Source organism: Lycium barbarum, chromosome 11, assembly GCF_019175385.1.
Source record: "Lycium barbarum isolate Lr01 chromosome 11, ASM1917538v2, whole genome shotgun sequence".
In the NCBI taxonomy this organism is placed as follows: Eukaryota; Viridiplantae; Streptophyta; class Magnoliopsida; order Solanales; family Solanaceae; genus Lycium; species Lycium barbarum.
This window is the reverse complement of record NC_083347.1, coordinates 91574102-91646190: the sequence shown is the minus strand read 5'-3', so window position 1 is coordinate 91646190 and position 72089 is coordinate 91574102. Positions and strand designations below refer to the sequence as shown.

General features: G+C 39.0%; 1 protein-coding gene across 14 annotated transcripts; it reads left to right on the top strand.

Moving 5' to 3' along the window:
- Window positions 1-20053: 20053 nt before the first annotated feature.
- On the top strand, window positions 20054-51521 carry LOC132616854 (uncharacterized). Of its 14 annotated transcripts, none has more exons than XM_060331587.1 (17): window positions 20054-20400; window positions 21722-21840; window positions 25264-25309; window positions 27565-27637; window positions 27732-27789; window positions 30483-30578; window positions 30914-31031; window positions 31099-31365; window positions 31670-31771; window positions 31920-32274; window positions 32370-32483; window positions 43834-44459; window positions 44545-44741; window positions 45242-45464; window positions 46098-46217; window positions 47012-47785; window positions 48230-51521. In XM_060331587.1, exons 1-17 carry the CDS (start codon window positions 20308-20310, stop codon window positions 51290-51292), a joined length of 6444 nt encoding a protein of 2147 aa, XP_060187570.1. In that variant the 5' UTR covers window positions 20054-20307; the 3' UTR covers window positions 51293-51521. The 14 variants fall into 14 exon arrangements, with proteins under 14 accessions (XP_060187570.1, XP_060187574.1, XP_060187572.1 ...); XM_060331589.1 differs by lacking the exon at window positions 20054-20400 and adding an exon at window positions 20549-20731; XM_060331588.1 differs by lacking the exon at window positions 20054-20400 and adding an exon at window positions 20797-21095.
- The last annotated feature ends 20568 nt before the right edge of the window (window positions 51522-72089 follow it).

The window sequence follows — 72089 nt, the reverse complement described above, 5'->3', positions numbered from 1 at the left end:
TATACAAATTGTTTGTAAATTTTATCTAGTATAGAAATATTATTGGAGATTAGGGACTAATTAATTGTGATTAGATTATTAGGTAAGAATTAATGATTAATTAATTAATTTGATTTTTATTTGTGGGCCCCACCCGAAATAAAATAAAATAAAATTCAAAAAGTCAATCGAATTGGTGAGTCATTATAGGGGTAGCACGTGTCAAGTTGAGGGACAAGATATATATATGGAAGATTGGATGAACAATTTAGAAGCAAATTTCCATTTCACAAAAAATCAAACTTGAAAAAAAAAAAAAAAAGAACATTTTATTCCCATGGCTGCTCTCGGCCAGCCATGGCTGAATGGGAGAAATTATTTTGTTGCCATTTTGATTAAGTTTCAAGTGATTTTCAAGTTCAAGGAGGTGATAGCAACATTAGATATTGAATTGACGAAGAAGAAATTGTGAAATTGGAGCAATTAAGTGTAGAAATTCCTCCGAGAAAATAAAGGTAAGATTTTCTTGTTTTGTAGTATGATTGCATTAATGGTGTTGTAATGGAAGGATTAAAATTGGATTGGATGAAATTGGAAGTAAGAAATTGCATGAAATCGTTGTTATACGAAATTGTGGGTTGAAAAGGATTAAAAAGGGTTATTCGATTGTTAGAGTTGCTTATGGGCTGAATTGTAAGGGTTCTATATGAATATTGCTATTACTGTCATTGTTGGTATTTCTGTGATAACAGGAGGATAATTGGAAGTTCGGGTTAGGCGAATATATAGGGGAAATGCTGCCCGATTTCCGTTAAGTCCTTAACTAATGAAAAGCCCTAATCGAGAAAGCATAAGTTAAAGAATGAGTTCTATAAGAGATGGGCTACACATTTACGAACAAGAAAGTATAGTTACTAAATAGTGTTACTTTTATATTAAATAGGCTAAAGGGGCGACGAAGCGAACGAGATTACGATTAATCGTTAACAGGTATGTAAAGTTGTCCCTTCTTTATTTTGGCATGTCTTAGATATAAGTGACGAGTGATATGAGCTTTGGGGTAATTCTATTCATAAGTTTCGAGTGTGATTCATGATTCCTATTCACTTCTTGATGTTAGAACTCTTGAAATGATTGAGCTTCCCTCTCAAAGTTTTCTATACATTGGATAGTAGTCGATATATATAAGCTTCTGTTCTTAGAGACTCTACGATAACTAATGTCCTTGACTTCTATAAGCTATTTCGTATTATCTTGATACGTGTCTATGATTCCTAAGACTCTTTTGATATAATCTATAATGACATTCGAGGGATACTTGATATGATTGTCGCTATTGATACTCAGGTGTTAATCTCTTCTCCTTATTCTGTTGAGTCTTGATAATGATTTAAATTGCATATGGTTGCTCACTACTCTGCTCGTGCATGCCTCAATATGTCTTTCACCGAGTCCCGGGCCGGGTATGTTATCGTGCACAGTCTCACTGCATTGTTCACCGAGTCCCTCAATAGAGAGCCAGAATGTGATATATATATATATATATATATATATATATATATGATGGAGTTATGCTGTGTTATGGCGTTATGATGTGTTTATGGAGTTATGTTGTGTTATGGCGCCAAGGATGGTGTGGCGACCATGTTCACCGAGTCCCATAATGGGCCGGGTATGATATATGATATTGACATGCATGATTTATGTTTCAAAAGGGCAAGTGTTTTGGTATTCTGAATATTGTACTTGTCTTCTGTACTCCCTATTTCAGTTATGACCCTTTTTACTGTTTTTCATGCTTTATCTACTCAGTACATATTCCGTACTGACCCCCTTTCTTCGGGGGGGCTGCGTTTCATGCCCGCAGGTACAGATAGTCGGTTTGGTGACCCTTTAGCATAGGACTTCTACTCAGCTGTCTTGGAGAGCTCCGTTCTTTCGGAGTCTAGACTTTTAGTACAGATTTCATGATATATATATATATATATATATATATATATATATATATATATATATATATATATATATATATATATATATGTATGCGTTTATCCAGGGTTGGCCCTGTCCCGTCATATTTCGCTATTAGTACTCTTTGAGGTCTGTGGACATATGTGTGGGTTGTGTACAAGTTTTGTCCAGCTGTGTCTACACGATGTGCTATGGATATGTTTGTCTGTAATGGCAGCCTTGTCGGCTTGCATATGATATGATGTTCGTATGTAGTGGCAGCCTTGTCGGCTTGCGTATCTTTTTATGATCTGATTAGTTGTGACTCCTCAGGAGACGGTTTACCTGGATATACATATGTGATGACGTTATGAACCTTCGGAGTTCTTTTGTAAGTTTCCATATCGTTCGTAGTTTCAATTTGACTATATCTAACAGGTACGTATACGGGTGTCCTGGTCGGACACTAGTCATGGCCCACGGGGTAGGGTTGTGACATAACTCTTAGGGCAAATCAAGTTCATAAGCTACTTGACTGACTTTTCGCCGAATTCTGTAAGGTCCAATATATCTGGGACTGAGTTTTCCTCTCTTTCCAAATCTCATAACACCCTTCATAGGCGAAACCTTAAGGAACACCCAATCATTAACCTAAAATTCTAAGTCCCTTCATCTCAATTGGCATGAAATGGTCAAGAAAAGCATCTGCAAACTCATCCTAAGTAGTAGGAGGTGCATTTTCCCCTCGGGATTGTTCCTATGACTCATACCATATATGGGCCACATCCTGTAACTGAAAAGCACCAAACTTCATTGCTTATATCTTAGTAGCATGCACAATGCGGAACACCTTCTGCATCCCATCGATATAGTTCTGCGGATCCTCCTCTGCCTTAGTCCCTGTGAACACTGGAGGTTTCATCCGCATGAATTCTTGAGTCCTAGAACTAGTAGATCCTCCACTAGTACTGATGCTAGGAGTTGTTTCCTGTCGTTGAGCCTGATTAGCCACAATCTGGGTGAGAAACTGAATAGCTCCCCTAACATCCATGTCCGAAGCATTAGGAGGTGTAGCTGTAGCATTAGCTGTTGGGGCTGTTGGGGCTGTTGGGCTTATAGCAGCTATCTGAGTCTGGACAGTTTCTTCCTGAGCTGCATCAGCGGCAGCCCTTTGGCTAGTAGCTGAGTTCCTCTTCATGTACTTTCTTTTCGGAGCCATTTTCTGAAATACATAATTTGCACGAGTTAGAAGAATTCCTGAAAGTACTGCTCTAACTGCACGATCTAGAGTATGAAAGAAGTGAGACAATCCTGAATGTCTTGGTGGTCAATTGTTTATATGTGTGGGGCCCTCACACATATAAAAGTGACCCTACTGGACACGGTTTCATGGACTCCCTAAGACACTTGAACCTAGTGCTCTGATACCAAGCTTTGTCATGCCCCGAACCATGGCCTGGGTGTAACACGGCACTCGATGCCTGGCTGCATGTGACCGAGCGAACCACATGGCTTGCTGACTCAACATGGGCATGAACTGATGCAGAATAACCGATGAACATGCATAATTTAAGTAAAGTGTGGGATCATAAATCATAAGTCTTAATAAACATAATAATAACGAGCCAAAATGGATAAATAAATCTGAATATCTAACATAACATAACTGACTAGTCTATGAAACCTCTAACATGAACATGAATCTGCTAAAGATAACTGCTGGGACAAGGACCTAAGCATACCTTTAATGCATAACTAATAGAACATAGATAAATTACTAAACCCCGAAGAAGATGCGGCTCACAAAAACCTGATACGTGGATGATTCTACTGGGCAGATGTGTCGTCCTGTAAATCCGTACCTACATCGTAAAATGCAGGCCCCGGGCAATAGAAAGGGGACGTCAGCACATTGAATGTACTGGTATGTAAAGCAACTGAATGAAATAAACATGGCACATGAAATAACATGATGAAAACTGAAACCTGGTCATGAACATGAATATATATATATATATATATATATATATATATATATATATATATATATATATATAATCATGAGTAAAAACATTTTAAGTGGATAGAGCATAAATAACTGACAATATGAATCACCACGTGCGTACGTGGAATCTGGTACCTGACCTGACCTGCTAAGCTCTCATACCTTGCCAGGGGTATAAGATATAAACACGGCATGAAAGGATCCAATCAATATTAAGGAATCGTCCTGAACATGGGTGGAACGATCCTTATCCTACTGTGGCTAACGTAGTTTTAGGCTATTTGGGCCTTCTCGATAATCTGTGTAACTCCCAAAAATATGAACATGAAAATAGGAGGCATCTGAACCCATGGTTTTCCATAAAACATGACTTGCATTATACATGGATATACTTGCGTGAAAACGTGTAAACATGTAAAGTGTTTCATGAAAAATAAACACAATAATTAATAACTTGCATGTAAGAACTCATGGAATGCAAAGTATGGGTTTTCATAGATTATAGATAGATTCTCAATAACCAAAATGGAATATCAAGAATATAATAACATACTATTCATAGAAACATGGTACATCATAGTATATAGACTTAGGGTTATCATGAACATATCTAGAACCCTAGTTTTCGTATAATCTCATACTTTCACGGACGAACGTGGTGTGGGAAGAACAATGATGTTCCCACACGTAGATAAAAACTCTACATACCTTAATCGCTCAAAAACTTGAGAAAAGTCTGAATCTTCGAAGAAGAATTCCAAAATCTTGAATCTTGAATCTTGAACCTTGAGAGGGGTTTTCTTGAAAACCCTAGGTTGTTAACATAGGATTTCGCTTAGAATTCATGTATAATCATTAAAATTCAATGGGAATACATGGGAGGGACTTAACTTGATGTATGAGCATGAGGAGAAGAGAGAATGGTCGTTCTAGGGCTTGGGAATGTGAAGAATGAAGTAAAAAAGCCATAAAACGAAGTTTTAAAGTTGCTGTCGGACCTGTTTTACCCTCACGTTAGGCCAATTCTATGGCCCGTAAATCAGATTTACGGACCATAAATCCTACCGGAAATCCATAACAGTTTGCTGGATTTTTTGGACAATTTTACGGCCCAAAATTACGGCCCGTAAATTCTGCCGACGGCAGAACACTATTTTAGTCAAACGAGCATAACCTTTTGTACATATGTTCGTTTGACCTCCATAATATACCTTTGGAAAGGTATTTAAAAGATATACAACTTTCAAGAAGTAAATTTTCCCAAATTCCGTATAGACTTTTCCGTATACTCATTTTAAGTGAGACCTGGTGCAAACTCACTTGAAAACACGCTCCGTAGGGTAGCTTCCGACATTACTTTACCCAAGGACTCTTCTTATGTCTTGAGTGGGTTTCAAACACCATTTCTACACTACTCATATTAGCTTCATTATACCCCCGTCTTACGAGCCAATCTTAGCCCGAATGCACGAGCTGTTACATTAATACAGAAGTCAATATTGCGATTGGTTGGCATACTCGACAAGTCCGCAGGAAACACCTCCGCGAACTCGCTCACAATAGGCACAAACTCAAGTGACAAAGTGTCAGCACTGGTATCACGAATATGGGCCAAGTAGGCCAAACATTCTCTATCAACTAGCTTCCTGGCACGAAGGAACGAGATAATCTTCTTTGGGGAGGGACTAGGAGTGCCCTTCCACTCGAGTCTAGGAATACCTGGCATGGCAAGTGTGATTGTCTAGGCGTGAAGTCCAAAATCGCATGATAAGCAGACAGCCAACTCCAACACAAGATGGCATCGAAATCTACGATACTAAGAATCACCAAGTCTACCCACGTACCATAACTCATCACTGTAACCGTACAAGACTGATAGCCTCGATCTACCACAACAGAATCTCCGACCGGAGAAGATACATGAATAGGCACATCAAGTAGATCACACACCATATCCAAACCCATAGAGAAATATGTAGACACATAAGAGAAAGTGGAACCCAGGTCGAATATTAGGGAAGCTGCCCGGTGACAAATTGAGATGGTACCTGTGATGACAACATCTGAAGCCTCAGCCTCTGGCTTGCCAGGGAACGCATAACAATGAACTCGTCCGCTATACACCTGCGAACCACCCTAACCACTCTGACTTGACTAAGCCCCTCCCCTACTGGGTTGATGTCCACTCTGCGGACTAAGATCCGGCTCTGCTAGGCGAGGCACCACCTCTACCAGAAGAGTGACTACCCCTACTAAACTATGCGCTGCCTCGACCAGAAGATACACCCCTTCTAAAAGATGATGCTGAAGGCTTGGGGGTCTGATATGGAGTACTTTGACCACTCTGTCCGAGTCGAGGATAATACATCCTGATGTGTCCCAGCTCCCCAGACCATAACAGACTCTGTCAAGTACGGGCTGCTGGACTGAAGTTGAAGAACCAGTATGCCTTCCACGATTTGAGAACCTAGAATACGAACCCTGAACTAACTGCCCTGAAGTGTAATGGACGGGCCCTGAATAACCCCCAATAGAAGTCTGAATAGCTGACTGAATCGGGTAACCGGAGTAGAACGAGAAACTCTGCCCATAATGACCATGCCCTTTGTGGGCCCTCTCAACCCTACCACAGCTCTTCTGTCTCACTGACTCAACCAAAGTAACATAATCCACCACATCCTGAAACGAAGACCTTGTAGTCACTAACTGAAGAGCCATCAACTTCAATTGAGTGTCCAACCCTTTGATAAATCTCTTCACTCTCTCCTCCTCAGTGGGAAGCAACTGAAGTGCATATCTGGACAAGGAGCGAAAGGAGCCTCATAATCAGTAACGGATGACCCTCTCTGCTCCAAGTGATAGAACGCATCACATCTCTTATCCCTCAAAGTACGCGGGATGTACTTCTCTAAGAAAATATGATAGAACCTGGTCCATATTGACGGAGGCGACCCAGCTGGCTTACACTCCACATACACTCTCCGCAAAAACATAGCATCACCCAATAACTGGAAGGTCACAAAATCAACTCCATGGGTCTCTACTGCTCCCAAGTTGTGGAGCCTCTCATGACAGTCAATAATAAACCCATATGCATCCTCATGCGGAATGCCATTAAAAACTGGAGGCTTAATCTTGGTGAATTTCCCAAACAAGTCATGCTCCTCACCGGTCATCATTGGGCATGCTACGGGCCCAGAAAGGAAATCTGGCCTGGAATCACATCCATACAGGGAGCCACAGCCGCAGCTAGTTGTGCCCCTGGAGCACGAAACATATCTGGAATCTAGTCAGCCAATCTAACTCCCTGACTATCCGGTGTAGCTGGTAGAACACCCGCCTGAGTCAGACCCTCAATCAAGTTCAACATTCGAACCAAAGCATCAAACAGACCTGGAGTAGCAATAATATCAGGATGAGTGAGTGTTGTCCCCAACTCCCCAACTCCTCATCCTCGAAGACCTTATCATGATGATCCGCTTGTGGCTCAGGAGATATGGATCTAGCACGAGCCTGACGAGCTACGAAAGCCCTGCCCCTTACTGGTGCTGCCCCTCTGCCCCAGCCATATCTACGGCACTAGTACCTCGTAAACCGCAGCTCTAGCACGAGTCCTCACCATCTGCGAGAGAATAGAAGAAGAAATCAGATACCAATTTGAATCAACTAGATACCAATTAGAATAGAGTAGCACGAAAGGAATGAAAGAAGGGAGTTTCCTAATGTCCTATAACCTCTCGAAGATGAGTTCAGACGTCTCTGTATCAATCCGCAAGACTCTACTACACATGTTCTCGCACTGATGAGATCGATGAACCTAAGGCTCTAATAGCAACTTGTCATGACCCAAATTATCACAGTCGTGATGGCACCCAAACTAACCCCCCCCCCCCCCCCGGGTGAGCGTACCATCCCCTTATTCAAATTACTTAATCAAATACGAGTCAACAAAAAGAACAAGAATAGTCATTAATAAGTCTAAGTCTTAGCATAAATACTGAAAATGCGAAAGATACTAAGTCATAATACATCCCCAATAACTTAAGTCACCGTACAAGAACAACTAACTAAAAGATGTCTAAGTGTAATACATAAGTCTGAAATACAAAACAACAATGTCTAATGGAAGGAATAATAGACAGATAAAATGGACTCCAGGACTGCAAACAGGTAGGTAGCTCACCCTCTTAATCTCAATAGTAAAGTAGCCTCAAGGCTAGAATCGGGGTCTCGAAAGGATCCTGACTCAAACTCTGTACTCAGAAAAAGTGCAACAAGGTAGTATCAGTACAAAATGTACCGATAAGCATCATACATAAAAAGACACAAAATTAACAAGTAAACAAATAGAGACATAATAGCCCTCCAAGTTACAGAATTCCACATAATCGAATCATAGCCTAAGGTGATTAGTTCATGCATAAAAAGACACAAAATTAACAAGTAAACAAATAGAGACATAATAGCCCTCGAATTTACAGAATGCCACACAATCGAATCATAGCCTAAGGTGAAGCTCCTAAACCACAAGTCTGTCAAGTCTCAATAGTTTCTCAAGTAACCACAACACAAACACAACCAATAATCAGTAGATCAATTTATTATGGATAATGATATATGCAATACAATGAGATAAATGTCGCGCAAAGCAATGGCCAATACTAAACCTGTACACACATGCTACGGATGGAATCTCAAGGTCTCGATAGTCATGACCTATGGGGGACCCACGAAGTCCATGTACCAGTCACTCTGCATGACCAGATGTGACTTTTCACAGTACTAGTCACTCCACACAAAGCCTAAAAGTGACTTTTATCTTTCACTTTCTTTCTTTCAACGTTTCCATCAATGTTTCCACAATTCTTTTCATCAAACTATTTTCTACAACATTTCCATCTTGTATGAAGATATGAATGCAAGAACAAGAAATCAATGCAACTAATGCTAATGAATATGATATGGAGGTCACGATGTACCATAAGTCATTTCAATACTTGCAAGGATTATCAAACCATCATGGAAGCAAATATGAAGTCTCAACTACTACACATGAGTCTATCACATCCAACAACTACAAGTCACATAATCAAATACACCACACGTCAATCAATACATAAATAACGGCGACAAGCCCACATAATCATAAATCATACCAACCTAATTGTATATCCATCCCAACATCATGTCCGAAGACCTATCATGCTTTCCTCGTCAATACTATGCAACCATATACGAATCGCTAATCAAAGTCTAACTAGAGTAAGCCATAACCTACCTCGATGCCGAGCATGAGCCTTGAATCGTCAAACTCGGGCCTTCCCCTTTTTGAGTGCTTTCGAACGCTTGAAGTCTAACAATTTAACATTCTACATTAGACTACAAATCCAACAATATAAATATTGCTATATCTTTAGAAAACCCCAAAATAACCCTAAAAGATGACCCTGGCCGGGTCCACAAGGGTAAAATGGGAGATTAAAGGTAAATTATGCTACCCAAAATCTAGATAACCACCATCCTTAATTTCATGAAATTCTAACCACAAATCAGCCTTCAATTTCATTAATCCTAAAAACCTCAAATTCCAACCTAGGGTTTATACATTTCTAATTCCTCAACCCAACATGATTGCAACCACTAAATAATGACAAGAATCAAATGAAAAGCACAAAACTAGGATTAGAAACTTACCCCAAAGCTTAGGTTAGTAGAAGCCTCTTGAAAACTCTCCAAAACACACTCAAGAACTTAGAATTTGGGAATGGGAATAAACTCTTGAATAAATCCCCTATTGCTATAGTGATTCCTTCGCGATCGCAGTCTAAGACCACGCGATCACGAAGAGGAAAATTTGACCCGCCCCGACGAACCATCGCGATCGCGAGGCCATGGGCCACTATCGCGAAGCACCGCAACTGCCCCACTCATGCACGTGCCTCCATGTTATTGCGGGACCTTACCATGCGATCGCGAGGGCTTGTTTCCCTCAGGCTCGCGATCGCAAAGAATGACACCAGCAACAGCTGAAACCAGACTTTCTGGTTTTTGACTCCAACACCCCGGATGTCACGAACCAACCCCGTGGGCCGCGACTGGTATCCTAACTGGATACCCATACGTACCTACCTGACAGAATCGGCGTACCAGACAGAATATTTCAAATAGGTGTTTACAGATTCAAGCCGATTCAGATACGGCGCGCGCGAAACTATATATACATATGCATACTGAAACTTTTGCATAAGCCGATGAGGCTAACATAACAGACAGAGTCACAAAATCATTCGTACTTACCTAAACAGATGAAACCCGTAACCCACATATCTATCTACAGGCCTCTACAGACATACAGAATCAGATGACGGGACAGGGCCCCGCCGTACCCCAAAATACCATACATACAGAGTCTACAGATGACAGAAGATATATACCAAAAGTATTTGCTCCGGATTAAAGGAGCTCTTCACAATAGCAGAATCTGAGCCCTAGACTGGCGGTGTATCTCCAAGTGTGTCTGTACCTGCGGGCATGTAACGCAGCCCCCGAAGAACCGGGGGTCAGTACGAAAAATGTACCGAGTATGCAAAGCAGAAACATAACAAACATAATCATAGTCTGAACCAGAAGCATATATATATAGCAGACAGAACCATAAATCGAACGGACGGACGGAATCATAATCCCGACAGACGGACAGAATCATGGTTCAGACAGACAGATAGAAGTGTGAACCATACGGACATACAGAATCAGAATCCATACAGACATACAGACAAAATCGTAATCCAGACGGACGGACAGAAGTATGCCAGACAGAATTATGCATGCAGAGTCATACAGAGTCATACAGAATCATACAGAATCATACAGAGGCATGTGCTTATATAAATGCTGGTGGCACATGCATACATACATACAGATCCCGGCCCTGTCTGGGGGCGCGGTAACAGAACTCGGCCCTCTTAGTACGGGACGCGGTGGACAGACAGAATCAGATCAGATCATATGTCATCCTGGCCGCCATCCCCATACACAGATCATAATATCATACAGATATAAACAGATCCCGGCCCGCACACCGAGGGACGCGATGAACAATGCAGAGGAATATGCACGATAACAGAACCTGGCCCGGGACGCAGTGAAGGAATGCATTGAGACAGCCACGAACAGATTAATGAGAAACCACATACATACAGACTCAACCAAACTGAAGGGTGCCAAACGGCGAGTCAAGTCAGAGTATCCGGATAGTGTGCATAATACGCGCCTATGTCCTACTTGGGAAGGCACGACAGATTATTATCAGGATCAGATTCTCAGATGTCCAGAAATCATTTTGTAAGATTTGCATAAAAATAGTCATTTCATAATCAAAATAATAGTCCAGATGTTTTCTGAGAAAATCGGACAGAACCAAAGTAATTAAGGTTATACAGAAGGCATCGGGCCTTGTGGGCCCGCCTCGGACCAATTTGGGGCGACATAGGTAAATTACTGATAATAGACCTTATGAGGTCATCCATAATCATTTGGGAGTGTTCCGACTCCGTTTGGGAAGGTTTCGTGCAAAAGTTCACTTTGAAGGCATTTTATAAGGAAATGGTTTCAATTGTACTGAAGGAATTGGAGCGGATTTCCATCTCGAATCCCGAGGAACGGAGTCGTACTTAAGGCTCGCGGCCGAGCCTATTACATCCAGAACATGCCTAAGAATAAAGGGGAAGGCTTTACATACCTCGATTGCGCCTTACGCTCGCTTGGCTTCAATTCCAATTTCGTCCAAAATCTAGAAATGGTCAAGTTTACCAATTGTTAATTTCAAACTTTAAGACTCCAAACTTAATACATACTTGCCTATCGAAATTTCGGCAGCATTTCCCCTATATATATAACATCCCCGAGACTTAGCTCGGCTTGGTTCATCAACACAGCAACCCAGAAACAACATCAATAACAACAACAAGCATAACATAATACACGATATGGCTTTACTAGCCGTCTTTCCGGCATAACGAAACATCTTTCATTTCAACCTTACACTTCCAAACCAATCCTACCATTTTCATATTCAACACTTATCAAGATCATTACAACATATCTCAGGGGCATATCATACCATTTTCACAAGATAAACACAAGATATACGCAATATACAAGTTTCCTACTAAGGGCAGATTTCGCCCACAACTTCCAATCTTTTAGCATAAACATCCATAACATATTCTTACCTTCCAACTCTATCAATGATAACCATAATTTGCATCTTCCTACTTTCACTCCCGCATTTACATAATTATAATAAACTTGCATGTTTTTCCTACAACAACTTAATAATCATTTTTCTGCAACAACAAAAACCATTACTCTTTCATTCACTTCACAATTAACACAATTAACATACTAACAAAATTTAGTTCACCTTCCAACATCAACACACACCATACGGCCACATACTATATTCTCCAACTTCCATTAATTCACTCAACTTTCATTTCTAATACAATTCCCACATTAACTACAACTAGATTTCAACATAATTTCAAGTCACCATAGACATTCAACATATACATACATACGACCATACACACACATTCACAACTCACAAGACTTTCATGCTTTTCATTCATTCCCACACACTACAACATATATACATATATCCCATGGTATAAAAATGGTAAAATTCTTACCTTTTCTCAACTCCATCACTTGTCACCCAAGCTACTTTCTTGCCAAAATAATTATGCCACTTTGAAGAGAATCTTGAGCTTAGTATGAATACACAACAATTTCAATTTTTGGACCAAGATTGAAGGGCTAGAAAAAAAATTTCTTTTCTTTCTTTCTTTCTCTCCTTTAGCCGAATTGCCTCTCTCTTTTTCCTCTTGGTTTTTTCTTGTTTTCTCTTGAATGTTCTTAGGATATGGATGAATATATCATCACATGGAAATTAATCCCATGGGCTTGGGCTAAGTGTACATGGCCGGTTGGGCCTTCCCTTTGTTGGGCCTTATTCCTTTTATTTTTTTTTTCTTTTGAGCCCACTTGGCTAACCTTTGTAATTCATGGAACAAGTTTCCAAAATTTCAATTTTTGCCCTTGGCCTCCTTTCGTAATTCCACACCAATGTATTCATAACCAACACATTCATATCAAGTAAGGTCCAATTATGGCCTTATTCATTACAAGTTAAGTTATCTCGAAATTTTTCGAATATACAAAAATGCCGGATGTAACACCGGAATCCCAAGACTCATCAAAACCTCCCAGATACAAACTAAATATGCATACAAACATAAAAATGCACTACAAATTCACCCGCGCCTCAAAATTCCCTACGGAGGTCTATTTGACCCAGTCAACCCCCAAAACCCCACAGATAAGTTTCCAACCAAAGACTCAAAACGCTCCCGAGTGCCTTGAGAACAGGACCAATCACCCCAACAATTCGTAAACGACCCTCCGGACCTCACGGAATCGACGGAATTTCAAAAAAGTCCGTTTACCCAAAAGTCAACTATTAGTCAAACAACTTTTCACTTTAAGCCACTAATTCCCTCAAAACTAATCCGAATCGCCTAGGGAATCGTGCTACCCACCTCTACGAGTCAAACATGCTCTAAAGGAGCTACAGAAAGGGTCAACAAGGGAAAAAGGATCAAAAAGCCTAAACGACCAACCGGGTCATTACACTTTCTTGCTGAATAAGGAGCAATGCCCGGAAAGGAGAAATCTTTGTTGTAGAACTTGTCGGTTTGTCAAGAAAGCCTCATACTTATATCTGCTCCATAGTTGATCCAACGACAATGATATGTTCCATTTTCAATAGAACGATAAAGGGTGCTTTAAGAAATCGATTATAGTTACAGTAACCTTAAATTCCAGATTTTGAGAAATTACATCAATATATTTTTGAGTAAAAAGGGTGAATTTGCTTATCTCCACAACTAGGGTTGGGCATAAAACACCGAAAACCGAATTACCGAACCGAACCAAGGGTTTCGGTATTTCGGTATTCGGTATTTCGGTTTTCGGTTCGGTTTTCGGTAATAAAATTTAAAAAGTTCAGTATTCGGTTTCGGTATTCGGTATTCGGTAATTATAAGTTCGGTAATTCGGTATTTCCCGAATACCGAAATATTTATTAAATAGAGGGCCATTAAATTCTATACATGTCTTGTTTGTGAAAATAAGTAAACTGAGAACTCATGAAAACACAGTTCTGCATGTTTCCATGGTGAACGAGCGCTGTTTTTAGTGTCTGCTGGTCCTTCGAATTTTGTTAGAGCTCTTACAGTGTTATTGCTTGTATCTGTATGCATGGAAACACATGTAAAACTCCTACATTAGCTAGGAGTTCTGGAAATAGGATTTTATTCTTGTGGCCAATATAATCTTTTTAGGTTAATTTGCAACAAGAATATGAGGAAGTAATTACGAACCAAAGCTAAATGACATGCATAGAATTCTTCTATGAAAAAAAAAATATAGTGAACTCGAATTAATATGGTATTACCGAATACCGTACCGAACCGAAGTTTGATTTACCGATTACTGAATTACCGAACCGAAGTTCGAAAGTTCGGTATTTGGTATCTACTTTCAATTACCGATTACCGAATTACCGAACCCGAACTTTAAAAATACCGAACCGAATACCGAACGCCCACCCCTATCCACAACCAGCTCTGCAAGAATGTTAGAAAGAAACATAGTAAGTGTTTGAGAAGATAAATGGTTGTTTTTTGGTATGTCAAAAGAGGGAAGTCAAATTTGCAGCTTCGAAAATCCGCCACTTTTGTTTATTTGTTTCTTTTATATCTTTTCTTTTTGCTTTTCGGACGTTGGATAGTTGATAGGTGGTACTTGGTACAAACGAATAGATGATCTTTCCTCCTTCAAGCTAAATATCCTAGCCTCCATGCCCTTTTCAAACTTTGGGCTCGGTGAGAAATAAATCAATTGGGCTCATTACCATATCATTCCATTTCAATGAAAGGGTATAAATAAGTTTTTTTTGTGCGGATTGTCCTTCTTTTGGGGTGGTCGTTAATTTTTTCCCCTCAAATTGGTGGTCTTTAATATTTTCCCTTCGCTTAACACCCAGAGGTCCTGGGTTAGAACCCGAACTCAGTAAAAAAAAAAATCGCAAGGCATAAGCTGAGATTCGCAGGGCAGAAGTTAGGATTCGCAAGGCATAAGTTGGACCCCAACTTATGCCTTAAGGCAGCTTTTACCCAAAATTAGGCCTTAAGGCAAACCTCTGCCTTAAGGCCTAACTTTTGCCCTAAGTTACTTAAGGCAGAGGTTTGCAAAATTCCAGCATTTTTTTTTTTGTCTTAAGGCAGAGTTTGAAACCCAACTTATGCCTTAGGGTCCAACTTATGCCCTGCGAATCCCAACTTGTGCCTTGCGATTTTTTTTTTTTAATTTTTGACTGAGCGGGGGTTCGAACCCGAAACCAAGTGGCTTTTAGCGAAGGGCAAAAATTAAAGACCACTGATTTGAGGGACAAAAATTAAAGACCACCCCCAGCAAAGGGCAATCCTGCAAATTGCCCGTATAAATAAGGGTGATTGACCTATATATATATATATATATATAACGATACTTTTCAGTTTACAAAATATAACAATAGATTTATTACAAAACATATATGAAATTTTCTCTCTATTTTTTTAAAAAACAATTTATTTAAATTTTATTAAAAGTATTTTTTTTCAATTTTTTTAATATATGAAATGTGTATTATCTCGTTCAAGGCATAAAAAGTTCGCTCAAAATTTAGTGTATGAAAAATGTATGATATGTGTATATTTCGTTCAAGGCTTAAAAAATTCGCTTAAAATCTTTTTGTATAAAAACGGTATGAAATATGTATATCTCGCTCAAGGCTTATTATTTCAATCACATTTTGCATGTATAAATTTCATGTTAGGTTTCCGGAAAATTAATACAACTACATAAACATTGTATACAACTTTCACAAAATATTCAAGGCTTAAAAATCGCTCAAAATTTTGAATATGAAAAATATATGAGATGTGTCTATCTCACTAGGGCTTAAAAAATTCTCTCGAATTCTGTCATTAACTCTGAGAAAATGAGCCATAAGAGGGAAAATACAACTCTCGTTAGAGTGAACATAAAGCTTTTTCGACAGGAATCATGATTACTTGGAGCAAAGATACTTAACACAAAGTTGTTAGTGAAGTTTACAATAGCACCCGTTGCATTAGCTAACGATTCACTTTCTTCAAGTAACGATTCACTTTTTTCAAGTGTAATATTTATATCATGTCGGACTGTCCTAAAGGCGTAAAACTTATGCGAGATGGTCCGATTTTCAGGTCTACTATGAGTTTTTAACCGTCGTAAAGTAATAGGAAAATAGTCACACTTGAATGAGACAATACCTAGCTCAAATAGAAACAACTCATAAGATTTAAAAGACGAGTAAATTTTGGACCCCATAAATTATTTCTTGTATTCCACTGTCAATTCTTCGAATACCAGCAGAGTTTTCTGGAGTTATTTCGAGTTTTAGTTGAGGCTACATTTGTCAAAAAAAATTCCATGTCAAAAAATGATTAAACATCAATAACTTTTAAAATAGTGGCTAATATTTTAATAGATATTTACCCATTTCTCTTTATTTCTACTATAAACTCATGCTTCGTCGTCAATCACTCTTAAAAAAAAGTGGGTGGGCCTCAATCTTCTTTAATAGTAGAAAAGTAAAAAAAAATAATAAAAAAAATAACGTGGGGCCCAATCTTCTATAATAGTGGGAATGAAAAAACAAAATTTAAAGGTGGGGCTCACTCTTCTATAATAGTAGAGATTAAAAAAATTAAGGCGGGGTCCACGTAGAGAATTAGGAGACAATTCTAAAAAAAATGGTTAAGATGGGGTCCACGTGAAGAAGTAGGAAACAATTGCTAGGAAAAAAATGAAGGTGGAATCCACGTGAAGAAATAGGAGACAATTGCAACAGAAAAAAAAAAAAGATATTTAAATAATGATAATAAGTTCAGAAAATGGTAAAGATACGCTTAGAGAAAATGTAAAGAAGAGAAGTTCGGGAAAAAAGAAATAACGATTTAAATTAAACACAAAAATTGCTAAAGAAGTCATAAAACCAAAATATTTAAAACTTATACCATACGTCTAACACCAATAATGAAGAATAACATCAAGAAGGCGAAATATAAACGGTCTTCTATAATAGTAAATTAAAAAAATATATATTAAGGTGGGACCCACTCTTCTATAATAGTAGAATTTTAAAAAAAAAAAAATTGGGGCCCACTTTCCTATAATAGTATAAATTTAAAAAAACAAATTTAAGGTGGAGCCCACTCTTCCATAATAATAGAGAATAAAAAAAATTAAGATGGGTCCACGTGAAGAATTAAGAGATAATTGCAAAAAAAAAAAAAAGGTGGGATCCATACGAAGAAGAAAAAATAAAATAGGACATTTAAATAATGATAATAAGTTCAGAAAATGGTAAAGGTACGCTTAGAGAAAATTTAAAGAAGAGAAATTTAGGAAAAAAGAAATAACGTTTTAAATTGAACACAAAAACCGCTAAAGAAGTCATAAAACCAAAAGATTTAAAACTTATACCTTTGTGTATAAGTTTAGACACATACATCTAACACAAATAATGACGAATAACATCGAGAAGACGAAATATAAATGGTCAAGAAACGTATACACATATTTTCTTAAAATGATGAAGTTGGTCTATACTTAAAAATTCAAGACTACAGCAGATGTTGACACATGAAAGCGCTTTTTAGTATTGTTGATTAGAAATAGATGATGGCGTGAAACTCGGTAGAAGAAAGTGTATTTCAAATCTTTCAATTGGAGAACCAAACAAGGAAAGTCATATATGGGAGAAGCGGACTAAGTAAAATAATTTGTTGATATTTTCAATTAATTGAATTATAATACTTTCTGTAATAAAAATTCCATAATTATATTACTAAAAGGTACTCTCTCTGTCCTAATTTATGTGACATAATTTTACTAGGCACGAAGTTTAAAAAAGAAAGGAAGGATCTTTGAAACTTATGATCTAAAATGAGTCATAGATATTTGTGTAAATTTAAATCAAGTTAAATGATTTATAAACATAAAAATATATCATTCTTTTTTAGACAGTCTAAAAAAAAGGCGGTACTAATTTTTACCTCCAACTCATGTAAAAAAAAAAAAAGTGGACCCCATATTAAAAAATAAGCAATATAAAAAAAAAATGTGGACCCCATATTAAAAAATCAAGCAATATCTATGTAATTCTCAAAGTATTCCCCATTAAGTCAATAATGGTGTATTCATTCAGTTGGATTTCTATACCACGCGCAGATCAAAGTATTCACTTTCTCTTATTGCGTTGTTTTTCTAACGGTTTTATTGGATATTCCATCTTTTATTTTTAGAAATTTATGGATGACATGTGTTACATCTTCTGATGTCGGCTTAATACAAAACTCCTTCCTTCCCCAAACAAAAATTGATGGAGGTGGTTTTGTTGTCCACCTCCAACTTATGTAAAAAAAAAAAAAAAAAAAAGGTGGGGATCCACAATGTGTGTTGTAGGTCTTACTAAAACTTTCTCCACAATTTTTAGGCTCATTGTCACTTATGCCCTTATTTTGTGTTGCTGTTTAATTTTTGTCCCTAAAATAAATAAATTCTGGAGTATAAATTTATATTTTTGCATTATAATATCTCACAAGTTATGTTCCACACCATTAAAAACTTATGGCCACTAGGCATAAAATTTAGGAAAAATAACAGCTTATGTCTATTTGGAAAAAATATTTACCTGAAATGACTCATATTTTTAATATTACCCAAAATAACCCTTTTATACATTATTATACACTTTTATATAAGATCGACACATTATTTACAGTAAGTGTATAATGTTGTATATCGTGTGTATAAACACTATTACAAAAACAATTGGCTATACAAATGTAAATCAAAAGTATAACTACGTGGATATAATATTTTATGCTGGAATGTATATTATTGAAATTATTCCTAAAATTAATTGCTAAAGGCAAATTTTAAATACCAGCCCATTTGAAGGACAATTCGTGCAATTTCTTCCATTTTTTTAGTTTTTAATTTGTAATAGATAAATTCCTTTTTTAAAAACTAAACTATATAAAAGCATAAGTTGAAGAAGTGGATCGTCGACCACGGGCAATTTGGTCAAAGCACTTGCCATTGAATAATTCCATTAGTTAAAAGTAGAATCTTACTGTAGCTTAGTATTAAATATATTCGTACTTTCCCTATTTTGCCCCTGCTCATAAAATTGCATCAGAACAGATGATGTCATTTCAAGTGGCAAGTATTAATTATGTTTTTGGCCACGTGTCACCTTTACACTCCTTTTACTTTTCACTGTTTTATCATGATCACATAATTCCACTTAATAAACAAATAACATTTGTGTATATGTATTAATAAATATTCATCTATATATATGCATCGACAATGCAAATTTAGGTATATTTATTAGCAGTATAATATATATATATATATATATCTATATATATATATATATATATATATATATATATATATATATATATATATATATATATATATATATACTATCACTACCTAATACATAAATCTTTACAATTATATATAGCTATATACACATAAATACACTATATAATCCAAAGTGTTGGGCTGTGCTCAGCATCAAATATTAGCCACATTTAACGGATGCTATCAAATTTTAGCGACTCCTTTTGATCCATGAAAGCCCCTCCTCAAATTATACATTAAGAGCCTGTTTGGATGGGCTTAAAATAAGCAGCTTATAAGATGGAAATAGCTTATAAGCCAAAAAAAAAAAAAGTTGAGGTAGGCTAACTTTTTTTTTTTTTTTGCTTATAATCTGTTTTCAGCTTATAAGCTGCTTAAGATAAGTTAAGTCAAAAAGACCCAATTATTTTTTTGGGCTTATTTTATGCACAAAATGACTTTAAGCTGACCAGCCAAACACTCAAAAAAGCTGAAAACAGCTTATAGGCAACTTATAAGCCAATCCAAAGGGGCTCTAAAACAAAAAATGAAAGAAGCATAGAACTGGTCTAAAGCTAGGATAGGAGCAAAGCAAGAAAATAGCAGAGCCGAACCCGGTCCAAACAGCTGATATATATATATTTTTTTTCGGGAACAAAAACAAGCAATTATGAGAAAAAAATAATCACATGGAACTAGCTCAATGACAGACGATGAAGAATTACAATTCCGTTAGTATTGGGGCCTATCTCAATACCAAATATGCAATTTGAATCTTAAGTGGAAATTAAAATAGGGGTCAAAAAATGAAGACAAGTGCTGCGAAGCTGATTGTTGATGCATTGCTACAAAGGTTCCTTCCACTTGCTCGACGTCGTATTGAAACTGCTCAAGCTCAGGTCCTCTTTTTGTGCAATTAATTTTTTGTCTTATTTTCCCTTTGTCGTAATAGTTTTAAATTCATTAAACTGTTCACATTCTAAACTGGAGGCTTTTTAATCAGAATAACTTTTCAACCACTATTTTCTTAGCGGGCATTTGGATTTTGGACATAAAAAATGTGAAATTTGAAAAAGTTGAAAAATGATATTTGAAAAATGGAGTTACGGGAAACAAGTCAACAACCTCTCTGTCCCACACAAAGTTAGGGTTAAGGATTGCGGTATATGCTACCTTTTTCGGATCCCACTTGTGAGATTACACTCTTTGGAGTGACAGATGTGAAAACAGGTATTTGGAGTTGTTCGAATTCCAATATTGCGAAATTCAACTTCAAGTTGAATTCTAGAAAATTATAAAAATTCTAGGATGTCCAAACATGATTCCGGAAAAAAGTGAAAGTTTTCCATGGCCAAACGGGCCCTTAATATTAGTGGTGTCCAAGCTAGCTTGAGGCACTGCTTACTTTTACCTTCTACTAGCATGGGTACCAGTTAAACTTTATCCAGATGATAATAATTGTCCTGGTGTCCTTCTGCTGGGATTCCAACTTTGGTTATTCCAACTCTTGGACTGTTAGGCTCATTGGCAGAGCTAAGGGCGCAAGGGGTTCATCCGGATTCCCTTTGCTGAAAAATTACAAGATATTTTCAAGGTCAATTTTTTTTTTATGTATATTCATGTGTATACTTCTTTATATTTTGTAAGCCCTTTGTGAAAATCCCGGTTTCGTCACTGGAACTTAGGCTATCCTCTTGGCCTTGGGTCCTCAATCACTATTTTAATGTTTACTTTCGCTATTAATAATATCTATATTATATAAGTCAAATTAACTTCTTAAACATTGTCTATCAAGTAATATTACATAAAACGGAACGGAGGGAGTATTACAATGCTTCATGTATTTGTGCATTACATAATTTTTGATGCTATACTTCTTGTCACATGACTTGGAAATATATTTTGCCGTTTGTCTCGTCTAATTAGTTGATTCACAATTGCTGCAAGACCAATAGTTAAGTCAAGATGATATCTTTGCTGGATCATATCAGTATTTTAGTCTCACCTAGATAAGCATCAGAAAGAGTTTCTGAGGAGAGATGCTTGCTAGTGTTCTAGTGCTGATTCATTATTGACCAGTGTTTTAATTACATACTTAATGATACTTAATGATGTAATTTTTTCTGCACTCTGATGCAAAATTGAAGAGATTGTATATTCTACTTTATTTTATTTCTACTTGATTTGTGCATTAGTCTGAAATCTTACTTGGCTAAACAGGACGGACAGTATCTTCGGCCATCAGATCCAGCCTATGAGCAAGTACTGGATTCATTAGCTATGATTGCTCGACACACGCCTGGTCCTCTTCTAGAGGCTCTTCTCAGATGGAGAGAAAGGTACATATTTTTAACTGTAATTTGTCTCAAAGCGTGCCCACGTGGTTGTCATTTCTGTTTCAAGTTGATATACATTTTTAGTCATGCACTCGGAATTCATGCTAATTCATTACACTTGCGCTGGCACACTTATGTATGTCTGTTTTTATCATTGCATCCTCTGTCCAACATGCCAATAGCTACTTATCTATTTGGAAGAATTCACATCTCACAGCTTGATAGATTGAGTCATTGTGTGTTAATGATACAACTCGAACCCTGTCTATAGAGTGCCAGTACCATGCAACTGCTTCTACCCATAGTTAGCATGTATCTCCCTCGGTCATACTTTAGTATCACATCCCCCACCCCACCCCAACGCCGTCTCCTGTCCGCTTTCTTGGAACTAATTGATAGGAACCTAGTGGATAAATCAGAAATACAGAAAGCAAAGCAACAATTGAACTAGAGAATGCTATTGCATTGTAAGGTCTCATTATGTAGTTTCATTTCTGCTACCTCTATTGAGATTTGAGATCAATTGAGAAGCAAAAGTGTGGAGAAAATTGCCACTTAAGCAATTGCAATTCTTACCTCTGTTCTTGAAACTATCTTTGTCAATTTGGGCCTGCACATGCCATTTTTCCTTGAGGTGAATATTCATGGGGAGATGTCATGTACAGAACTACAGTAGGCCTAATAATGGATTTTTAAATGCTTTTCTTGAGAAACCTTTTATCCGTCAATAATTATTGTTACCTTTTTATTTTTACTTTTTATGTTGAGAAGTTCTCAAAATGTTTGGCACTGATCTAACTTTGTGAAAAAGATACCGATCTCAAATTCCACAGAGTGTAAAAAGACGTGATTGAGAACAACTCTTGTCACGCCACCTTCTAAGAAGATGAAGTATTGAGAGGGGGAGGACATATTTTTGATAGAAAAAATTACTAGAGGGAAGCAATCATTTCAACAGTTCCCTCAAACTTTAGTTTCCGCCATCGCTACTTTGAATTGATCCCAACACCAGTTGAGATCTTTTTAGATATTGAATCCTTGACAGGAAAGATAGATCATTGAAGATTTTTGACGAGGAAAAAGTCTTTTTTGTATTTCTATGTGGCTTTACATTCCATGAACAGGGTTATACAAAGAGTCATATGACTAATGTAGGAAAGATAATTTATTACTACTAATAACAATGACAACTATGCCTCAGTTGCAAACAAGTTAGGGTCGGCTATATGAATTCCTACTTCTTCAGTTAAGCTCATTTCATATCATCATCGTACTAAATAGAATAAAAGTGAAAAGTAAGTTAATATATAATAATTATACTTACAATTATAATTATTTCTCTAACAAGTCTAAAACCTATCCTCAACTAGCAGCTATCACCTATATGGATCTTTTTCTTCCATTGTGCCCTATCCTTAGCTAACGCTGCATTAATACCAAGCATTTGTATAATAATTTAATCTCCTAGAATCAATGATCAGGGAAGAACTCGATTTTACAGTTTAGAGCTTTGGTGATGGAACTAACGCATAACATGTTAATAAGTCACAAGGACATAAAGAACAGATAATAGTTTAATATTAGGAGCACGACGACTGAACCTATCTCAGAGACAGGGGTTAAAGAACCATTGGCTATTAAGAAATTATCCATTTTGAGACGTGGGGAAAAGTTTTAAAAGCCTTGAAGAGTCTGTCATGTGCCTATTTGCACAGGATCAATAATCCAAGAATTAAGATCAGTAGTAAAGACAGTACCTGGTTGCACATAATTGGAAGTGGTAACATTAGAGGAGTTAAGTTTGGTTTGGAGACAATGACGATGGTGAATTTCATTTGAGACAGTTTCTCTAGAGATTGTTTCCTATTATGTCTCCACATTTTCTGTCATATTTGCTTGAGCCTTTGATGGACTAACTCATTTTCTCCCACGATCTCTGGTTGGTCTACCATGTAGCTTCCAACATGCCTCCTTTGTATGCCTTGGTTTCCCACAATAATCACGTTGCAAGTGATTGCCTTTGTTTGTTCATGGGAGACAGTTAACCCAGACTTCTTGGTTGGTGTTAGATAAAGCATGACATCCCGTCGACTCTCTTCCTGATGGATATAAGAGTATGCATCCTTTGTATGCCTTGGTTTCCCACAATAATCATGTTGCAAGTGATCTATCAGAAGTGATTGCCTTTGTTTGTTCATGGGAGACAGTTAGCCCATACTTCTTGGTTGGTGTTGGATAAAGCATGACATCCCGTCGACTCTCTTCCTGTTGGATATAAGCGTGTGCATCCTCAAGACATGAAAAATCTTTAACCAAGAACTTGAACCCTGATTTGATCATACTCTTGGTTTAAACCGCCCAAAAAAATTATGTACTTGCTCTTTTTCAACCAATTTTTGAAATAAGACTGCATCCTCAGTACGTTTTGCCTGTACTTAGAGGTCCTTATAGTAGTCTATCTCCTGCCAGAACCCACTTAGTTCAGAATAATAAGCAATAATGGTCAACTCACCTTGCTTTGTTCCATGTATTCTTTTCAGAAGTTCAATGATCTACACATCATTTTCCTTGCGAGAATAAGTCCAGTTAGGTGAATTCCAGATTTTTTCAGCAGTGTCAAACGATAGATACTATTTTTTTTTGAACAGTATAGATACTATTTGGAAATTTGAGAGTGCGTGGTAGCCAAAAATCATGTCGTAATAAGACAATTATCAGAATCCCATTGACCAAAAGCAGCATCAGACACATCAGGCTGTTTTTTTCTCTAGTAATATAACCAAACAATGTTCTAGGTTTCATAAAAAAAAAGCCCTGGACCAAGCAAGATACATACCAGCCTCATCCAGTTCCACAACACTGATTTGTGAAAGAGAGTTACAGTACTATCTACTGCCTCTATGTTCCCCATAGTTTGACATAATAATAATTATCCAAAAAAAGTGTGAGAGAAGAGTGACCTGACTAGAGAAAGGGTCTGATACGTCGGAACCATACCTTTGGTTCTCGGAAATTGTTGGAATTTGGATGGGTAGGCTCAGAATAGGCCCGCGAATCCCACAATTAAGCTAGAGAAAAAGATCTCCTGGAATCAAGCTAATCAACAATCACTTAATTTACTATATTTTCTTCTCCTGTGACCAGCTTCATTCCACGTTGTAGCTGCTTCTCCCTTTTCATTGATCAGAAAAGTTACCACTTCAACTTTTTTCAAAATTTTTGAAGTTTCTTTTCAGTTGATGTTGTGGGTGACATACTTTTTCCGAAGAATCTAACTCAGAAGAAATTTTTCATAACAGAATTTTTCAGCTTTATATTCTTTCCTTGTTCAATACCGTCATAAAACTAGTTATATCAAGGTTATTAGCTTATTAAAATTATCTAATTAATGTTGTATTCTTACCATGATTCTTATATTGGTTATAGCGAATCTCCCAAAGGTGCAAATGACGCATCAACATTTCAGAGAAAGGTTTGTTTATCTACTAACTCTTGTAGATTATTCATCTACCCATACTGACAAATGCTTTTGCATTCAAGTTCTGATATGTTGTTCTTTATATGCTCTTCCAATTTCCTGTCATAAAATAAGTTGCATGAAAATGAACGCTACATAGTTAATTGAATAAAAAAAGATTAAAAGACCATTCTATCAGATTGGCAGATTGGTAATACATTTGTGTCATAATTCTTTAATAATACTGTATTCCAGGTCTTTTCCCTTTTGAACTTGGTCTTACATATCTATGTAAAACAAAGCTTAAGGAAGAAACTTATGGGTGCAGCTACAAAAGATGGTTAGAAATAAAGAAAGTGCGATTCTGTGACTATTTATGAAAAGATCACTACTATTTATTGGCTCGAACTTATTCTGGGGAGCAAGTCACCACAAGTATTTATGATTTGACATCCTCTGACATTTATTATGCTTTGATGCTGGCTAACTTCCTTTGTCAGAGTTATTGTGTATGAATACCATTTTCTTCATTCGATTAGCTGTATCAAACTGAGAGCACCACATTTTATTGATCGCTCATCATTATAAATTTTTTGGATGAAAAAGGAAAAATTGACCATCAATCTGCAAACTTAAAGTGTGTGAAGAATACAGTTATTTTGATATAGTTCTCCAATCTATTTGCACAGTGCTTAATGGATAACCATAGTAATCTCTATGACACAAGATTCTTAATTAGAATATATTCTTCTCCAAAAACTTTCACGTTCATTCAAGACAAATTGTAAAGTAACCCAAACTTGCATCACTGTTTCAGCCTTTTTTCTCTTAGTTGTTAAAACTATGTCAGTAACCTATCCATTCAATGTATCAGCTAACAATACATGCAACCTGACCCATTGTTATGACACAATCTACACACAGCTCTCTGTTCATCAATCACTTAGATATGTTTACATTCAACAGAAGTCTTATACCTGCAGGCTTGAGATTGTTAATAAGTAATTGTTTTATGATTTTTTCAGCTGAATAGGATCCCCATCCTTATACCTTTATAGGAACTTAGCTTTTGTTAGTTTAGTGCACCTTCACGACTCAAGAAGGGGGGTGAATTGGGGCATACCAAATTTTCGTCTCCTCCTAAAATTTGCCTACTTCTACCGACAAACCTGGTTCTTATGAGTATTTAGTTTAGAAAACTTAAAACTGTAAAGTGCGGAATAGTAATGAACACAGGATTTAACTTAGAAAACCACTCACTCAAAAGGTGTAAAAACCACGACCTACTCCTGCAGGATTTAATGAGCCAAAACTCAGATTACTACTCCTGCAATCGAAGACCTAACTCTAAGCTTCAATTCCAACAGTCACCCAACTGTTATACTCCCTTCAAGTCAGCAAATGGTCGCAACTTGAGAACCTATGACAACTGAAATAGGACTGGACTCAATGAATCAAAACAGTGATACAAGGACCAATGTCTTCAGCCTGGTTCGTTACACACTCTCATATGAGCAACCTTTGAACTCTCAAAAAATGAATTGCTTGAATGCTCTGAACTGCTTGCACGATCTCTTAATAATCTGCAAAATAGTACACACAATATATACCAATCTCGTTAGTAAGCATTCAAGTAAGGGAACCAATGAATCCGGAGTTCTCTTCAAAGGAGAAATCCTAGAAAGGAAACCAAATCAATCGGATTCTTTTTTCAGGAAGGATTTGTAGGCCACGTCTTACCAAAAATAACCACACGGTCGGCCGTACTTAGAATCCTTTTACAACTCAATTAGTTAGGAAAATCTTGTATTATAATCCCGAAATATTGCAGGAATAAAATGAAGATACACACAGATATGTTTTATAAAATATCTCAGCACAAGGTGTGCTTCGCAACACACTACATATGAGTCCTAAGGACTTAGTTCTCAGTACACATATCACTATCAACACAAAGCACATTGTGTTTGTTAAACGTCAAAATGCATCAATACTCAATAACTTCTCGGGTTTACATACTTATGGTTATTGGGTTCGCTACAGGATGTTTGGAGAAAATTACATAGAAGACAATTCACTTATGAGAAATAGACTCAAAAGTTTCAACTTTATCCCTTATTTGGAAGTAACATAGCTAGGGAAATTAATATGTATTGTTCTATATTTTGGTCAACTATTCATGTTTTTACCTGAACTGTATCATATAATAAATTCTCGTAGATTTGTAAATTTCTGTTGGTAGCATCTGACTTGCTTCTTGGATGGTTTAGCTTGCTGTGGAATGCATCTTTTGCTCTGCGTGTATTCGGTTCGTTGAGTGTTGTCCACAAGAAGGACTTACAGGTACATTTGTAAACTTAATGTCATCAAGAAATATTCCTTTCCCTAGGGAACTAGTCAAATTCTATTAAGTTTAATGCGCGTTTCCATAATGCAGAGAAGCTCTGGATTGGGCTTGAAAATTTTGTTTTCGATTGGCTAATAAATGCAGACAGGTAATAACTTGTCAAGCTAATTCATAAATTCTCGATACTCTACTTCCTTTTCACTTTTTCCAGAATGAAAGCTATAAGTACTCACAGCTGTTCTGCTCCACTTTACATCATTTGTTTGTCCGTATTTTGTTTTTTCCCTCTATGCTAGAATCACAGATCTTATCTTGGTATTCCTATTATTTTCCTCCGGTATGCCTAATATTTCAATTTGAAATTTATGCATGTCTACAATGACATGTTCAGATAGGAAGTACATTGTTCAAACCTCGTTGTTACCTCACCTCTAACTTCCAAGTAACACAATTCTTAATTAATTTTATGTGCATAAAAAGTTCTGTGGAACTGGGCCCTAGCTTTTTGAGAGGGCATGCCTCTCAAAAGGTTTAGTTTTTGTTCCAGCATAGTGTAAGTGGGGGAAGTGGACGCAGGTGTGAAGTTACCTTCATCTTTTATGGATAGATGTTTTTGGCCTAAACTAGATGACTCCAGTCTTGTAGGCTTGTGATGCTATGGCGAGATCAGGTTTTTATACCTTTTTCAAGCATTATAACTTTGTTCTCTATAAATATGCTTTTATTGTCATTGCTAAGGTGAGGGAGAGGAAGGACTGTGATCTGGGTCAAGTCAAGTGTATTAAAGCCGAGGGAGGCAGGATGTTGGTGGAAGATGCTCATATTAGACGAAGATAGCAAACGTACTTCCATAGACTCTTGAACGAAGAGGGGGACAGGAACATCGTTCTAGGTGAATTGGAGCACTCCGAGAGTTGCCGTGATTTTGGGTACTGTAGGCGAGTTAAGGTTGAGGAGGTGGAGGGGGTTATGCGTAAGATGAGTAGGGGAAGAGCGACCGGGCTGGACGAAATCCCGGTGGAGTTTTGGAAGAATGTGGGGCGGGAAGGCTTGGAGTGGCTTACTCAGTTGTTTAATGTCATTTTTAGGACGTCTAAGATGCCCGAAGAATGGACGTGGAGTACGATGATTCCATTGCACAAGAACAAGGGGGATATCTAGAATTGCAACAACCATAGAGGTATCAAGCTGTTGAGCCATACGATGAAAGTCTAAGAGAGAGTGGTGGAAGTGTGGATGAGGAGGAAGGTGTCTATTTCGAAGAACTAGTTCGGGTTCATGCCAGGGCGATCGACTATAGAAGCCATTCACCTTGTGAGAAGGTTGGTGGAGCAGTATAGGGAGAGGAAGAGGGATCTGCATATGGTGTTTGTTGACCTAGAGAAGGCATATGACAAAGTCCGGAGGTTCTATGGAGATGCTTGGAAGCTAGAGGTGTCCTTGTAGCATACATTAGAGTGATTAAGGACATGTACGATGGAGCAATGACCCGGGTAAGGACAGTGGGCGGTGACTCAGAGCCCTTCTCAGTCATGATGGGTCTGCACCAGGGATCTGCGCTTAGCCCATTTTTTTTTTGCCTTGGCGATGGACGTCTTGACACGTCACATTCAAGGGGAGGTGCCATGGTGCATGCTATTCGCAGACGACACAGTTCTGATTGATGAGACGCGAGGCGGTGTTAACACGAAGCTGGAGGTGTGGAGACAGACCCTGGAGTCTAAAGGTTTCAAGCTGAGTAGGACTAAGACTGAATACTTGGAGTGCAAGTTCAGTGGTGTGACCCAAGAAGCGGACGACGACGTGAGGCTTGATACCTAAGTCATCTCCAAGAGGGGAAGTTTCAAGTACCTGGGGTTAGTTATCCAAGGCAATGGGGAGATCGACGAGGATTTCACACGTCGTATTGGAGCGGGATGGATGAAATGGAGGCTCGCTTCCGGGGTTTTGTGTGATAAGATGGTACCGTCAAGACTTAAAAGCAAGTTCTATAGAGTGGTGGTTAGACCGACTATGTTGTATGGGGCGGAGTGTTGGCCGGTTAAGAAAGTTCATGTTTAGAAGATGAAGGTAGCGGAAATAAGGATGCTGAGATGGATGTGTGAGCATACCAAGAGAGATAATATTAGAAATGAAGTGATTCGGGATAAGGTAGGAGTGGCCCCTGTAGAGGACAAGATGCGGGAAGGGAGATTGAGATGGTTTGGACACGTGCAGAGGAGATCCACTGATGCTTCTGTGAGGAGGTGTGAGAGGTTGGCCGTGGTTGGGTTGAGAAGAGGGAGAGGTAGGCCTAAGAAGTCTCGAGGAGAGGTGATTAGGCAGGATATGACGCAGCTTCAGCTTACCGAGGACTTGGCCCTTGGTAGGAGGGTGTGGAGATCGACTATCAGGGTAGAGGTTAATAGGTTGCGCACAAATTTCTTTTCCGTACTAGTATTAGTATCTTTGTTATGTCTGCTATTATTAGATCCCTAGTACTGATTGGTTCTTTCACTCTGTTATCTTATTTTGCTGCTATTACTGATTATTATTAATGTCTATTAGTACTGATGCTTTTTCATCTCTCTTTTTCTTCTCTCCTTTCTTTTCTCCTTGAGCTGGGGGTCTATCGGAAACAGCCTCTCTACCCGTCACAAGGTAGGGTAAGGTTTGCGTACACTCTACCCTCCACAGACCCCACCGACTGGGATTTTACTGGGTATATTGTTGTTGCAATGGTCAAGAGAGATTATCTGATCGACCTCGACTTATTCTCATTCTTGAGTCAGATGTTAGGATTATGGAAATAAAGCTATTGACCTTGAAGTTTATTGGTAGTGCAACATTTTATTATTGCAGGGTTGTTAGCCAGGTTGATTACCCTTCACTGGTTGATTTACGGGGGCTTCTTCTGGACTTGGTTGCCCAACTCCTTGGTGCCCTATCGAGGATCAGGTAAGTAAATGGTACTCCAACCTTTTTAGTCCAATTTTCAAACTCACTCACTCGATCCCAACTTGATTGGAAATATTTTTAACGAGGATGGAGTAAAAATGGTGATGAAGATAGAAGAAGAAATGATGCCTCTGCAAAACTTACCCTGATTGTGTTTCAAGTGAAAAAATTACAAGTTTCATGAGAGTTGTATGTGAGCGGTAAAACCTGACCCTATATACATCATAGGGTTTGCGTACTTCACTTCACAAATGATTTTGATCAGTGAGAATGTCAAGTTCAGCCTCGTGTTTCATTATTGTGAGTGTTTACGCTTCTCCTCTCTCTGTCATCAGATTTAGTTCAGTGACAGAACGCTTCTTCATGGAACTCAACACGCGCCGGATAGATACTAGTGTTGCTAGAAGTGAAACACTTAGTATTATAAATGGAATGCGCTACTTGAAGCTCGGGGTATGTGTTATTTCACTTTACTGAATATATATGCGTTGAGGTACTATAACAATAAAGATATTTCCAGGTAAAGACAGAGGGTGGACTGAATGCTTCCGCTTCCTTTGTGGCTAAGGCTAACCCACTTAATCGTGCTCCACATAAACGAAAAAGCGAACTTCATCATGCCTTATGCAATATGTTATCAAACATCTTAGCACCTCTTGCAGACAGTGGAAAAGGTCAATGGCCTCCTTCATTCATAGACCCTGCACTAACTTTATGGTATGAAGCTGTGGCACGAACAAGGGTGCAGCTCATACATTGGATGGAAAAGCAAAGCAAACATATTGCTGTAAGCATCTTAAAAAAAAATCATTTAGAGAACTTCCACCTGTCTTACTCTGGTGTTTTTCCATCTAAGATGAAAAATAGATGAGGTGAAAAGCAGATCAAGTAAACCTATGGAAAAATCTCAAAAATTTTAGCGGGACAACTTTAATGTTTCCTAACATTTTGTCCAAGTTGCTTCTTTCTCATTCTGTTGTCCATAGTGTGTGCTGTATTCTTCACTTTTTTGTTTCTCAACAACTTTAATATTTTCTGGTTGCTTCTTTCTCATTCTGTTTTCTCTAATTTGTATATGTTTTGCAACCCAGGTTGGCTATCCTTTAGTTACACTTCTCCTGTGTCTTGGTGATCCGCTTTTTTTCCTCAGTAACTTTGGTCCTCATATGGAGCAACTCTATAAGCATTTGAGGGTAAGCTGTGCAACTTTAGGAACAAAGTAAAACTTCACTGTAGATGCTTCTCACTTTCACTTTTCCATCAACTGAGTCATGTATCTACTTATGCAGTTGGTATGGGTAAGATCATTGAAAGAATAATATAACATTGATCTTTCTGTAGGACAAGGGCCACCGATTCATGGCCTTAGACTGTTTACACCGCGTCCTAAGATTTTACCTGAGTGTTCATGGTGATTCCCAGCCTCCAAATCGTGTATGGGATTACCTAGACAGTGTGTCTTCACAACTCCTTACAGTTCTCAGGAAAGGCATGCTTACACAGGATGTGCAAGATAAACTGGTAGAATTCTGTGTGACCATTGCTGAACACAACATTGATTTTGCTATGAACCATACGATCTTGGAATTGCTGAAGCAAGATAGTCCCAGTGAAGCCAAAGTTATTGGTCTTCGTGCTTTGCTTGCCATTGTCATGTCTCCTACCAGCCAGCATGTTGGGTTGGAAATTCTTCATGGTAATTATAATGTTCTTAGTTTCTTGTTATTCTTTATTCATTGTTTTGATCTTGTTATTCTGGAGTCATCATTTTGTTATGACATAAATTGACAGCTCGTGGTATTGGCCACTACATCCCAAAAGTGAAGGCTGCAATTGAGTCAATTTTGAGATCTTGTCACAAGACCTGCAGCCAGGCTCTTCTTACTTCCTCAAGGGCCACCATAGGTAATCATCTTAAATATGATATTTTATGTTCTTGAACCTTTATATGAGGCAACTTGCATGTGTGTGTATGGTCGGGTTGGTTGCTTGGTTTTGTGAATTTCTCGGAATTTAATCTAACTTTGTAATTTTTGGTTTATTTACAATCCTCTTGAGATTCTTTCATCACTGTTCGGAAGGTATTGTATGTGGGTCAGCTGTTATATTCACAATAGACCTGTAGAGACATACATATATGAGCCCACATACATAGACTTAAGTTGGTCAAGCCTTGTCAATTTCTTTGTTTGCTTGTTTGTTTCATGTATTAAAAATATGCCATTTGAATTATGAATGACTGAAGTATATGTAGATTTTTGCAACTAATATACACCAACCATTGCCTCTGTAATTCTCACACAGGTAGAACTCTGATTTGGACTGTGCTCAATATGATTTTGTGACTAAGATGTCTTCTTGTGGGCAATGCATATACAAGAAACATAGTTTTGGTTGAATATATGTCTCTTTATTTCTCTGTGATATGAATGATAACATATTGTGACTGATGTGCTTGAGACAAGACCAAGTGACCTTGTTACAATATCTGGAAATTGGATAGGGCCAATGCTCCCTTTCCCCTTGGTTTTGGTCTGAAGCCCTGCTGCATCCTACTAGCTATGCCATGCGATTTCCTCTCCTTGCAAACAAGAAGGCAGGTCCTGGATTTGTTAACCTGGTTTCCAGGTCTTCCTCTTTTAACAATTCTCACCAAATGTAATTATCAACAACAACAACAACAACAACAACATACCCAATGTATTCCCATAAGTGGGGTCTGGGGAGGGTAGAGTTTACGTAGTCCTTACCCCTATTTTGGCAGATAAAGAGACCCCCAGCTCAATTAAAGCAGAAACAAAGCAAATATGAAAACTTGCGCGGTAACAACAACAGGATAGTAAGAAAACTGAAGCATAAGAGACAACTAGTAGTAATAGAAAACTAAGGGCCCGTTTGGCCATGAATTTTTTTTCACTTTTTCCCGGAAAACGTTTAAACTTTATTTGGAAATCAACGTGTGGCCATGGAAATTCCAAATACAACTTGAAGTTGTATTTGGAATTTAAACACCAAAAAACTTGTTTTCACTTTTTTCACTTTCAATACATTCAAACAACCAAATATTCATTGCAAAAACTATAACCAAACACAACTCCATCTTCAAGTCCAACTTCAACTCCAACTCCAAAATACCAAATAAAGTGAAAAATATTCGGTTTTCATGGCCAAACGCCTACTAAGAATAGGGAATACTAGGATACTAAAATAATCAAAATGATGGAAATAATACTAATCCTACTAGTAAGGAAAAGCAAAACGCGTATCGACTCACTACTAGCCTTCTACCCTAATTCTCGACCTCCACACCCTTCTATATAGGGTCATGTTCTCGGTAAGTTGAAGACTTTCCATGTCCTGCCTGATCACCTCCCCCCCGATACTTCTTAGGCCTACCTCTACCTCTCCTCCATCCTTCCATCGCTAGCCTTTAACCTCCTCACCGGCGCATCAGTGTCTCTCCTCTAGACTTGGACGAACCACCTTAGTCTCGCCTCCCGCATCTTGTCCGCCACGGGGGCCACTCCCACCTTATCCCCAATATCTTCATTTCTGACTGTATCTCTCCCATTAAGCCCACACATCCATCTCAACATCCTCATTTCCGCAACTGTCATCTTCTGGACATGAGAGTTCTTGACTGACCAACACTCCGCCCCATACAACAGTGCCGGTCTAACCACTACTCTGTAGAACTTATCTTTAAGTCTTGGTGGCACCTTCTTATCACATAGGACACCAGAAGCGAGCCTCCATCTCAACCACCCCTCTCCGATACGATGGGTGGCATCCTCGTCAATCTCCTCATTACCTTGATAGCCCCAAGGTACTTGAAACTCCCTCTTATTGGGATGACTTGTGAGTCCAGCCTCACTTCCACGTCCGCTTCACTCGTCACCAAATATAATTATCAATTAATTTTTTTTTATGGTGAGCAAAAATATGATTTCTTATTTGTTTTCGTCATATAACAATTCTAACAAAGATAATTAGCAAAAAAAGAAAATGCTGAGCAAAGATATGATTTCTTATTTTAGGTTGTCCGTAGTAGAATATGAGGTTCACAGGAGAATAGTTAAATTGACTTTCATTTAGGAAGTCTCTCTCTCTCTCTCTCTCTCTCTTCTCTTTCTTTGGTGTGACTGTTTCTTCTATCACTCTTTTAGTGTGAAGTGTCAGCTTCGAGGCATTGTGCATATTTTGATTTTTGTACTCTAAAAAACACAAGAATTTAAAGTATGAAAAATATATTCCGATAAAAAAAAAATTGAAAAGAATATTGATCTCAAAGCAATATGTCCAACGATATATATAAATATCTTGGAACAATAACATTGTAAATAGCGACATACTAGCCACCAAATTAAGGTGGAAGCAAAGAAGGTGGCGTATGCGAAGTTGGTAGACAGCAAAGACGATGAGGAGTAGCGGACGAATAGGGAAAGGTATAAGATTGCGAGAAAGGAAGCGAAGTTGGCAGTTTCAGCGGCAAAAATGGCAGCTTTGGAACGCCTATATGCAAAATTAGAGGACAAAGGTGGGGATAAGAAGTTATTCAGGCTAGCCAAGGCGAGGGAGAGGAAGGCATAGGGCCTGGATCAAGTAAAGTGCGTCAAGGACGAGGATGGCAAAGTATTGGTGGAGGAAGCTCCCATTAGAAGGAGATGGCAGTCATACTTCCATAAACTCTTGAACGAGGAAGGTGACACATACATTGTGTTGGGAGATTGGAGTACTCTGAGAGGCGTCGCGATTTTGGGTATTGTAGGAGTATAAAGGTGGAGGAGGTTAAGGGTGCTATTCGTAGGATGCGCCGGGGAAGAGCAATCGGGCCTGGCGAGATCCTTAAGGAGTTTTGGAAGAGGGCAGGTTTGGAGTGGTTGACTGGATTGTTTAATGTTATTTTTAAGACGATGAAGATGCCCGAGGAATGGAGGTGGAGTATGATGGTTCCTTTGTACAAGAACAAGGGTGATATTCAAAGTTGCAACAACTATAGAGGGATCAAGCTGCTAAGCTACACTATGAAAGTATGGGAAAGGGTGGTGGAGATGAGGGTGAGAAGAGGCATGTCCATTTCAGAGAACCAGTTCGGATTCATGCTGAGACGTTCGACTACAGAAGCCATTCATCTTGTGAGGAGATTGGTGGAGCAGTATAGGGAGTGGAAGAGGGACTTACACATGGTTTTCATCGACCTAGAAGAGGCTTACGACAAATTGCCAAGAGAGGTTTTATGGAGATGCTTGGAGGCTAGAGGTGTACCCGTAGCGTACATTAGGGCGATCAAGGACATGTATGAGGGAGCCAAGACCAGGGTAAGGACAGTAGGAGCACTGGGAGGAGACTCGGAGCACTTCCCAGTGGAGATGGGGTTGCACCAGGGATCAGCTGTTAGCCCATTTTTATTTGCCTTGGTGATGGATGGTTTGACGCGGCAAATTCAAGGTAAGGTGCCATGGTGTATGTTATTCGCGGATGACATAGTCTTGATTGACGAGACATGCAGGACGCAGCGAAGTGAACGCTAAGCTGGAGGTTTGGAGACAAACTATGAAATCTAAAGGGTTCAAGTTGAGTAGGACCAAGACAGAGTACATGGAGTGCAAGTTCAGTGATGTGACACATGAGGTTGGCGTGGAAGTGAGGCTTGGTACCCAGGCCATCCAAAAGAAAGGGAGTTTCAAATATCTTGGGTCTATTATACAAGGAAACGGGGATATTGACAATGATATCTCATATCGTATTGGTATAGGGTGGATGAAATGGAGGCTCGCTTCAGGAGTGCTGTGTGATAAGAAGGTGCTACCAAAACTTAAAGGCAGGTTCTACAAAGTGGCTGTGAGACCAACTTTGTTGTACGAGGCAGAGTGTTGGTCAGTCAAGAACTCTCACGTCCAAAAGATGAAAGTTGCGGAAATGAGAACATTGCGATGGATGTGTGGGCACACCAGGAGAGATAGTATTAGGAATGAAGATATCTGGGATAAGGTGGGAGTGGCATCAGTGGAGGACAAGACGCGGGAAGCGAGGTTGAGATGGTTTGGGCATGTGAGGAGGAGTCACACAGATGCCCCAGTGCGGAGGTGTGAGAGGTTGGCTATGGACGGTTTCAGAAGGGGTGGAGGTAGGCCGAAGAAGTATTGGGGAGAGGTGCTTAGACAGGACATGGCGTAGTTCCAGCTTACTGAGGACATGGCCTTAGATAGGAGGTTATGGAGGACTCAGATTAGGGTAGAAGGCTAGTATGTAGTCCCAAGTATCCCTTCGTACAAGTAGTCGCAGTTTTGATCTATAGTCTATTGTCCTTTGATTCTTGCTACTATATGTTGTTTCTTGTACTTCGATTATCTTATTTATCTGTGGTAGCTACTGTTTCTTTTTCTCAGACTGCTTTGTCATGACTTTTTCGCTTTCGTTAGTTTCATTTTCATATTGCTTTGAACTGCTTCTGCTTATCTGACTTTTTCTCGTCATGTTTTCCCTTGAGCCGAGGGTCTTTCGGAAACAGCGTCTGCGTACACTTTACCCTCCCAAACCCAACATTGTGGGATTTCACTGGGTATGTTGATGTTGTTGATAATTTTTAATCAAATACTTAAAATAAATTAAGAGTGAAGTGTTTATGGCACACATTGGACATCATAAGGTGCAGATCATTGAAAATGTGCTATTAGAGTGTACTGTTGGACATTCAAGACATAAGATGTGCTCTAGACAGACGTCTCACCTTTCAAGGCATTAGTATCATGTGACTTTTGCCCCTAGGAGCCGACCTCACTCTGCTTAAATTTGCGATCCTTGAAACATTTAAGGGTCTTTTTGTTTGGAGAGAAGTCATGCAGAGATTGTAATGTAGCAATCAGTAATGCATAGATTGTAATGCAGAAATTAGTCATACAAGGATTAGTAATGCACGGATTATATCTTGTTGGATGTTTGTTTTGATATACTCAAAAAGGGTAAAATATGCCCTTGAACTATTAGAATTAGAGCAATTTTACCGTCCGTTTGATTTTGGTCTAAAAAATGTCCTTACCGTTAGTAAAGTGGAGCGCATATGCCCCTCAAACTAACAGAATCCACATTATATATAAACCCACATAATTTATTTTTTTGCTTATTTAGACATCCGGGTGGAAGAAAACCTCCCCCACATAAAATAATATGTTTTAGCTGAGTTGGAAATCCAGATAGAAAAGAAACCTCCTCCATTTTTTCAGACAGGGCTCATCTCCTGTGTCTCTCTAATCTCTATCCATCAATGCTGACGAAAAATCCATAGATGGAACCTACCTCGTGAAAATTCAAACTAGAGGAAACCACCTCCGCCATTGCAATCGCCCAAAAAAACTAAGAGTAACATATTATGAAATGAAACAACTACGAAAATTCAAAGACCTCCATAAACCAACAAGCACCTTTAATATCTTCATAAGCTCTGCAACTGCAAGAAGTAGAGAAGCCAACAAAATCTCTAGATTAAACCAATATGTTACTGCTTTTTTCCACTATTGAGAAACCTCGAAGATTCCAAAGAGGTTTGCAACAAGATGTGGGTAGAAAGATAAGGTCAACCAATCATTCTCGGATGTGAAAATTTATAACCGAGATTGAAATATAATTTTGTAACTCAAATTTGCAATTTGACATTCTATGGAGACTGGAGAGTAGGAGAAAAAGGAAGAACTGCTGCTGCTGAAACCACAGCAGCTGTTGCACCGGCTGATTCCTGAGCAAGCCCAAAAAACGAACTTCCACTTAACGATGATGGCGGTGATAATTGGGGGTTGATGGGATTATTGTTTTTCAATTATAGATTTTGTCAAAGAAAACGGCCTCGAATGGTTGGTGGTCATTGATGAAAGAGAAGAAAGAAGCTCCACCAGTGGTGGAAGAGAAGAACGAAGAGGAGAAGCAACTCTACTGCCACCAGCTCCAACGGCAGCAGAGTCATTCGAGCCGGCTGAGAAAATAGGGTGGATCTTTTGATAGGTTTTAAGAGAGGTGAGATTTTAGGAGAGGTGAGAATTCTGGAAAAAATTTGACTGGAGTCTGTCAGTTTTGAGGGGCATATGTGCTCCACTTTGCTAAGGCAAGGACATTTCGTAGACCAAATTTGAACAGAGGGTAAAATTGCCATATTTCTAATAGTTCAAGGGTATTTTTGGCACTTTTGTTTTTGTTATATTACAAGTTAGTACACAAGGTATAATTTAGAAATTGAGTATACCTTCTAAACAAAATTAAAAGTATTTTTACTCTTATTAGGTTAGTTTTAATCTCTTAGGGGTCGTTTGGTTGGAAATAAGTTATCCCAGGATAACTTATCCCGGGATTAGTTATTCCACCCTCCCACAGGGATAAAATAACACTACAATCCCGGGATAACTAATCCCGGGATTAGTTATACCACCATTTTATCCCAACCAAACGTGGGATAAATTCATCTCAAATATAATTCCGGGATTATTTATCCTTATCTCTTGTACCAAACGAGCCCTTGGTGTTTGTTTAGTCCTTGTAGTACTCATAGCTCTTATTTCAAATTTTGTCTCACATAAAATAATACATATTTCATGCATGACTTATGCAGGTATTATTTATGAGCAAAAGAAAAGTAGCAACCAGAGATTGCATTTATAATGCTGAATTTTTTGTGGAGGTTAAATCTCGTTACTACACAAACGAAACAACCCCTTAATCTATAGGTTCTGTTGAACTTTATGACTACCTCATCTAAAAAGTTCAAGTTATTAGTGGCACATTTACTTCCTTATATAAGACATGTTCTGAAAGAGGGCTTGATGGAAGCTGCTGATATGTTTCCAGGGGCCAACCCCATGTGGAAATGTGCTATCCTTCAGACTCCAATGATTCTGAGCTCCATATTTGGCAATAATTATCTTTTTCCAGTAACCTGCTTCCGGTTGACCATACCTCCACAACCATTTCATTAATAAACTCTGATTATGTAGTTTTAGATTCCTGATGCCTAGTCCACCATTAGCTTTTGGCTGAGTGACTATAGGCCATTTCACCAGAGAGAATTTGTGAGTCTCACTGCTTCCTTCCCATAAGAATCTCCTCCTTAATCTGTTTAATTGTTTTAGGACAGAGACTGGCATAGGAAATAATGACATGATGTAGGTTGGGATGCTGTCAAGCACACTACTAATCAAAGTCAGCCTACCTCCCATAGAGAGGTACTGCATTTGCCATGTTGCAAGCCTTTTCTCCACTCTTTCTATCACACCATTCCATATTCCACTAGATTTGAATTTGGCACCCAGAGGCAGTCCGAGGTAGGTGGTGGGGAAGGAACCAGTTCTGCAACAAAGAATTTCTGCTAATTCATCCAAGTTATGAACCTCGTTGACTGGAAATATAGTACTCTTGAGCATGTTTATGTGCAAGCCTGTTAAAGCTTCATAAAGGAGCAAAATGAGGTTGAGATTGACAACTTGGGATCTTTCAGCACCACAGAATATCAATGTGTCATCTGCATATAGCAGATGTGAGATATTGATTGAGTCATTTGGATTACATCCCACCTGAAAACCTTTTATCCACTGAAGTTCCTTGGCTTTTCCAAGCATCTGAGTGAGACCTTCCATTGCCAGAATGAAAAGAAAAGGGGAAAGAGGATCCCCTTGTCTTAAGCCCTTTCCGGGGGAAAAGAAACCAACCGGACTTCTATTAACCAGCACAGAGTATTTTACGGTTGAAATACAGAATTTTATCCACCTTATCCACCTTTCTCCAAATCCCATCTGTTTTAGGATATCAATGAGGAAGGACCAACTCAATTGGTCAAAAGCTTTTTCAATGTCTAATTTGCATAAAAGACCCAATTCACCACTATTGATTCTCCAGTCAAGAACCTCATTAGCAATCAAGGAAGCATCTGTAATTTGCCTATTCTTGAGGAAAGTACTTTGTTGTTCTGAAATCAGCTTGCTAATGACCCCCTTCAGTCTCTCTGCTAGTGCTTTGGCCACAATCTTGTACACACTTCCTATTAGGCTAATAGGTCTATAGTCCCTGAGCTCTATTGCCCCTTTCTTTTTGGGGATGAGGGCTATGAAAGGAGCATTACAGGACTTCTCCATGTGGCAATTGAGGTGGAAGTGGTTGATAGCCCCCATTAAATCTGATTTGATAAAGTTCCACGCTTTCTGGAAAAAAGCAATGGTAAACCCATCAGGCCCCGGCGCCTTATCAGGAGCACAAAAATTTAGTGTTGCCAAAATTTCTGCCTCTTCAAAAGGTAACTCCAGACCCTCGCTCTCCTCTGCTGTTAGTGAGGTCAGATTCTCAAAAGTTTCTGTTGGTCTCCATGGCTCCTTTTCTGTATATAGAGACTGATAATAATTCAAGATTTCCTCCTTTATTTGATCCTTGTCCTCTATGAGTTCTTGCTCCACCAAGAGTCTGTCAATGCAGTTGTACCTTCTTTGAGAGTTTGCAATTCTCTGAAAGTACTTAGTGTTCCTATCCCCTTCTTTAAGCCAAGAACACCTGGATTTTTGCCTCCAAGATATCTCTTCTGCTAGAGCAATCTGCTGGAGCTCTAGTTTCAGATTAAAAGCTTTGAACTTCTCATCAGCTGTTTGTACTCTCTGGTCAGCTATCTGATCCAATATCTTGAGATCATCCAGAGCCTTGAGTCTTCTATTAGCCAGCACGCCATACACATCCCTATTCCATGTTGAGATGTCCTTCTTCAGGGACCTAAGCTTCTGAATAAAAATGAAGTCCGGAGAACCAGAAATAGAATAGGATTGCCACCATTCCTTTACCATTTCCATAAACCCTTCATACTTGAGCCACATGTTTTCAAATTTAAAATAAGAGGGATTTGGTACCCAATCACCACTTTCCAGGACAATTGGTTTGTGGTCTGAGACTGCCCTAGGCATTGCTACCTGCTTCACATCTTTGAATGCATCACTCCATTCATTTGAGTATAAGAATCTATCAATTCTTGAGGCTTGATTGTGGTTCTCGCCCCTGGACCAAGTAAATTGAGCTCCATTTAAGGGAGGATCAATTAGTTCCAGCTCCTGAATGATGTTAGAGAAATCACGCATTGCCTTGGACCTCCCAGAGCAGTTAAGTCTTTCACTTTCATATCTGCAAACGTTGTAATCTCCAGTAATTACCCATTGATCTGACCATAAACCTCTGACAGCTGCAAGTTCATGCCAAAATTCAAGTCTTTCAGGGTTTGCATGTGGTCCATACACCCCTGTAAGTGCCCATTTGAAGTCTTCAGTTAAGCTTTCGAATCTGCAAGTGATTGAAAAAATCCCTTGATGAGTATCTACACAATTCCACAACCTCCTATCCCACAGTACAATAATTCCCCCTTTGCTCCCGTTAGCCTTGAGTTCAGCCCATGAAGCCCATCTGCTTCCCCAAATTTGACTAGACAAATAATTATTCCAACCCCCAATTTTGGTCTCCTGTAGGCAAACAAAATCAAAGAGAAAACAATTATGATCCACGGGGGTTACTCTGAGTCCAGCGCTGATCTTCCACCTACTCAAAAACCATTTCTGAATGATTTCAGAGTTGGGGCTGATGTTGAAAGGATCGTTGAAGACGCCAATCAGGCACCTGGAGAGGGGTGCTTTGCTTCACCCACCTTTGGAGATGTGAATGTCGACTTTTCCGGCCATTTTCCAATTTTTGCAGCATCGTAAAAGGTTTTCTTCAAAGGAGAAGGTGGGCGGAATGGTCCATTAATGCTGGGGCTTCCCAAGAATCGAAGGATTTTGTCTGCAATATCTACCCAGCCGATGTTGTACTTCACCTCCGGAATAATCACCGCTGATTTCCTTTCGCCTTGCCACACTTCCAGTCTTACAAATCTACCATAGATGTTGTAATTTTGATAAACCCTGTAAAGAAATTGTTGCTCAGTTCTTCCCCACCTTCTGTAGAGATCCCCTGTTCCCTTTGATGCTTGCTTCATAGCATTGCAAATCCATCTTAAGTTCTTTTCATCGACATTAATTCTGCTAGTGAAGCGATTGCTCCTTTCGATGAGAGAATACCAACTGATCTGAGAGTCCCCTGTGCTAATTAATTCAAAAGATTTATCCCCTGAGATAAAAAAAGTCTGTTTCCCCATAGATTGAAAAAAAACAGTAATTCGAACAGGTGAGGAAGAAAGAAAAAGAGGAGAGAGAGAAGAAAGGGAGGTTTTGATAGAGATAGAGAGAGGAGGAGAGAGAAGGGATGTTTTCCGGTGATCAGAAGGATCACCGGAGTGGAAAGCACCGACCAAAGAGACCTTCTAGGTCATTGCCTTGGGAAAAGTGTCTGGGAGCTTTTTTGCCTCAGGACTTCTTAGGGAGATGAGAGGAGAGGAGATATATTTGTTCTATACAACAACAACAACAACAACAACAACAACGTACTCGATGTAATCCCACAAGGGATTTGGGGAGGGTAGTCTATACGCAGACCTAACCCCTACCTTTAGAGGTAGAGAGGCTATTTCCGATATTTGTTGTATGTCTGCATTACTTTATTAGAAAGTAAGTAGTACTTGCTCAATCTTATTCTTCAGTTATTTGTGAAAATATATGCTTTGGTTATCTATATTTCAGATTCTCAATTCACAGTGTTATAGACTTTCAGGGGCGACAAACATTCTTTTGCCCATTCTCTTAGTTAACTTGCAATTTGTTTTTTTGCAAACTTTTATGGTTTGGGTTTTGAAATCTTCTCACTCTGTCCCAATTTATGTGGCGGTGTTTGACTGGAAACAAAGTTTAGAAAAGGAAGAAAAACCTTAGAAACGGTCTAAAGCACGCCATGGATAGTTGTGTGACAATAAATCATCTAACTTAAATGAGAAGCTTAAAATTAAATTGTTTCTAATTAAGGAAGTATGACATTCTTTTTATGACAGACTAAAAAGGAAGGTATGCCACATAAATTAGGACAAAGGGAGTATTTGATAGAGGGATTTTAGCACCTAAACTATAGACATTGCACAAACCAAATCAATGTTTATGGTTTTGATTTTAAGATCAAACCTTCAAATGTTTATTCACCTTCCAATACCTTTTTGCCATACCTCTTAGTAAACTTGCCTTTTCACATTCCGTTAATTCCCTAGAGAATATTCTTCTTATCTTATCTTTGGACCTCTTCTTTCAAATTGTCTCTCCAGATTGTCTGAAGTGAATTTTGTGCCAAATTGGTGTAATATAAATGCTTTTGTGCGGTTGTGCCACAGATGCCGTAACAAAGGAGAAGTCTCAGGGTTACCTATTCCGCTCAGTTCTGAAGTGTATACCATATCTGATTGAAGAAGTTGGCCGAAGTGATAAAATAACCGGGATAATACCTCAACATGGTATCAGTATTGATCCAGGTGTGCGTGAGGAAGCTGTACAGGTACTCAATCGCATTGTAAGATACCTTCCACACCGTCGATTTGCAGTTATGAGAGGAATGGCAAACTTCATTTTGCGTCTTCCAGATGAGTTCCCTCTTCTCATTCAAACGTCTCTGAAGCGCCTTTTGGAACTCATGTGTTTTTGGAAAGCTTGCCTAACTGAAGATAAGGTGGAATATGATGTTTCAGATGCAAAGCGTGTTCTGAGAACTGAGGGATTCAAGAAGTCTTCTTTCCATCACTCCCAAATAATTGAATTCCATGCTTCAGAGATAGATGCAGTTGGTCTTATATTCCTTAGTTCTGTGGATAGTCAGATTCGGCACACAGCACTGGAGTTACTGCGATGTGTTCGTGCCTTGCGAAATGATATTAGGGAACTTTCATTGCACGAGCGATCAGATCATATCTTGAAAAATGAAGCTGAACCCATAATTATAATTGATGTTTTAGAAGAGAATGCGGTAAGTAACAGCTCTTTCCTCTATGTAATGCATTCTGAACATTCAGGTACTTCTGTTATTTCAAAGGAGCGATGCATTTTTGCAGGATGATATAGTTCAGAGCTGTTACTGGGATTCAGGGCGTCCATTTGATCTGAGACGAGAGTCTGAACCTGTACCCCCTGATGTTACTCTCCAATCTATACTATTTGATAGCCCCGATAAGCACAGATGGGCTCGATGTCTTAGCGAGCTTGTCAAGTATGCAGCTGAGCTGTGTCCAAGTTCTGTTCAGGATGCAAAGTAAGCCAGTTGTGGAAATATAAACATCTAAGGCATAGAAGTTTTGCCATGCTTTTGCTTTATAGCGTCATCTAGCTTTTATAAGCGATTTTTGTGCATGCTTGGGAAGGTCAAAACAATTTTATTGTAGAATGATTTGTGTATAATGGTTTAGTCCAGCTATAATACTGCAAATAGAAAAAACAAAACTTCTCCAAAATCTCTTTAATTGTCCTTAGAATCATGAATTAGTTTCTCTTCTCTATAAGAAAAATCTATGTATGCAATTTGACTTAGAATACACGTCCACTAATTTTTGGGATGAGATGAACAGTATGTTTATTTTGAGTTCTACGTTGATACATTCCTTCGACTGGGCCATTTTGGTCATTATCACAGAGAACGAATATTTCAAGTTCAATTTCTTGTTCATTGATGCAGCTCCTGTTCTTCAAAATTTCAAATTCAAATAATTTATGCAGATGGCTAAGTGTTCCATCTTTGTTTGATGCTACTTGCAGACTGGAAGTTATTCAGCGGCTTGCTCATATCACTCCTTCTGATTTGGGCGGAAAGGCTCATCAATCACAGGACACAGATAACAAGCTAGATCAGTGGCTGATGTATGGAATGTTTGCATGCTCATGTCCACTTGATAGTAAAGAAGGTGGTGGTTCAGCAGCTACAAAAGAACTTTTTCACCTAATCTTCCCATCCTTAAAGTCTGGTTCCGAACCAAATATAGTAAGTAATGGCTACAGAAAACCTTTCAGGTGGTAATAAGGTTGTTAGGCTCTGTATGTGTTTATTTCTTGATGTAAGTGTTGGAGCATAGAATAATATATTAACAATCCAATGATAAATTGATGATGGTATGAAATCTTTTGATTGTTGAAGACTTGTGATTGAGATCGGTGTTATGAAATTGGTGTAATTTCTCTTTATCCTTGTTTTTCATGAGTATTTAAGAATCCTTTGACTGAATTTTGGTCTTCAAACTTCCTGCAGCCACTATCTGGCACAAACATATTATGCCTTTGGAACTTGAAAGATTGTTAAAGCACCAGAATTTATTTGTAAGAATTGGAAAATACACCAATAAACACTGGGCTGATATCAAGTTACAATTTAAGTTTTGCTGTTTCATAAATAATCCTTGAGCTGTTCCCTGAAATGACACGGGTTATTATCAGGAGAACTCTAGATAATGTCATATTTGTAGGGATTGAAAAATTGTTCAAGGTTCTGTTACTCTTTGAAATATTTTTGTGAGAATAAGAGCCCAGGAATTTGGGTTATGGTGTGTCATGTGTGTGCTAGTATTTCATGCAGCTGATACCGACATGTCAAGTAATTTGTTCTTTTTGCTTGTTTTAGCATGCAGCTACGATGGCTCTTGGACACGCCCATCTTGAAATATGTGAAGTCATGTTTAATGAGCTTGCATCTTTCGTCGACGAAGTCTCTCTGGAGACAGAAGGGAAACCAAAATGGAAGGTACTTCTTCCAATACCCATCAATGTTCACCTTTTGTGTTATCTTCCCAATTATTTGATGTCTATAATTGAGTGCTTGATTCTTCCTTTCCTTTTTCTCCTTCTTTGGATTCACGGGAGCGTTATGAGCTTCCATCTACTTCATGGCATAGAGTTCTGCAAACAGTATGAACGTGGAACTTCTTAGTCCAGTTGGAAAACTGAAGGCTTGGATTTGAAGCCTTTTTCTTACTTCCCTAAGTACCATTTAAAGGTGAACCCTTGGAGGATAAAACCAGAGGATGCAGCCTCCAAGTTGATGCAAAGTTGTAGTAAAGAATCTTGTTACTGAAGAGATAACATCAAGAGTTTTCCGTACTAATCTATTTATATCGACTGACAGGCATGTGCTTAACATCGCCCTTATAACAAATGCCCAGGTTTGGGCATGCTAATGGCAGAAGATGATATTACTGATGATATTCTCTAACCAATTCTGTTGTATCCAAAAATCTCGATGCGTTCATTAATCTCGATAATGTCCTTATAAATTGATGCAATCTGATACTAGATAATGATGTTCTGTAAATTGATGCATCTATTATATTCACAAAAGAATTTCCAAATTTTTGCTGAACAGATTCTCTGGCATGGAACTCTCTAATTACAATAATGTAGTCTTTCAATATTCTGGGCTGAACTTTTTATGTGCCTGATTGGGCATGTATTTATAGGTATTCATATGCACTTTACTTAGTGGGTATGCATAGATGTCCTGTCAGATTTTTGAGCAGATATTCCATGTTTTTGTTGCAGAGCCAAAGGTCCCGTCGAGAAGAACTTCGTATCCACATTGCGAATATATACCGCGCAGTTGCTGAGAATATCTGGCCTGGAATGCTTAGTAGGAAACCAGTTTTCCGCCTACATTATTTAAAGTTCATTGAAGATACAACCAGACAGATATTAACAGCATCTGCTGAGAGTTTTCAAGATATGCAACCTCTCCGTTATGCACTTGCTTCTGTATTGAGATCCCTGGCCCCCGAATTTGTTGATTCCAGATCTGAGAAATTTGATATTAGAACTAGGAGGCGACTGTTTGATCTTCTGCTCACCTGGAGTGATGATGCTAGCAATACTTGGAATCAGGATGGTGTTAATGAATATCGACGTGAAGTAGAGCGATACAAGTCTTCTCAGCACTCTCGATCAAAAGACTCCATGGACAAATTATCGTTTGATAAAGAACTGAGTGAACAGGTAGAGGCAATCCAGTGGGCTTCCTCAAATGCAATGGCTTCACTATTGTATGGCCCCTGCTTTGATGACAATGCTAGAAAGATGAGCGGGCGTGTAATATCTTGGATTAATAGCCTATTCATTGAGCCTGCACCAAGGGCTCCGTTTGGTTATTCACCTGCTGATCCAAGAACTCCATCTTATTCAAGATTCACTGGTGAAAGTGGCAGAGGAGCAACTGGTCGTGATAGACACAGAGGAAGTCATCTCCGAGTTTCACTTGCAAAATTAGCTTTAAGAAATCTTCTTATAACAAATTTGGACCTATTTCCTGCTTGCATTGATCAGGTGCACTTCTCCTTTTTTTTTTTTTAATCCTTTTACTTGTAGGGCTTCCCTGTGCATGTAATTCATTTATTTTTCATCTACTACACTTGTTTGCTTAAGCTAATAATATGATTTATGTTCAAATTGAATGTGATTGTTAATGTGTGACTTACCCAAAATACACGGGCACACAGACTTGACCTTTTGATTAATCTTTATTTCTTTAAGGTTTTATATTTGGGTAGTCGAAATGCATCTGTTTCCATGGTAGGTGTCTCAGTCGCAATCTTTTAACATTTTCAATGTTGCATTTAGTGTTTGATTATACAAATAAGGTTGAAGATTCATCAACTTATTTGTTGTTGTTGCATGCAGCAAATTATATTTAACCTTTTCTCCCCGTGGTAGATATTTTGTGTTCATGTTGTTATTCCTCTGAAGCACTTAAATTTGGATTTGGTACAGTGCTACTACTCAGATGCTGCAATTGCAGATGGCTATTTCAGCGTGCTAGCAGAAGTCTACATGCGTCAAGAGATACCAAAATGTGAAATTCAGAGACTCTTAAGCCTGATCCTCTACAAGGTGGTGGATCCTTCTAGACAAATTCGTGATGATGCCCTTCAGATGCTTGAGACGCTTTCTGTCCGTGAATGGGCTGAGGATGGCATAGAGGGTTCAGGTGGCTACAGAGCTGCTGTCGTAGGGAATCTTCCCGACTCATATCAGCAGTTCCAGTACAAACTCTCGTGCAAACTTGCTAAAGATCACCCAGAACTGAGTCAATGGCTTTGTGAAGAAATCATGCAGAGGCAGCTTGATGCAGTCGATATAATTGCACAACATCAAGTCTTGACGTGCATGGCTCCATGGATTGAGAATCTCAATTTCTGGAAACTCAAGGACTCTGGTTGGAGTGACAGACTATTGAAAAGCCTTTATTACGTGACATGGCGGCATGGTGATCAATTTCCTGATGAAATTGAGAAGCTTTGGAGTACAATTGCCAGCAAACCTAGGAACATAAGTCCAGTTTTAGATTTTTTAATTGCGAAAGGTATTGAAGATTGTGATTCAAATGCATCAGCAGAAATAAGTGGTGCATTTGCTACTTACTTCTCAGTTGCCAAAAGGGTTAGTTTATACTTAGCTCGTATATGCCCCCAACGTACTATTGATCACTTGGTTTACCAACTTGCTCAGCGGATGCTTGACAGCATAGAACCTAGTGCAAACCAAGGTGAGGGAAATGGAAACATCGTGTTAGAATTTTCTCAGGGGCCTTCTGTGGCTCAAGTCGCATCAGTGGTAGATAGTCAACCTCACATGTCACCTTTATTAGTTCGTGGGTCTCTCGATGGTCCACTGAGGAACACAAGTGGGAGCTTGAGCTGGAGAACAGCCGCTGTTGGAGGGAGAAGTGCCTCAGGTCCATTGGCTCCTATGCCTCCTGAGTTGAATATTGTCCCCGTAACTACTGGTCGGTCTGGCCAACTTCTTCCATCCCTGGTGAACATGTCAGGGCCATTAATGGGGGTACGGAGTTCAACTGGAAGTATGCGAAGTCGTCATCGCTCTCGAGACAGCGGAGACTACTTCATTGACACTCCGAATTCCGGGGAAGATGGGTTGCATTCTGGGTCTGTAACGCACGGGATTAATGCAAAAGAACTTCAATCAGCATTGCAAGGACATCAGCAGCACTCGCTCTCTCACGCGGACATAGCATTGATTCTACTTGCTGAAATTGCTTATGAGAATGATGAGGACTTCCGGGAGCATTTGCCTTTGCTCTTTCATGTCACTTTTGTATCTATGGATAGTTCAGAGGATATTGTCTTGGAGCATTGCCAGCATCTGCTTGTTAATCTATTGTATTCACTTGCAGGGCGTCATTTGGAGTTATATGATGTTGAAAATAGTGATGGAGAGAACAAACAGCAAGTAGTTAGCCTCATAAAGTATGTTCAATCTAAGCGAGGCAGTATGATGTGGGAGAATGAGGACCCCACGGTAGTGAGAACAGAGCTACCAAGTGCAGCACTCTTGTCTGCTCTGGTGCAGAGTATGGTGGACGCTATCTTCTTTCAAGGAGATCTGCGAGAAACTTGGGGAGCAGAGGCGCTTAAATGGGCTATGGAGTGCACATCTAGACACTTGGCCTGCCGCTCGCACCAGATTTACCGTTCACTAAGGCCTCGTGTAACAAATGATGCATGTGTATCCCTGCTACGCTGTCTTCACAGGTGCTTGGGAAATCCTTTACCAGCTGTTTTAGGTTTTGTTATGGAGATCTTGTTAACATTGCAGGTGATGGTGGAGAATATGGAACCAGAAAAGGTTATACTCTATCCCCAGCTTTTCTGGGGTTGTGTTGCCATGATGCATACTGATTTTATTCATGTGTACTGTCAAGTGCTGGAGCTCTTTCGCCGGGTTATTGACCGTTTATCGTTCCGAGATCGAACAACAGAGAACGTGCTTCTTTCAAGTATGCCTCGAGATGAGCTTGATTCAAGTGTTTCTGACAGTTCTGACTTCCAACGTCTGGAATCACGGAATGCTTGTGAGCCATCAGCGTCAAATGCAAAGTTCCCAATCTTTGAGGGAGTGCAGCCACTGGTTCTTAAAGGACTTATGTCCGGTGTTAGTCATAGTGCTTCTGTTGAGCTTCTATCAAGGATTACAGTGCCTTCATGCGATTCCATCTTCGGTGACGCAGAAACACGGCTATTGATGCACATCACAGCCTTGCTTCCCTGGCTCTGCTTACAACTCAGCCAGGATGCAGTTATGGGGTTTATGTCACCACTACAGCAACAACATCAAAAGGCTTGCTCTGTTGCCGCCAATATAGCCGTCTGGTGTCAATCAAAATCAGTGGATGAACTGGCTACTGTTTTTGTGGCTTACTCCCGTGGTGAGATCAAAAGAATAGAAAACCTTCTAGCTTGTGTTTCACCATTACTATGCAATGAATGGTTCCCCAAGCACTCAACTCTGGCATTTGGGCATCTCCTACGGCTTCTTGAAAAAGGGCCAGTGGAATATCAGCGTGTTATCCTTCTTATGCTGAAGGCATTGCTTCAGCATACTCCTATGGATGCTGCTCAGAGTCCACAATTGTATGCAATTGTATCTCAGTTGGTGGAAAGCCCTATGTGTTGGGAGGCACTTAGTGTCTTGGAAGCCCTCTTACACAGCTGTAGCTCTTTACCTGGATCACATCCTAATGAGGCGGGGCAATTTGAGTATGGACTCGTTGGCACCGAAGAGAAGATCCTTGCATCTCAAACCTCATTTAAGGCACGAAGTGGACCATTGCAGTTTGCAATGGCCCTCGGATTTGGAGCAGGTTCGACATCAGTGGCACAATCTAATGCATCTGAATCAGGTTTGTCAGCAAGAGAATTAGCATTGCAAAACACACGGTTGATGCTAGGGAGGGTGCTTGATAGTTGTCCACTTGGGAGAAGGAGAGATTATAGAAGATTAGTTCCTTTTGTAACAATTACAGGGAACCTGTAAGCGTCTCATTACACGTTATTTTTCCTGAGAAAATGCGATATCTGCGAGCTTGTTTTGTAAATAGGTGCACTCAAATTAATAATGTATACGGGTTAGTTTGGGTCTCATAGTTAGAATGGAGCAAGCTCCCTCTCTAGTTTTGGTCTATTTCTTTACATTTATGTAGGTCTGTATATTTGTATGTTGTCATCACATAATCAAAGGAATGACAATGAATGCTTGACCTCTATAGTGGTATTGGCTACTTTGATGTTTCTCTTGGAACAAAATGATCTTCCATTGCAAATATGACCCACATGAATATATTATGGAACCAAAAGATAACGTCTCTTTCATGTCCAAGTATGTATTCATGAAAATTGACAAAAACAGAGAAGAATTTGTCATGGCCAACAGTCTTTCTTCAGAATTATATGAAACTGTCGATCCTCCCATAAGAAGGTAGAAAAATGAATGTCGTAGTGAGGCGTCAAGATGGAGTTGCATCAGCTGTGGATATAGACTAGGCGAAAGGACGGACTTCATCTCTTCTATTTTCTTTACTTATACCCTGACTATAATGGGTATTTTCTAATATTTTGTGATTTGGCAACGGTAAAAGATTGCCACGTAATTGTAGTCGGAAATATCACTTGACTGTGGTGAGTGACTTTGCGTGTAAAATGGGAAAAATAAAGTGACTTTTTATTACAGAACAAAGAAAAATGACTTACACAATTATTTGAGTGATCTTGTGAGTAATCAACTCAAAAAAAAAAAAAAAGTTTGAGAATGAATTGTTTGCTTATTTTCCTCAGTCACGATGAGGTTCATATTAATGCTTTTAAGTGATCCTTAAAGGAAGGAAAGTGATTTCTTATTCCAATTTACACAGTTATAGGGACTTCAACCATTTCCTATATTTACAAGGAATTGACTCTTGTCATATTAACAATATCCTAATTTTTAATTGAGGAGCATACATATGCTCCTAACTTGCCCAAAATATTGTCAATTTCGGACTCAAAAATTAGTTTGAAAGAATTTCTGCTAGCTGATTATTCGAATTGAAGAACCTGTCACAATACACCCTGATTCAATTTTTTGTTGAATGTGACATCTGATTATTAGTGCTAGAGTATTAGCATATTAGTTAGCTCCAAAAAGTCTACTCCTGTGTTAATTCCGACACATGGCAAAGAATGATGTTAGCAATTGGCACAGCCGAAGATGATCAAATTTACTACTACAGAAACAATGAAAGATTTTTGGATAATGGATGCACTATGTTATCATTTACAGTTTACATCATAGTGTATTTAGTTGATCGGCGGCTAGAAGGTCATAATTTAGCTATATTTCGTGTTGTAGGCTGTGCGCTCACCAAACAATATATGAGGGATTTGGTTGTGTACCAGTTCCCTTATGCAATGCAGTAAGTAAAGAAGACACTGTTTTCATCGCGGAAAACTCCTTGCTCAAGGGATTAATAATTACGACCTACCCCAGTAGGATTTCAATTCCACTACACGATCAACTTCAGATTACAACCTATTTTAAGCTAAGAACTAACTCCCATAATCCCTCAACCTTTACAATAGTAGCAACCTAGGAACTAACCCCCGTAGTCCCTCCACCCTTGCAATACTCCGATTTTAAGCACCTCCACTTGACTAACTTTAGCTAAGGAACCTAAGGTTAACTACCTCTAGCCAACCCAACTAATACACCTTAGACTACACACTAGCCAAGGGTACCACTTAATAGATTGAAAGGTAAACTACCTAACAACAACTAAGAATTTGAAATACCTACAACAGCTTCTTATAAGAGAAGAGTAGGTTTACAAGTTAAAGTACATAAACAAAGCTTAATGCAAACTAAGAGAATAAAGCATCTTCAGTGTTGGAGCAGATCCTTCAGCTTGTGATTAGCTTTGTTGAACACTTGGAGTGTCTTATGACGGCTGCAACTTTTTAGTGATTTTTAGGTTTTCCAAGTGATGCACAATATGTTGCAACATGTTGTATATATAGTAGGAAGCATGTGGGATGGGCAGAGACCACTCATTCAATATTTGACCTAAAGCATGGGCCAACTCAACTGCTGTACTTGTGCAGTGAGTAGCTCGGCTTTACAGCTGTCTCTACTTACCGTGCAAGGTGCATAGAGAGCAGATCACAGACCAGGTCCCTATCTGGTTCTGAATCAATTTGACAATCATCAAAACACGAATGCACTTGAGCTTATCAATTTCCCCCTTTTTGATGATGACAAACTTATAGACGGTGTTCCCTCTGAGAATCAGCTTCCCAATGTTCCTCCTGTGAAGCTGACCACTATTGTCAAGGCACCTGCAATATGTTAGCAACATAGTACCAATTTTAACTGGAAGACAAAAATTGACACAATATCATCAAAGCAACATAGTATGTTATGACACAATATAAATTTCAACTGGAAGACAAAAATTGACACAAGATCTTTTAGCAACATAATCTGTTATGGTCCTCATCTTCCCGAGCTGAATGGCTTTACTCTGCAAAAAGATCAAGAAGCTAAAAAGATTCTTCTTCAAAGACGTGAATCAGGGGAGTGCAATCTAGCTTTCTCTTGTGAAACAACAAAGGAGATCTGGGACGCTCTCAAAGGCACACATGTTGGACATGACAAACAAATCTCAGAATGAATATGAGGGCAGATAAGAGTGTGGATCACAAAAGACATGCATCTTCGACTTTCTTTAAAGTGAAGATACAGCCAAACAGAAGTCAAGAGAGGAGGAACTTGGTCTGTGGAAGGAAAAGGAATAGTTTCCTGAATTAAAAGAAGAAAGCTCAATTCACACTGCTTCTCACTCTAAGGGACCCGATCGGATGTGGGTTCCCAAACAGAGCCAGTAATTCTGCCAGAAGAATTGGGTGAGGAAAGGACAGTCAAAAGTGCCACTGAAGAAGAGACAGCACAATCAAAAGAAATTCTTCACATTCCAAATGGCAGTGACCAAGGAGAAGCATACTCTCATACTACTCTCAGGACAGCATAAGTATTGGAGACATTGCATACTCTGAGTTCCCTGCTGCTTAAAAAAAAAGTCAAAAACCTTGATTCTTGTGACTCAGGTTAGTAGTATTTACAATGCTTATATATGTGTGTTAAACTGCTAACATGTCATGTCATTAAAAATCTTCCCGTCCAAAATCCTGAGCCCAAACGTTACATCTCTTCTGGATCGACCCAGTGTGTAAACTTCAGGTATTAAACAATCAGAAACGGTTCCTTGTCTCAAACATTTAAGGCTACTGTTTTTGTATCTCTCTTACTAAAACCCTCTTCTCTGTTCTCTTCGTTAGTTTAACATTCACAAACTCAAATCCCTTTTATTCCTCTTCAAACCCTAGCCCAAGATCAATCATGTTTAACAACAACTCCTCCTCTCAAACTATCTCAGATATAAAACTCGCCCGCTCACCTTCTAAAGACACATCCTCAAATCCCATTCCATCTAGAAAACCAGCTTCGGACGGGAGTGGTCAAACACTTTCAGTCTCCAAATTCCTTCAAACCACTGAGGAAATTAACGCAAAGGATGATGGAGTAGAAGTTTCAAGCAATATCAAGAGCTCTGAGGGTTTAAATACTGATATCCAAAGGCCTGTTGTTGAAAAGGCAATCTGTGAAGATATATAGGACTCAGAAAATAGAGGTACCATTACGAAAAATGAAGTTGGTGTAGAAACCTCAGGTAATCCCAATTCCTTTAGTTGTGAAAAAGGAGCAGAGGACTCCATCTCAGTTATAGATAGTAACCTATCGGGGAAAAGTGTGGGATTGTCTAATATACTGGAGAGTGAAAAAGAAATAGTGGTTGGGTCTGATGATGCCATGCTGGCTGAGATGGATAGTGAAAAGTTTCAAGGGAAAGAAGAAAGTACAGGGGATGTGCAGGAGGGACCTGGTCTCTTAGCACAAGGAGTGTATTCAAATCATTTATAGTTCGGACTACTCCCACCGTAGTTGAGATTCCAGACCTCTCTAAAGTAATTAGAGATGTTATGCCTACTGTTGTGCACTTAAAAGAACCATCTCTGGAGAAGGAAAGGTCTGAAAACTCCTCTAAGGAAATAGACTCCGATGGTGATATCATTCTAAGTACCGTAATCAAGAGATCCTCTGGCCTTATAACTTCAAGAAGTGGGAAATTCAGGAAAGATATTGCTTATAAATCTCCAAACACTAGGCAAAGGTATCTCATATGATGCTTGTCTAACATGCTCCTTGAAGGATCAGATGCCTGAAGAAACTGCTCATATATGAGAGACCAGTGATGTTGATTCAGAAAGACCAAATGGTATTAGGTCTCCAGCTTGCTCAACCAACAATGCAGATATAGAGCTACTGATAGTGTATCTAGTACTTACAACGTGTTCGATAAACAGATGAGGAACTAGGTTCCTCTAGATAAAAGTTCTGGTCACTGAAGCTGAAAATCCAAATCTACAGTTGTAAAGTGAGAAGTTGAAAAGTACAATGCAGCTGTACAGCAGTACCTAATCAAGGCCGAGTGATTAACGATCCAGATTTCATGCGTGGTCATATCTACTCTTTCTCTCTTTTCGTGCATATAAAGACATCATCTTCTAAGAGAAGACTCATTCTTGCACAATCCGAAAATTGCTCCATCCAAAGTACAAGTCTCCACCTTTCAAGGTGTTCCTTAATAACAGAGCCACGGCAACCCGAAGGACCAAGTCCAGAACTGAAGGTGTTTTAGGTCCTTAGGTGGTTGAGTCTTTGTTCTTTTGTGCTTAAACTATAAACCTACTCTTTCATGAAAAGAAGTTGTTTATAGGTGTCCTAAATTCTCAAGGTTGCTGCCACAATCTCTTGAGTGGTACACTAGGATAGAGTTAGCTTAGTTGTATTAGTGTGTGGCTAAAGTTAGTCACTGCGGTGAATTCTCAAAGGGTGCCTTTGAGTGGTACACTAGGCTGGGGTAAGTCTAGGTGTATTAGTGGTCCTTGGCTAGGGGTGGTCAAGGGTGAGGGTTGCATAGTTATTGTAAGGGTGAAGGATTATGCGAGTTAATTCCTAGCTTACGATAGAGTTGTAACCTGAGTAGCTCGGTTAGTGGAGTTAAAATCCTACAAGGGTAGGTCATAGTTTTTAATCCCTTTAGCGGGGAGTTTTCCACGTAAAAATATTGTGTTAATTCTCGTACTACATTGCATAAGGGAACTGGTACACGACCAGGTCCCTCATACACTATTTGGTGAACGCACAACCTGCATCAATTGGTATCAGAGCGGGTTCTTTCTAAAAGATTAACACCTAGAAAGGATCTTCATTATGGCTAGTTCACCAAACCTAGGGAAAGAAGAATCTATCACAAGACCACCAAGATCTAATAGAGAATATCATGGATGATGGAAGGGGAGAAGGCATAACTTTTCATGGCTGAGGATTTAAGTTGTGGGACATCATTTGTGATGGACCCTATGTTTCTATGAAAAGTTGCTGGGCTGTCTGGGACTGGTCAAAAGATTGAGAAGAAGCCAAGAGCTGACCGACCCTGTTTTCAGAAAAGGAAGAAGGTGCTGCCTACATGGACAAAAAGAAGATTAAACTCACCTGTTCAATCATTGCATGAGACCCAAGATACCTTAGGCTCCAAGATCAAATGAGTGAATCTGGTTGCAGGCTTAAGTGAGAAGAGGCAGCCAAAAGTTACATGAAAGGAGACTGCTCGAAGTATACAACTGAGAGAATGGATGATTCCCCTCATTCAAGGACCTTCAAGTGGGAGTGTGTTCTTGTGAAATGAAGCTGAACAAGAAGCACTTTGGAAGATAGGAGATAGGTTTGATCAAGCTCAACTTGTTGCCTTTCCTCAAATTACCTCATGCTTGGCTATGTTAAGAGGAAAGGAACAATGTTAAAAAGTGTTTTTCGGTGACATCTAACTCACTCTTGTACCGTCACAGGTACACACGCGTGGCAGGGTCAAGACAGCACAAGCATAAGTGACATTGCACATCTCAGAGCTCTTGCCTCGTTTTCAAAATTGTCAAGGGACCTGGTCCCTATGACTCAGGTTAGTAGTCTCTTCAGTGCTTAATATGTTTTGAACTGTCTAGAATGCCACGTCATTAAGACTTTTTCGCTTCCTATTCCAAATTAAGCCCTTTGAATGCCTGACCATCCTATATCTCTTCGTACTTTAAAAGAAAATCTCTCCTTCCTCAGATCTTGCAAAATTCTTTCCCCATTCCTTAAATCTGAATCATCTTTCCTGTCTCGCTAGATCTTAAACCTCACCATATATCTACCAAATCCCAAAAATAGTCTGCCTCTGGTAAGCCCCACTTCCATCGATTATTTTAGAATAAATAAAGGACTCTATGAGCCCTGTGTAGACCTTCTCGCTAATGACTCTAAACGAAGGGAGAGAAACAGATCTAATATCATGGAAAGTGGAACTGAAATTGTTAAGGGGATTGTAGAGGCCTTAAAGGCAAAAGAAAGTGGTGAGGGAACTCAAAAGGATATGATGACTAAACTAATGAAAGGAAGGAACATACTAGGGGAGAAATGGATGCAATCCATTGGAAGAAGGGTATCTGTCACGACTAATCCTTATGGTAGTGCAGAAGAGACATCATACACATCTGCTCCCTGTGAATCACAATGATCCTAACATGACAGACAAGGATGGAAACACCTTGCCAGGTACTGTGATACATACCAAGATGTGCCACCTTATGGAGCCTAATGTTTACTGGTAGAGCCACACTAAAATTCGAGGTACTAGTCATCAAGCTCATTACCATATACTGGTTGATGAGAATGGATCCGGCATAGCTATAAACTGGCTATGATACATGTGCAAGGTGCACACATTCGGTCTCCATGAATCCACCAGCCTATTATGCACATTTGGTTGCCCGCTGTACAGGATATTACATTGAGAATGATGTGAAAATCACGGAGAAATGAAAATGCTCAAGAGGCAAAAGGACCAAGTCTCAGTGGTGCTACAAAGGAATCTGACTCTTAGCTAAAGACTGAAAATCTTGTCTAGACCCACTAATCCTTAGTTCTTGAGCCCCTCCTAATCCCCCTGAATATCTTACCATTTGTATTCCATCGCTTAATGAATATGGCACTCATGGCAGTTTAAGCATCATATTTTGTACTGACTAATACTACTATATTTTTTATATGCTTAATCTAATCTGGAAAATTACTCTGATTTGTGCAATGATCTTAATACTTGTCACTATTGTTGCTTATGTTGTGTTGCCTTAGTGGCCATGAGTTAAGGCTACTGAACTTCTTTTTGGCTTATGCTACTTTTATTACTCTTTTCAATGATGCCAAAAGGGGGAAGAAAATAAAGGGGTGGAAAAAGAGAGGAAGAATGATATGAGAGAGACAGTTTGTCATCATCAAAAAGGGAAAAATGACTATATGTATGTTTTGATGATTTTCAAACCTGGTGAAACTAGAGAGAGCGAGAAACCCAGTTCTCAATATGACCTCTCCATACATCTCATAGTCTCAAGAATATAATTGATATATGTGAGAGAGATATGTGTGAAAGACAAGGGGAACCGTGAAAAAGGAAAGAGGACTGCAAGCTGGGCAAGTAAAGGACTGATCCGCAGGGGGAACAAGTGGGAATATAGTTCTTAGGGGGAACTTTTTCTACGAGTGTATTATCATCAAAAAGGGGGAAATTGATATGTCATGGGATGTTTTGATGATTTGACAAACCTTACTCAAAGAACCAGAAATACTACTATGTATCTGGAGGTCTGAGTCTCAAGGGGAACAAATGAGGTATTTGGGTAAGAGATCTGGTCCTTAGGGGAAATACAAAAGATGTCGCTTTGTCATCATAAAAATGGGAAAAATGGATAAGAAATGATATGTTTTGATGACATGACAAATCCTAAGAAACCAGATACAATTAGGTTCATCTGTCTGAACTTAGTTAACCTTATGATATCTTATATGCTGCTTGTCTAACATGCTCCTTGAAGGATCAGATGCCTGTAAGAATTGCTCATATATGAGAGACCAGTGATGTTGATTCAGAAGGATCAGATGGGATCAGGTCTCTAGCTTGCTTAGCCAACAATGCAGCTGTAGAGCTACTGACAGTGTATCCAGTACTTACAACGTGTTCGAAGAACAGATAAGGAACCAGGTTCCTCCAGATAAAGGTTCTGGTCACTAAAGCTGAAAGTCCAATTCTACAGCTGTAAAGTGAGGGGCTAAAAAGTACAATGCAGCTGTACCGCAGTACCTCATCAAGGCCGACTGATTAATGATCCAGATTTCATGAGTGGTCATCTCTACTCTTTCTCTCTTTCTCCATGCATATAAAGACATCACCTTCCAAGAGAAGACTCATTCTTGCACAATCTGAAAATTGCTCCATCCAAAGTGCAAGTCTCCACCTTTCAAGGTGTTCCTCAAGAACAGAGCCACAATAACTCAAAGGACCCGATCCAGAACTGAAGATGTTTTAGGTCCTTAGGTTGTTGAGTCTTTATTATTTTATGCTTAAACTGTAAACCTACTCTTCCATAAAAAGCTGTTTGTAGGTGTCCTAAATTCTTAAGGTTGCTGCCACAAGCTCTTGAGTGGTACACTAGGCTAGAGTTAGCTTAGTTATATTAGTGTGTGGCTAGAGTTAGTCACTGTGGTGAATTCTCAAAGGGTGCCTTTGAGTGGTACACTAGGCTGGGGTAAGTCTAGGTGTATTGGTGGTCTTTGGCTAGGGGTAGTCAAGGGTGAGGGTTGCATAGTTATTGTAAGGGTGATGGATTATGAGAGTTAATTCCTAGCTTATGATAGAGTTGTAACCTGAGTCGCTCGGTTAGTGGAGTTGAAATCCTACAGGAGTAGGTCGTGGTTTTTAATCCCTTGAGCAAGGAGTTTTCCACGTAAAAATCTTGTGTTGATTCTCATACTGCATTGCATAAGGGAACTGGTACACGACCAGGTCCCTCATACACTATTTGGTGAACGCACAACCTGAATCATTTAGCCTTGTATTTTTTACGCTTTTATATGTGTTTTAGTTCGAATTGATTCATTTTTTGCCTAATATGTGTATTTTCTTGTGTGTCACATAAATTTGGGGTAACTGAAATGATGTGGAGCTAAAATGATCAAATATGGCTTTGAAGTCTTACTAAAAGTCAAAGAAAAATATGACATAGATCGAGTCTAAGACCCGAGCACTACACACGCATGAATAAGATTAAACCGACATCCCGTTCCCTTCAAGGTGCTAGTGCTAATTCTAGGCACGTTTGAGATTTTCATGGTCTCTGAAGTTCTGGATTAGCACGGCGCACGATGCTCCGTGCCACACGATACTGAGAGATGAAAGCTAGGAGGAAAATGAGATTAGATCACCACTAAAAATATTGGAATTAGCTACGAACTTCGTCGCTATATTGCTCGTACCTAACAAATATTTGTCGCTAATCTGTCATTAAACAGGGTTAGCAACAGATTTTGCTGTTTAGCTTCAGAATTCGTCCATCGCTAAATCCTATTTTTTTAGTAATGGATATCCAAGTAGTCCTAGACGTAAATGATGTATACTGGGCGCTATATGTATTGACTTGTGTAGTGTTATAGTCAATATGTTAAGTCCCGACTGGGAGTACGTTTGCAAGAATGAAACTTAAAGGACTTGATGGGTGATACAATATTGATGGGCACATTCCATTCTATACACTCCATCCAACGCCAAGCCAAGGACCTCTGAGCTTTATAAGCAATGTTGATGGCAAGAGAGGCTTTGGAGCCCCTTGAAGACCTATATAAGCCACGTAACAAAGCATACAACGGGTGGATGATAGCTTGGACCAAGGGAATAAAGATGAAGGCCAAGCCACACAAAGTGGTTGGAAGTGCAAACATGGATAGAAGTGCAATTCATGGCTAAAGAGTGCAATTCGTGGCTAGGGCTACAATTCATGGCTAGAAGTGCAAATTTGAGGCTAGGATTGCAATTCTAGTGAAGAAAGGCCCATGTTGGGTTAGTTGTGCAAAGGCCACTTTGAGCCTTTGTTGTAATAAGGAACTATATAAGCTTGCCTTAGGCTATTTACATTCTTTAGCTTTGAATGATGTTGAGATGACTACTCTAAATGAGTGATAGTTGGTTTGGTAGAATTAACGTAGTGCTAGGTTAGTGATTAGTGATAGTTAATTATGGTGGATTCCATTGTTGCCTATTAATCCCTTTTTCTGTTGATTTCATATTGGGAGTTGTTCATTTGTGGATTCATTTGATTAACTCTTAATTGAATTCAAATAGTATAGGTTCGTTAGTAGGAATCAATTAGGAGGCTTTGGATTTCATATATCCAAATTTGCCTATAATTTCTTTACTAATTGGGGGTTGCTTCTATCCCTCTTCTTCTCATCCCAATTTCTTCACTTCTCATCATTGATTTCTTCTCATTTTTAGTTTTCACGTTTTTGTTGTTTGAATCCGTGTCTTCCACAAGCTGGATCGTATCATTTGGTATCAAGAGCTTGGTACATCCTTGGTTCTACCAAAAAAAAAAAAAAAGAGTTGAAATAAAATTCGAAAAAAAAAAAAAGAATAAAAAAATCAGTGTTCTTGCTGGATTTGTGTGGATTTGAGGTTGGATTCGAGTTTAAAAGGGTTAAATCTCTTTGGATATGACATTTGAGGTCATTTGGTCACGTATTGAAGAATCCATCATTGAAGGACCTTCAAACCTTAAGAACACAAAATGGGTTTAGTGATTTGGAGCTAATTTTTATTGGGTTTTGTTATCTTAGTCACGAAGGACTTAAACACGAAATTTGGGAGAAAAATAAGTTGATTTGGCACAGATTGAGTTTTGGGTGTTCATAGAGATCTTTATACCTTTATCTTGAAAAAGAAGACCAAAGTGGGTGTTTGATCCAAAGTCTTCATGTTAAAAGGATTGAAAAGTGTTTGTGTGGGCCTAAAACAACCCCCCAAAAAAAAGTCACCCGCCATGTTAGTAGCCTGACGTGCATTTGCAGGCGCCTGGCCCACAGTTACAGAGAGCAGATTTTTCCAAAAGCCCCAAATTTTTTCTAAGTGTAGGAAAATTTTGGCTCAACTTTAGGGGGTATATCTTCATGTGTATGAGTATTTATGTGACCCATAACCTATCTAAATTGAAGTTCAGCGAGTCTAGTTTCCAAATCAACAAGCAATTTGTCAATCCGAGCTTCGTACAAAAAGTTACGTGCGCTTTAATAAAACGCTGCAAGCAACTCCGAATTTTCGAAGTGTTGGCCCAAAAACTTCCCAAAATTTTCCTAAGTGTTTGGCCAAGGTTTGTCTATTTCTTATCTCATTTCTTTGATTCTCCTAGCTAATTAACAACTAGTACTTGTTCCTACTTAGTTGTTAATTAGTTCTTGAGTCATATTTTCTTCGTACCAATTCTTTCAAGCTTTATTCGTTTTAACCTCGTTGCAAGTTTATTGGCTCTTTTCCATTTGTTTTGGGTCATCCTTCATTCATTAAACAAGAATCCATTCTTCCACAAAGCTTAGCAACCTTGTGAATTGATTTGGGATAAGAGGTTTTTTACCAACTTTGAAAGAAGCACTAGGTTGAGTGGTAAGCTTTGAGTGCAAATACGAGTGACGTGAGGAATGTTTGCTACTTTACAATGGTTAAGTTAGGGAATTTGGCATTGCCTCCTTGTAGTATCGAGGCGTGCATGGCTCAACTTGTGCAAGAAAAAGAGAACCTATTCGTTGCAAATGTGCAAAATTCCAACGTGGAATGGCCAACCTTGTGTCCAAAAACTAATGAAGAAGGTTACTTCGAATGGGTTCACAAGTTGGATGATATTTTTGAATGTCACCACTACTTGGAAAAAGAGATCGTGGAGCTAGCTTCTAGCACCCTCAAAGGGATTCTTATACAGCAATGGGAGCACGAGAAATGAAGGGGGAACCCAATTGAGAATTGGAGTGCCTTAAAGGAACTTTGGAGGTGTCTCTTTGTCAATCCACATGGAAAGAAAAACGACACCAAGCACATTCTGAAAGGCTAGGAGGAAAGAAAGTTGCTCCTTGTGAAACCAAATGGAAGATTGACATGCAGAGTCATCCTAACCCTTCGAAGGGCATTTTGGGAGCTCATTCCCTCTCCGAAGAACACGAGAGATACAAAATTGAGAGGAGTAAGTGAAAGCCATGTGACAACTCTTTACAAATTCTATAGGATGATGACCCTTCCCATTGTGATGGGAACCTCCTCTTGGGGGAATATAACATGTCGGTTAAGGATGATTGTTTAAAAATGAAGGTAGAACTTGTTTACAAATTGCTACTTCTTCCTTGCGTGTTCAAAATCTTAGTAGCATGCTTGATTTTCTTGAACCTAATAGTAAGGATATATTTGAGGACACCATAGATGAAGAAGTTGTTTTGTGTGGCACCTTTCTTTACTATTTATTTGCATATGATGACACTCATGTTCATATTGAGGGTACGTCTTATATTGAGAGGGGTACTCATGGGATAGATAGTTATTTTCTTGACCATGCCATGTGAGTACTTTTTCCTTTTGGCCCCAGTGATGTCTTAAACTTGTGTGAGTGCTCTTGTTTGAAAAATGAGGATCAAATGTGTTTCATGTCTTCTAGAACCAATGTAGCATTCCATGCTTCTAATTTTAAATTCGTTGGTTTCTTTACCTTATCCTCGTTAATGATTTTTGGAGAAATCAACTTCTTAAGACCTCATTTGTGAGAATGTTTTTCATGGTGATTATTGATGTGTGGTTGTACCATAAGTTTATTCATCCTTGGAGTGAAAGTATGATTATTGCATTTTGTGCAAACCCTCATGGTTTGAGGACTATGTGTTCGTATATGTTTCCTTGGTTTTTGTAAGGTTTGGATTCGAGGACGAATTCTTTGCAAGAAGGGGAGAATGATACGAAATCGATGGGCACATTCCATTCTAGACGCTCCATCCAAGGCCAAGCCAAGGACCTCCGAGCTTTACAAGCAATGTTGAAGGCAAAAAAGGCTTTGGAGCTTTACAAGCAATGTTAAGCATATACATGTTTTGGGAAGTTATTTAGAGAATGTTTCATGATAAGTCTTGTGTTGAGAATGATGTGTGTCCAGGTTGAGTATGATAGATAGCATGATGAGTGGTGCTCGGTAACCAGCTCCGGGTACTCGTCATGGCCCACTAGCCGGGTCGTGACAGAACTGGTCCCTCTGATTGTTGAGATCTTCTTCTTGTGGGCACCTTGAGAAAGGTGGCAGCTACACTTGAGAGAAATGTGATTTTCAGATTTGCAAGTGTTAGGTCAAGTAATCCCAACATGTTGTATATATATGAGACCAAGTAGAGAGCATGTGAGAAACAAGTGACCATGGATGGTGACTTTTCAAGGACTTTTAGCTTTTAGCATACATACAGTTGTGCTGCTGCATTTCTGCTTGTCGGAACAGTGCAACAGCTTTACAACTGTTAAGTATCGTGAAGTACTCCCATAGGACCTGATGGAGGACCTGTGCTACATGCCGTAGTTCTGTACGTTGAAATTCGTAAGTGTTGGTTGTTTCAAGTTATGAACTTTGGAGTTGCCTTCAAGGATATATATATTTGTATGCGTATATCTTACGGTTGTGTAGGTCTAGCTCATGTAATGAGTTGGGAGGATTAGAGAGCAGGTGAGTTGCGGAAACTATGTTTGTTGGTCCAATTTGGAGGAAGAATATCTTTTAGAATATGATGAGTTTTGAGGCAAAGTAAAAGCCTAAAGTGAAGTTCATGAAGCCTAGTTTTGAACGCAATAAACCGCTTATCGATACGGTATCGGAGCAAGTAGATATAGACGTTACAAGCTGGGCTGGCAGGCCAGGAAAATGCTCTGCACGAATGCGCCAGGAGGTGGCGTGAATGCGCAAAAGGGGTGACAGACAACCCAGTGCGAATGCGCCACTACCCAGCGCGAACACACTTAGTACTTTTTAGGTCGGTGCAACCCGAGCCTAAAACGTTATAAAAAGGCTTTACCCTCTTATTTCTTCATTCAAACATCCTCTAAGCCACCTCAAACTTTTGGAAATTTCCTCTAACTTCCACATATCAAATTTTAATGCAAATCGAGTATAATTCCCGGATTCTGGTCCAGACAACGTATAGTTGCGATTACAAAATCATATAGCGACGAGTCTTTGCTCATGTTCAAGGAGAAAAGTGAAGATATTGCAGTTATAGCAGGAGTAAGGTATGAATCTCTCCCTATTAATGTTGATTTTGATTTATTTACGAAGATAAAACTACTAAATAGTCGTATAACAAGTTGGATATTGAGGAATTTGGAAAAACATCATGTGGGATGTTTTATGGAGCATAATGGTGTTGGTAATGATGTTGTTGATGTTGGTATTGTTGTTGTTGTTGTTGTTGGTTGTTGAATTGTGGTTTCGGGCTAGGCATATAAACAGGGGAGATGCTGCCCGAATTTCGGAAGATTCTAAATGGAATTAAATTAAGGATTTGAGATGGGCGTATGACCTTGAGCCTAACAATAGTACGAATGGTTTATATGTAGATTTACGGGCTTGGAAGGATAAACGTTGAATCGCTAAGGAGACCGAAAGGTATCTAAGGCTAGTCCCTTTCTTTCTAAAGGCATGACTCCTACGTTATAATTCCATACATGTCTTCCATAACATCCTTGTTCCCGAAAAGCTAGAAGTTCATGATTCTCAAGGTTTTTATGATATTAAAGACAAGATGTTTTCTATGAGGACCATGATGAAAATGATGACTTCTTTCTTGTGAATCCATACATGTCTTCCATAATGTCCTTATTTCTAAGAGCTAAAGATTCATGATGCTTAAAGTTTCTTATTACGCTAAAGATGATTATGTTTTCATGACGAAAATGATGATGATTCCGTTTCTAGAAGTTTAAAAGTTTATGATTTTAAATGCTATGATGAAATTATTGAGTTTATTTCATTATCTCCTTAATTATACTCATTGTTGTTGATCTCATCTTATAATCATTGTTCCTTCAAGGTGAGATATAGCGATGATGATTGTTCCATAATATAAATCGGAGGTTACCGACCTTACGTCACTCCGATAGAGTCGTAGCTTTTATTTGGGCTCTCATGCATGCTACTTATATTATATATGTATTTGATATATATATGTATATAGGGGATATGGGAAAAGGGCGAGGCATTATATATGCATAACCACCTAATCATTTGGTATATAATGATATCGTCCCGGACGTGGGATGCCCGGACGAGGGATATATGGGATAAATGGATCGGGCCATTCGTTCCGCGGTAATATAATATATTTATGGATCGGGCCGTTCATTCCGCGGCAATATGATATACTTTTGGATCGGGCTGCACGTTCCACAACATTTCTACTTTGTGTATACATGTATGAGAAATATTTTTCCTACGAAAAAGCTAAGCATGTATGGTATCCGCCTTAAGAGGCAGTCAGACGTACAGGTTATTCCTTTATCTCATGTCATGCTCCATATTTCTTATCATGTTATTGTTCATGCCTTACATATTCAGTACACTGTTCGTACTGATGTCCTTTCTTGTGGACACTGCGTTCATGCCCGCATGATCAAGTAGCCATCCAGACGATCTAGACCAGTAAGATCTCCCCTCAGCCGCAGTCAATGCGCTCCATTGGTCCGGAGCTGTAGCCCTTTTTGGTATGCTATTTTTCTATGTAGAAATGTGGGTACGGCAGGGCCTTGTCCTGTCTTTGCTACAGCTTATATTCCATAGAGGTCTGTAGACAGTTGTATATAGTGAGAACGTCATGTAGCTTTGTGGTCTCTTGTTTTATGTACAGTGCATGTAGTGGCCATGTCGGACTGCGTTGTCATCCTTTGCATGTATGCCTATATATATATATATATCCATGTGTATAAATTATGATTTTTCGAGGTAGAGTTCATTGCATAAATTGTACAGCAGATGCTATCGCTCAGATATGAGTTAGAAATAGGCCACCAGGTTATTCAGCATATGGCAAGTACGAGTTTAGGGGTGCTTGGTTAGCAGTGGTCGGGCACTCGTCACGGTCCATGGGTTGGGGTCGTGACAACCTGGTCCTTGGCTTGTTTGTCAAATCATCAAAACTATGAAAAGCTATAACTCATCAATTTCCAATCGCCTTGCTTGGTTATTTTACAGAAAATATAAATGCGTTCTTGTTAATCTTAATTCCATAGGAATATAGACATTAAGTTAACTTGAATAGGAGAGTAAGAACTCGAAAGATTGTTATGAGCAAAATTAACTCTGCAACTAATAAACTAGATAAATAAATTAGTTGATTTCCAAGGATAACTCAACAGAAGTGTTAGCTACCATTACCCTAGGACCTCGCATCTCCTGGAACTCTCTTTGTTTCCTTACTTGTTTCTATGGAATGTCGAAGTAGTTTAGTTAATTATAACCACTTCTTAGATAATCGCTTGAATTGATAAGTTATAATGGTTTGGCTCAGTAAAAAGTTAATCATAAGTCCTCGGAGAACGCTAACTCTATTTATCACTTTATTACTTATCGATCACGTATACTTTCGTGTGGGGTGCCGGACCCGACCATGTTTGTAACAACATTGCTAGGGACTTCAAAATTAACTATTTTTCTAGATTAGACTTTTACTTTGTCTACTCAGGTTCTTAATTTTTATTGAGTTATATTTATTTCTCATTTTCTTGACATGATATCTTGGAATAGAAATTGATTGAATGTTAGTCATCCATATGTTGGTGATCCTTGTCTGATTGTGGAGGACCTCACTTGTGGTTAAATTGTCATAATATTTCTAGGAATAGTTTGGTGCACCTTCAAAATTCCTTGAGTGGAATGTTTGTAATACGTGTGGTGGTCAAGACAGCCATTGGAATGACTGTCCTGACTTTTATTGCCCTTCCCCCAGCCCCTATTATGATGATTCTCCTATAGTTTTTTGTTTTGTTTTGAAAGGAGTAATGTAGTGGAAGATGCGGAACATGATGCTCACCTTATTTTATGCTAAAGCAAATACTGGAGTAGATTGTTGAACGCTGGAAATCCCTATAAAAAACTAGTCAAGAAATCACAAACTTCGAGGCCTGAGCTGAGACTTACAATGATTAGCAAGCTATGAGCTTAGTTAATACCTAAGAAGAACCTCGAACAGAAGAAGAGAGTTAGTTTCCACAAGAAGATAACGTTGAAGAGCTTTGTATTTTGAGCAAAACATGGATAACATAACAAGATCAACGAATAAAATACATGCTGTTCTCCTTGATGGTCTTACAAGCATGACGGAAAAATTTATAGAAGGAAGAGGTGAGCTCAGAAAAGAGATCGACCGATTAGGCTCAGATATTCTTCTCTTGCAGGCTCAAGAGAATAAAATGTTTGCGGCATCTAATGAAACTACCAATTGTTGTGGATAGTGGCTAATTGTGGAGCAAAAAGTAGAGTTCCAACCATTTGATCCAAATATTGTTAATGATGTCGAGGTTTAGGAAGCGGACAATGATGATGATGTCAATTATAATGCAGTTTTGGAGTCGGGAAGTGTTGGATCTCTGTAACACCCCATATCTTGGAACTAAGGTTAGACTCATATCATTAGAGTTTTAGTGGAAAAACTGAAGATTTGAACGTTTTGCGAAAATGGTTGATAGGCCTACTTCGGGCAGTGATAACTCCTTGATTAGTTGGGAATTTAGGAAAGTACCCTCAATGAAAGTTGTAGTATGTAGAAATACCTTTCTAACGATATAAGGACCAAGCCAATCAGAGATCGGAGCAAGGAGATATGATCGTCTCAATATGGCTAATAGTAAGGCACTTAAAATTTGATAGAATCGGCTAAATTTTCGATACGTCTGTCTTCCAGTCAAATTTGGTGAAAATGCGTTGGGAATTTGAGGAAACGTAAATCCTGAAAGTTGTATCCCTTTGCAATATCTTTCTAACGGTATATTGTGGAGCCCAAACAGAGCTCTGTACAAGAAGGTATGTCCATTTTACCGAACACTGTGCAGAACCGACCCCCGTCGCTCTTTCAGCCGCGTGGTGGCGCGTGCGATGGGTCCGCATCGCGGAATGATCGGGCAAGTCTGAGTATTGAGCTGCAGAACATTGCGCGATGGTCCCGCACCGCGGACCCATCGCTAATCGGGTCAGATTCGGGTCAAACAGTCGGGTTACGCGTTTTTAGTTATATCTAAGGTTTGGGGTTTATTTCCCCAGCACCCCATTCACGAAAAAATACCCTGAAGTCAATAAGAACAAGTCCCAAGCCTCAAGAACCATACAAAGTAAGTGTTATCATGATTCTAGGTTGAATTCAAGTCCCTAATCTCTTTCTAACTTGAGTAAACCCTTCTAATCAATAGATTTGTGAGTGGAACATTATTGTTGGGCGTGGAAACCCTAGAACTTGAATTCAAGAGGATTGAATGTCAAAAAGGTAATGTTTCTACACTCTAATCATTCATAATAGTGAATTGATGAGTTCTTGGGAGAATAGTAAATGGGTTTAGTAAATAGAATTACACGAACTATAGCAGGGTTTTGAATTGTTGACTTGAGATTGTTGTAATGATATGGGTGATGGAGAATGATGTTAATTACATCTAATTGAGATTGTAGAATCACCTAGAAGTAATAGACTGAGAATTGGGTGAAGAAACACCATTAATGGAGATTGTGGAGCTTTATGCCCACTAAGTGTTTGATAAAATGCTTAGATGACCAAAGCATGAATATTATTGCTAATATAGAATCCCTTTGGCTTGTATTGATATAGATCAAAGTTGAAAGGGGTGACGAACATTGTATTACGCTCAAAGGCTGGAATTAAGGTATGTGAGGCTAACTATCTACGTTAGGGAATGTTCATGATTCTCCCTACGCCTCATTCTTCATACTTGTCAGTAATTTGACTCAGAATATAGTTTAGCCCTAGTTTTATGATATGTTGTAGAACTGTTATCTTCTAGGGTTGCAGTTACAGAATTCGTTCATGGTTATCAATTTGAATATCATGAACTCAGCACGTAATCTTTATAGACTTATGTATTGTTACCACATGAGTCTCAGTCTAGAAATTAAGTATGCTCAGAAACAGTCAGTGTTTTCAATTCAGTCCAGCATGTCTATTTCAGTTCAGCATTGTTCATTGTTGTTATGGTCTCAGTCCTTATTAATTAACCATAATTATACATATGTGATTTTGCCCGAGGGCACAACACAGTCTTGTGTATACGTATACATGGCTGAGGCCATTGACTGACGCACTACTAGGCCGAGGCCATAGCGTGCATTTATTATTGGGCCGAGGCCCCACATATACAAACACAGATAATACAGATGATTCAGATATAGAGCAGGGAGTATTCATATCTCTACTTCCTTGCTATTACAGTTACAGTTATCAGTTTCAGTTTCAGTTTCAGTATTTTATTGCTTCAGTTGCTTTACATACCAGTACAATTCAAATGTGCTGATGTCCCTTTTTATTGCTTGGGGGCCTGCATCTCGCGATGCAGGCAACGATATACAAGTTGACGATTCAGCTATTTAGGAGTGCACGTATCAGCTACTGGTGAGCCCCAAATTCTTTCGGGGCGTTGTCAGCTATCCAGTTATTTTAGTTTATAGACAGCTCTATTATTCAGTACTCTTAGAGGCTTCATAGACACAGTTCAGACAGTCAGATATTTATTATGTTAGCCTTGTTGGCAGTCGTTCAGTTGTTTGGTTTAGCTATGTTGGCTACTTTCAGATTTGTTCAGATTGTCTAAGTATTTCCGCATTATGATATTTCAGTGAGACTTTTAGTTAATCAGCATGTGTTAGTTTTATTTTATGAATTAGTTATGTTTTGGTATCACATGTTGATTCAGCCAGCCAGTTGGTTCGCTCAGTCACATACGGTCAGGCACCGGGTGCCGTGTTACGTCCAGGCCCAGGTTCGGGGCGTGACAAAACTTGGTATCAGAGCCCTAGGTTTAAGTGTCTTAGGGAGTCTATGAAGCCGTGTCCAGTGGGGTCTCTTTTATATGTGTGAGGGCCCCACACATATAAACAGTTGACCACCAAGACATTCAGGATTTGTCTCATTTCTTTCTACTCTAGATCGTGCCATGAAGCTTAGAGCAATAAGTAACTTCTCTTCTTATCGAATTACGTACGTTTCGAATGCGCAGGAGATGAACAGGTAATTCAAGGCCCAACTGAGGTTGATTATACATAGGGGTACAATTGTGAAGTACTTGCTGGTAATGAATGAGACTTGAGGTGTTATTGAAAGGTGAATAAAATGTAAGTTGCCCTACAAAAGGTGTTGTGTAATGAAAGGGAAGTTAAATAATAATGATATTCTTGAGAAAGGAGAATGGGATACAACAGGGAGAGAATATCAGAGAAATTAGAAAAGGAGCCAAGTCTACAGGAAACATAAATCATGGAGGATCTCAAGGAGGTTGTGGCAGACAAGGTTTCTACCGGAAGTCATCAGGACCCACTCCATCTGCAGCTAGTGCACTAGTCTTGAGGTCTAGATATGATCAAAAAGGTCAGTTCAGCTAGAAATAGTGTTTAAGAGCACCAGCCTCTCGGTGACATACCAGTATGAGCCACCGAAGTTTTCAAATCTTATGTGCAACAAGTGTTATAGGGACACCAAGGGGTGTATCGTTTGGGGCCTTGATATGTGTTTCAGTGGCTCCTTTTAATTCTTAAGC

Coding starts and splice junctions, on each gene's coding strand:
- LOC132616854 (XM_060331587.1), top strand. CDS start 20,308: ATGAAGACAAGTGCTGCGAAGCTGATTGTTGATGCATTGCTACAAAGG. Junction 31,366..31,669: donor AGCAAAGCAAACATATTGCT/GTAAGCATCTTA, acceptor TTTGCAACCCAG/GTTGGCTATCCTTTAGTTAC. Junction 32,484..43,833: donor TTCCTCAAGGGCCACCATAG/GTAATCATCTTA, acceptor GTTGTGCCACAG/ATGCCGTAACAAAGGAGAAG.